At 42.0% G+C, this 72,089-nt stretch overlaps 5 protein-coding genes across 5 annotated transcripts; 2 read left to right on the forward strand and 3 right to left on the reverse strand.

Annotated features, from left to right (window-relative positions):
- Positions 1-5,504: 5,504 nt before the first annotated feature.
- LOC133376795 (olfactory receptor 5AS1-like) lies at positions 5,505-8,714 on the forward strand. The gene is made up of 2 exons (XM_061609584.1): positions 5,505-6,439; positions 8,687-8,714. Exons 1-2 carry the CDS (start codon positions 5,505-5,507, stop codon positions 8,712-8,714), a joined length of 963 nt encoding a protein of 320 aa, XP_061465568.1.
- A 17,119-nt stretch (positions 8,715-25,833) lies between these two features.
- LOC133376796 (olfactory receptor 5AS1-like) lies at positions 25,834-26,772 on the reverse strand. The gene has a single exon (XM_061609585.1). The coding sequence runs from the start codon at positions 26,770-26,772 to the stop codon at positions 25,834-25,836; it is 939 nt and encodes a 312-aa protein (XP_061465569.1).
- An 11,490-nt stretch (positions 26,773-38,262) lies between these two features.
- Positions 38,263-39,289, forward strand: LOC133377941 (olfactory receptor 5G9-like). The gene is made up of 3 exons (XM_061612735.1): positions 38,263-38,435; positions 38,528-38,625; positions 38,661-39,289. The coding sequence occupies exons 1-3, from the start codon at positions 38,263-38,265 to the stop codon at positions 39,287-39,289; spliced, it is 900 nt and encodes a 299-aa protein (XP_061468719.1).
- Positions 39,290-46,826: 7,537 nt separating this feature from the next.
- LOC133376797 (olfactory receptor 5F1-like) lies at positions 46,827-47,774 on the reverse strand. Its single transcript, XM_061609586.1, has one exon. The coding sequence runs from the start codon at positions 47,769-47,771 to the stop codon at positions 46,827-46,829; it is 945 nt and encodes a 314-aa protein (XP_061465570.1). The 5' UTR covers positions 47,772-47,774.
- Positions 47,775-66,949: 19,175 nt separating this feature from the next.
- On the reverse strand, positions 66,950-67,888 carry LOC133376798 (olfactory receptor 8D1-like). Its single transcript, XM_061609587.1, has one exon. The coding sequence runs from the start codon at positions 67,883-67,885 to the stop codon at positions 66,950-66,952; it is 936 nt and encodes a 311-aa protein (XP_061465571.1). The 5' UTR covers positions 67,886-67,888.
- Positions 67,889-72,089: the final 4,201 nt, after the last annotated feature.

The following is a 72,089-nucleotide window of genomic DNA, read 5'->3' on the forward strand; positions in this document are numbered from 1 at the left end:
AAATGCTATGAACTTTACTTAACTTTTCAAGGCCACTTTTCTGCGTGTCATTAGCCTCGGCCCCCAGGAGACGCAAACGGCATTTTAATTATCCCAACAGTTCGCGTCTTGAAAGCCAGAGCTCTGAGTTTTTTTCGAAGTGACATTATGGTGGATGGAAAGAAATAATCAATATTGCCTTACTCATCCTCAGGAAAAGAGGATGGCAGCCAGCCTTCTTATCCAACAGGTATGACCATTATAAAGAAAAAAAAGGGATGGTGGTGAGCTGTTCAGAAAAATATGAAGCACTGAGTTAGACATTGAGGGGGTCAAAGTTTGGGACACTGATGAAATCTGAGGAAACATTGTTTGCCTTCTCTGTTGAAATCTTTTATATCAGCCCTGTTGCCTTTTTAAAGTGTCTTTTGATACCTATGTGCTAACTCAAAAGATAATTTAAATAAGGCTGCAAGCTTTGATTGATAAATACATCAACTAAAGTTTTAGTTGATTGATTGATTAGGTGGAGGAGGGTATTTTGAATTAGTAAGAGTCAAATTGCTAATTCAAATTGCGCCAAGAGGTTATTTTTGAGGCTATTTTAGCTACTAAGTGTTCCTATAATAGGGAATAAATAATGGTTAAGGATAGACTTTTCTTCTAACTCTGGACAGTATGATTTGGGTGTTAAATTTTAAATTATCCAACACAGGGTGCCTGTGTTTCAGGAAAGCGATTCATAAATGAAATGTTACAGAGGGCCGACTGGCCTCAACCAGAAGTCAGGCTTTTAGTGTCACTGGTCTCATACTGTAGAACACTTTTTTCCAGTAGAGATTCAGTAGACACCCTTGCTTTTGACTTTTAGGTGTCTCTTAAAGTCCTTTTTATGTTGACAGGCCTATGCAGTTGTTTAAAAATTTATTGAGCAGCCATGATTGTTCTTTACTGCTTTTTACTACTTTTCATGTTTTTTACATTGCTGTGCAAATTACTTTTATAAATAAATACAAGCAAGAATATTATTTGTAATGAGGCATTGGTAATATATTTAAATTGACTAATTGGTTAAAAGGCTAAACAATATATAATTGGTGGACAGCTACATTTAAGTTATGCTTACCTACCTTGAGGGGGAAAGAAAAATAAAATGAAGTAAAAGTAAGGCTTTAAAAAGCAGTTAGGCACCCCATTAATCATGATGATCACCCCATCCTCCCTTGGTCGTTGCTATACACTTATATATTATGACAGTATTCTATATGGTGCTTTCTGCCTTCACAACAATGTTCTTACGCAACTCCATTTTGAAGTCGGGAGTACCTCATTATTTGTCATATAGATATAGCACTTATAATTTGCACAGGGTGTTACAATCATTATTTACCCCCACTATAGCTCCATGTGATAGATTGCTGTTATTCCCATTTTTCAGAGACAGTGTCTTGTCCAAAGCCATATGATGAGTCTGTGACAGAGGTGAAACCTGAGATCCCCAGGCCCCAGGCCCAACTTGATTCAATAGGACTGGAGTGAATTCTTAAGATAACTTCACATGGATTAATCAGCCCTGAACACTGAGCTATCATTTTGTACTTAGAACAAATAGAGATGGGGGAGAAATTCAATTCCATTCGCATTTAAAGGCAAACCTATCTAAGTCACACTTTCTAAAACAATACACAAACAGAAATACAGTCATCCTTCAATATTCACACTTTCCCCAATTTTTGCAGTGCAGTTTGCACCCAGTAATGTGTACAAACATGCATATATTAGGGGAAATTGTACATAAAAATCCATGTATTAGCAATAATAACTTTGCAAAAATGTATCTATTAGGCAAATTTGCATGTAAACATTTGTATATCGGGAGAAATCAGCACTAAAAAATGCTGATGAATTGACATGATTACCTTTTCTTAAAAGAATTCATAAACTGATATGGAAGTGTGGAGAACTGAAGACTGGGAAAATGAGAAACCAAAATTGGGGGGTTTTCCCTTCCCCACTCAAGGTGTGCTTATATATGTGGAGGAAATGCCAAATCTGCATACTTAGTAGACACTGATTATGACTGAGAGAACTGAAGGTGCTGCAGAAGCATGTGCTCTTCCTGCTGCTGCATTTATGTTCCTCACAGCGCAGCTGGAGATGGAAACGCCAAAGCTTGCCGCAGGGCAGAAGCCAGAGGAAAGGCTCAGACAGAGCACCTCAGTCTTCTTGTTTCCTCTGCCATACATGAAGCATCAACCAGTCTTTGAAGGAGAGATCTTTCCCAGTCTCCATCTCTATTGGAATTGTTTTTAGATGTTTTAACTGTTTTATTGCTTGCCCGTTTGCTACCCTGGGCTCCTATATAAATTTTAATCATCATAACCCGTCAGTTGCTTCAGATGTCTTATAAAGACATATCTTTCTGCCCAGACCTTCTCTGACCCATAAGACTGGACCCCGTTATTCATTAATTCCTCTTTTACTTGTTTTTGTAACATTGTTTTACTGTTTTTATGTTGTGCCTCTGTTTTACTGTATTTTTGGATATTGCTTGGAGATTCTTAAATATTAACCAGCTTAGAAATGCTTTTAAATAAATAAATAAATATTATTTTATGCCCCTTTTCTACTAAAGAACACTTAAAATCAGTACAGTATGAAAAAAATAAAAATAAAACCTAAAAACAAAACAAAATAACATTTTCCCCATGTGCCCCTCAGCTAAATTCTGTTATGTTGTGAAACCCAGCACAGAAACTCCTCACAGTGAAGCTGACTACCTTCCAGCTCCGACTGGGTGAATAAGGGGGTCCTTCTCCCCCATGTGGTGGAATGTGTTGCACTCTGACAACACTACATCTCATTCATGGAAACATTATTCTATATATACAAATCTCTTTAGCTACAATGGAGCAACTGAATATGGAATCAGGAAACAGAAGCTGCTCTCTCAAATGGTTAACATGGAGTAAAAAAAAAGTAGACTTGTATATACATCCTTAGATTAATAAGTGTTAAAACGTTCTCTGTCTTGCAGATACCTAAATGCTTGTCACTCATAGAAACCGTTAGATTTGTCTAGTGATAGTCATCATCTCATAAAAGTAAGTACATATTGTTGTTTTATCAACATGATTTGTTAGCTGCTTTATGGGGAAGAGAGGAATTATTTAACAAATCAGGACAATAGTGATAAGTATGTTTAAATATGCAAATATCATTGCTCTTAAAGTAATATGGAAATAGCAACACTTACAAATCTGTTTTTTTTAAATAGAAACTTTATTTCTCCAAACACAAATTTTCAAACACAAGCTTTCAAACACAAGTTTTTCTTAATACTCTACATTTTAATTTTTTAAATAGCATTTTTATTCTGAGATATTTGGTTCTGTAGAGGAAATCAGAAATATATCCTAAATATTGTGTGTGTGTGTATGCATGTGCGCAAATTGCGTAACTTTAGGCGATGCCAATTTTCAATTTGCATTTGTATAGTGTTTTGAGTGTTCAAAACACTTCACACACATTGTTATCCTTACAACAAGCCTGTAAGGTAGATTACCATGATCCTTGTAGTGCACTAGATATAGGATCTGGTCAAAAGCCACCTAGTGAATTCATGGCAAAGAAAGATTTCAGCTGGCAATTTCATGATTTGCAACCCAGTTGCTTGGCTGCTGTGCTGCAGTGTCAGCTTGGTACTCCTAATCTGTTGGTTGGCCTGTTCAAAAAACTCTCTCATTTTGAAAAATTGCAACCAGTATGTCCATTCCTTTTGTATTCCATTAGTACTGTCTGATGTAACCCAACTAAATTACAACCATTATTGTTTTGGCCCTCAAAACTACAAGAAAAGTCCACTAGTCTTCCCATTGCAGATGAGCCCAAGAAAGAAGGATTTGCCTTGACTAGCCCACATTGTGAAATTCTGGCAGAGCTAAGAACCTTGATCTCTCCATGCCAAACTTCATGTTGCATTAATCAATTGTTAAAGAGAGCTTGCTTAATGCTGCCTTCTATTTTGAAGACAACACAAAGCCCCCTGCAGCTAAGGCTGCAATCCTAACTCCGCTGACCTGGAGGTAAGCCCCACTAAAATCAGTAGGGCTTCCTTCTAAGCTGACATGGTTGGAATTGCACTATAAAGCTTTCTTTGCACTGAATTTTATAAAGATAAAAGGAGCATGTATGTGTGAGACTATTTATATACAGAGAGAAAGAGAGAGCAAAGGAGGGAGCAGGAGGTGTCATAGCATTAAAAAGACTTTAAATGCCACCCCTATTGGCTTTTAAATGATTATGCTTCTGGACAAGCTGCTGTTTTATTGTCTTATCGCTGTTTTATTGTTTTACTGTTGTAGCTCTGTAAATGGCTTCCTGCTAGTTTATATTTTAATGCGAAAGTAGGAAACTTGTGGCCCCCAGATGGTGGTGGATTCCTAACTCCCATCAGTCCCAGCCAGCCAATGGTTAGCATCAGGAGGGTACAGATTCCCTATCTCTATTGTTTTTAATGGTGAATATTTTATTCTGTTTTATTTGGGCAGTATGCAATTAAATATTTTTGCCCGCGCAAAGATTGCTGCTGGTGCAATGGGACTTTCCTCCTTTCCTTCCCCCCAAGTGTATCCTGCACTGTCCTCAAATGTGCTCTGGAGGATTGTAGGAACCCCCAGAACAGATTTAGGAGGTGCAGTGAGGTAGGAGAAGGAGATAATGTTCCATTGTACTGATGGAATGAGCAACTTAGTACTACCTTGAATACAAACTATTGCTTATGTATTGTTTGTACTGTTGCGTTTTATGGTTGTATTGCTGTTCACCACCTTGGGTGGAAGTAATCCAGAAAGGCAGCATATAAATATTTTAAAGGATGGAGGCATTGCTGTTGCCTGTGGCACATAGACACTCATCTCACTTTTGCCTTTGGCAAGCAGGTTCTTCATAGAATCATAGAATAGTAGGGTCGGAAGGGGCCTATAAGGCCATCAAGTCCAACCCCCTGCTCAATGCAGGAATCCAAATCAAAGCATTCCCGACAGATGGCTGTCCAGCTGCCTCTTGAATGCCTCCAGTGTTGGAGAGCCCACTACCTCTCTAGGTAATTGGTTCCATTGTCGTATGGCTCTAACAGTTAGGAAGTTCAGTCGAAATCTGGCTTCCTGCAACTTGAGCCCATTATTCCATGTCCTTCACTCTGGGACAGGACTCTTCAGGTTTCTGTAGTTCTACAGAGTCTCAGTTTATTCACATCCCCAAATACTATGGGCACACTGCGCTACATGAAAAGCATATTTATGTTATGCTTAACAGAATCATTGATTTTTCTTACCTGTATGACAACACATGTGAAAGTTCTCATTTGGATAATTTGTAATTATACAAAAAAAAGTTCAACACGGATTGATGAGGACATTCTCTTTCAGATAATGGACAAAATCTGAGGAAAAACTGTTCTTAAAGCAACTTCTCTTTGCCATCTCCCGACTCAATCAGGAAGTGTTGCATCAGGATCAATTACTATGGAAACCAAAACAATGGCCAAAGGAAATCAGACCACAGTGACTGAGTTCATTCTCCTTGGCTTCACAGAACATCAAGAGATACAGGTAGTCCTCTTTGTGCTCTTCCTGGCCATCTATGTGGCCACTCTGGTGGGGAACATCGGCATCATCACATTAATCTGGATCACTCCCAGTCTGCACTACCCAATGTACTTTTTCCTCAGCCATCTGGCTTTCCTAGACCTCAGTTATTCCTCTGCCATTACTCCCAAGATGCTGGCCAATTTCTTAGCAGAGAAGAAGACTATTTCATTTGCAGGATGCATTGCCCAAATGTATCTGTTTGCTTCCTTTGCAGATGCAGAGTGCCTCCTGCTGGCTGCCATGGCGTACGACCGCTACATGGCCATTTGTAACCCACTGCTCTATCCAGTTCTCATGTCCCACAAGGTTTGTGTCTGGCTGGTAGCTGGCTCCTATCTCACGGGCAGCATGAGCTCACTAATGCACACTTACTTTGCATTCAGACTTCCTTTCTGCAATTCCAATGTCATCAATCATTTCTTCTGTGACATCCCTCCATTGTTAGCCCTCTCCTGCTCCAACACCCATTTCAATGAAATCCTGCTCTTTGCCCTCTGTGGTTTCATCCAAACTAGCACTTTTGTCTTCATCCTTATCTCATATGCCTGCATCCTTTGTAGCATCCTGAGGATTCACTCAACAAAAGGTCGCCACAAAGCCTTTTCGACTTGCACGTCCCACTTGATGGCTGTTGCTCTGTATTATGGGACTCTTCTCTTCACCTACTTGCGGCCAAGCTCCAGCTATGCTCTGGACACTGACAAAATAATCTCAGTGTTTTATACTGTGATTTTCCCCATGTTGAACCCCTTAATCTACACGTTGAGAAATGGAGAAGTGAAGGATACCCTCAGCAAGATATTACGAAGAAAAGTGGTGGTACTCAGAAGTTTTTTGCAGGGCACTTGATAGCAAGATTCCCATTTTATCATTGGCTGAACAACAACACCGCTTGCACTACAGAATCTACTGTATCTGTGGGTTACATGCCACTCTTTTTACACTACTTGTGGTTGTATTATATTGCCTTGATTCAGTTCTAGAGGTGATCACCTCTCCAGTTAAAATCATTTGGTCAACCAGTGCTCTCTAGATATTTCATGGCTATGTGGGACATAGTTTTATAATAGAATTCACAAACAATTTAAGCTGGAGAACTTTACATCCTACATGCCATTTCAAAGAGATATGCTGTGAGTTATAGGGTTTATGGATCATGGCCATAAAGTTTAACTCAATTACCATTAAAATGAATGTGAGTGCTCTGGTTAAGAGTCCCTACAAACAATTTCTTGGGGTGACACTGTAAAATAGTATTTTCAGGTAGAGACACACTCAGTGTTCAACTGGTTCCACTGCGTCTCCACCTCTCTTTTCTAAAAATGGGGACACACAATGCTACTCAAACCCCATCCCTTTTTACTGTAAAATCTGGTAGGATCATCTTGAGTGTTGTCGTTTTTAATTTGCTTCAAAGAGATTTCACCACTGATCAACAGATCAACCCGTTCCCCCTCCAGGTGTGGTCAATGGAAACGCTTTGCTGTAGGTGACTAGTGTGCTCACAGCCTCTTTGCAACCCCACATGTCAGGCTAAAAGCCAGGAGGGTGAGTGAAACCTGATCCTGCCCTGAAAACTGAACAAATCATGATATATTCATGTCTGCTCAGAACCATGAATTCATGCTGGAACCACAATGCTGGAATAGATGGGCCCATTGTCTGAATCAACAGTGGTCTGCTTTTGGTTCCGGCTCTGCACATTTCTAATCATTTTTCTGAAATTGCCACTGGTGCAGCTTGAGTATATGTTGCGCTGACTTAGGGTTGATGCAAATGCTTCCTAGTGAAAAATTTAGTGTGAAAAGGGGGATTTCAGGGTTGTGAAAAATTCCTGAGAGATCCCCAGATGCTTGTATTTGGAATAGCCACTCGGGCATCACCAAAGTGGAGGGCAAAAGCGGTCACCAATTTGCATAAAATTGGCATCTGCTCATGCACATTGATAGAAATAATTGCCGTAATCTAAATAGAAATATAATATATCTCACCATAGTGGGGAAGAGTGTGCCCTGGTGACCTGTGTGCCTGCTCGGCCTATTGTTCAGGTGCTGCTGCTGAGCAATGTCAAGGCCCGCCTGCTCACTCTCCCTTCTTATGGCTCTTTATCTTTAAACTGGACTTGGACTAGACTTGGACTTCATATAGGGGACTCCTATAAACAAAGGACTCTCCTCTGACAGCCCTTCAAATAGAGGAGTGCCCTCTGTAAAAGTAGGACACATGGCAACCCCAAACAGATGTGACTTAGGCACTATTTTTGCTTTCATGTTAAATTGCCCTTCTTGATCCTAGTAATGGTGATGTTGCTGTATGGCTGTTTGATGACATCACAAAGGCGAAGTAAAGCTAATGGAGAAGGAGATGGATTCTTCCTCCCTCTGAATCAGTTTTGTTTGCTCTTAGTAACATTGTCACATAGCTAGGAATGGTGTTCGCTGCATGGTGCTGATTCGCATGCATTTCGATAGTCCATTGTTTCTTTACCAGTCCGTCCTTTTTTTGTTTCCACTTTCTCTGGCACTTGTTGATTCCATCTGCTGCATGTGTTTTTTGGTGATTCTATCTGCAGGTGTTCTTTCGGGTTGCAAAAATTATGTAATTGTTTTCGTAGATACTTATGTAAATGACAGCATTCCTCGTAGTTTTTGGGTGGTGGAGAAAAACATTGTGTAATTTCTAGGTTGCTTTACAATCTGGTTTAAGCAATGAATTCCTGGTTTATTGAAATCGTTTACAAACTCTCAAGTTTAGACAGGGCACCAGGAGCTGCACCAATGACTGAACATCAACAAGGGTCTCACGGAGGGTGGCAATAGAAAGTTAAAAAACACTGTCTGAGAGAGTGTGGGAGAGGTGCAGGCAGGCAGACGGTGGTGGCACCCCTCTGCATCACACAGACACTGTCTGTCACTGTCAGTCACACAGTGACACACACACACATTTAGCACAGAGAGAGCGACATACAGCCCTTGGTTAGCTCAGGACATCAGCAATGAAAGAGGAGTGGGGGCAGGGTGAGGAGGGTAGCTTGGGTCAGTCTTATCGTAATGTTTCCCATGCAAGAGATTCAGAATGCTCTGAGATATCTTGTTTGAAAAACATGACATTGCAGGATGATTTGACAATTAACATTGAAGACATATATAGCCAATTTGTTTTTGCATTACATTGTGGTAAGAATGAATTTTCCCCCCGTAATATATAATGGACAAATGGAAATCCTGTGGTTGACACAACATCTTAATTACAAAAAAATTACTTAATATAGGAGGACAATTTTAAAAAAATTCTTGTGGATTGCAGTCACGGCCACAAAATCCTTGCCGATTACAGCTGTGGCCCGCCACAAGAGATTGGTGCCGCTCTGAAGGGATAGCAAACTAGCGAATTCAGTCGGTACGAGGTTCAATTTTGTTGGATATTCTCCCCCATCCCTACACATAGCCCATAGGCTGTGAGTGCTTCACTTACAATGTACCCCTTACCTGCTGCACTATATGAGTTTGCCATAGCCTATAAATGGTGTGTTTAATTCCTCTTCTACCTCCGGAAATTATGTCCATCCCTGTTGGCATGTGTGCGTTGTTGTGTGAAACAGCATACATTACGTTGGAGTTAAGTTGAGCAAGAAACTTCTTCAGAGCATGTTAAGAGTCTTTATTGAAAGACATTAAGGCCAGAGGCTTAAGAGTAAATACATGTAGAGATTCTTCAGTCACCCCCCTTCTGGTACATCTCTCTCCATAGATAAACACAAAAGACAGCCTCTCAGCTCAGAGGCATAATTCAGAAGACGACAACACATAGACTCTGTTAGAACTTTCCCAGTCGCTATCAGATGGCTACCATAGCAACGGCCCTGGCAGTCCGTTCCCAGACAGGGCATAGACATAACTCCCCCTTAACCTCAGTTACGTCTTCACACTTGCAGGCTTCATGGAAAACAACTAGAGACAGTAATGCCTACTGGTCACCAGCCCAACAGTTTCCCCTTTTTCCATTAAGACTGCAAAATACACATGAAATAAATCTCCATAATACATAGTCATACAGTCATACATTTCTACAATACCTCTTGCAATACATTTCAGTACATTGCATCATACATTTTCAGTTCAGTACAGTTCAAAATTACATCTCAGTACATTTCAAAACTTTATTCACTCAAACTTTGGTTCATTCCAAGCCTTGTCACCAGTTTGCCAAATTTCTCCTCACACAAAGGCTTGGTCATTATGTCAGCCACCATGTTGTTAGTGTCACAAAATGTTAGGTTAACAAACCCCTGCAGCACACAATCCCTTACGTGAAAGTATCTGACACTAATATGTTTTGTTCTCTTGGTATGAGCTTCTGATGTGGCTATCTTAATGCAGGTCTGATTGTCTTCATATACAGTAATCGGAAATTGCATATCAATGCCTATCTCCTGCATGAGCATTGCGAACCATTGTAGCTCATTACAGGCCTGTGATAGGGCCACATACTCGGCTTCTGCACTTGATGTTGCAACCACATTTTGTTTCTTGCTGCTCCAGTCAATGCATGACCTGTGCCACATCACAACTATGCCAGAGGTTGACTTACAACTGCTCAGCTCCCCTGCATGATCTGCATCCACAAAACATTCAAGTCCTCCTGTCTTTGCTCCTGACAAAACCAGACTCTTTGTCTTCGTGCCTTTCAGATAACGCACTATCCTTTTAATCCCTTGCCAGTCAGCCTCTGAAGGATGCTCTACCTTCCAGCTTAAAATATTGACTGCATTACATATGTCTGGGCGAGACACCTTCACCAAATATTGCAATTTCCCTATTATACGCCTGTACTTCTCAGGATCTGTACAAGGCGTCTCCTGCACATTCTGTTGGAAAGCCACAACCATTGGAGTCTTCACAACATTGCATTTTGTCATGTTGCATTCTTCTATGATCTGATTTATTTTATTTTCCTGACTCAATGTTATGCTTCCGTCTTCTGCACGCACAATATCCGTGCCTAAATAGTGTGTGACAGGCCCCAAATTCTTTGTGTCCACCTGCCTGCCCAGTTGCTCATTAAATTCTTGTTCCTCTTGCTGCTCATGATAAAAATACATGATGTCATCAACGTAAACTGCACAGAACGTGGTTTTCATCCCCTGTCTCTTTATATACATACATGGATCTGCCTTGCATCTTTGGAATCCCATTCCATGCAACACTCTGTCCAATTTCTCATTCCAGCAGCGTGTACTTTGCCGCAGTCCATATATTGATTTATGCAGTTTACACACGAACCCTTCCTTTGACACAGAACCCGGAGGCAGTTCCATATATATCTCCTCTCTTAAATCACCATGTAGGAATGCCGTCCCTATATCGTAGTGATTTACACTCATGTTCTGCATCGCTGCCAGCTTCAGCAGCACACGAATGGACTCATGTTTCACAACCGGGGCGAAAACAGCATCATAATCTGTCCCATGCTGCTGGGTGAACCCCTTGGCAACCAAACGTGCCCTGTACCTCTGTACTTCCCTGGAAATTGCTTCTTCTTAAACACCCATCTGCAACCTATGGCCTTTTTACCCATGGGTAACTTTACTAATGTCCATGTGCCATTCTTTTGCATGGCTTGTAATTCTTCTTGCATGGCCTGCTGCCATTTGTGCTGCTCTGCCTCAGGCATCAGCCTGATTGCTTGAAATGATGCTGGCTTTTCTAGTTCTCTGTGAACTTCCTCCATCTGGGCAGTGAATACCGACGGCATGCCTTTTACGGCTGTCTGTTTACAGCCCTGACCGTCATTCCCTTTCCGCCCCATTGAACTCAAGGCATCAGCACACTTCACACCCATGGACATTTTAAACTGTGAATCATTAAGGCTTCCTTGCATGCACACTTCATCTCCCCTCATTACAAAACATTGGTATTTGTGAAACAAAATTGAATAATTACAACTCACCAGGTTTCTAACTGATAAAATATTATGAGCCAATTCCGGAACAAACAGTCTGTCATTAGTCCAAGTTTGTCAAATTTCACCAGACCACGGGCTTCAACGTTCTTACGCGATCCATCAGCAAGTAAAACAAAGTCTTTCACTTCTTCTGACATGTAAAACAAACGTCTGTCTTTAATTAATATATGGCTTGCTCCGCTGTCAAGAATAAAGTTAATTTGTTCCAAGTCTTTAGACTTCTGTTTACAAACAAAGTTCACACTTCCCTGCTTCAAGCCTCCGTCCCTGGAGTTTCGCTTGATTGCACAATCTTTACGGAGATGCCCACGGGCCCCACAGGCAAAACAAGACTTCAGCCGCTGCTGCTCCCGCTTGTTTTCCTGTCTGCTTTCGGCAGCCTGCTCCGGTTCAGCACATTTCTCCTCCTTGCTTCTGACAGCTTCCACCGGCTGGGCTCTCTGCGCCTCCTGCCTCCGCTGCCATTCCTGGGACAAATCCTGCAACGCGTCCCACATCTGTTTAGCCGACGGCTCATCTCTCACACACATCAGTTGAGAATCCGATAGAGCCAAGATTATAAATGCCTGCGCCCTCTGGTCTCGACGCTTCCAGGCCGCGGTCAGTACCGCCGGGGGGGTTTCTTCAATCACGTCCCATAAATCCTCTGTTATCAGCAAAGCCCTCATCCTCAGCTTCCAGCTGCCATAATTCTTTTCATTAAGTCATTCCATCGGCAAGCCTCCCCCAGACAGGTTTACAGACATGTTGCTCACCTCCGTCTGGTTCAATCGATCAAGCTGCCCTCTCTGGAACTCCGTCTGCCATTCAGACCAGCAACTTACTCCCGTGTAATGCGCTGTGGAGCGCAACCATCCTCTGCTACCACTGTTGGCATGTGTGCGTTGTTGTGTGAAACAGCATACATTACGTTGGAGTTAAGTTGAGCAAGAAACTTCTTCAGAGCATGTTAAGAGTCTTTATTGAAAGACATTAAGGCCAGAGGCTTAAGAGTAAATACATGTAGAGATTCTTCAGTCACCCCCCTTCTGGTACATCTCTCTCCATAGATAAACACAAAAGACAGCCTCTCAGCTCAGAGGCATAATTCAGAAGACGACAACACATAGACTCTGTTAGAACTTTCCCAGTCGCTATCAGATGGCTACCATAGCAACGGCCCTGGCAGTCCGTTCCCAGACAGGGCATAGACATAACTCCCCCTTAACCTCAGTTACGTCTTCACACTTGCAGGCTTCATGGAAAACAACTAGAGACAGTAATGCCTACTGGTCACCAGCCCAACTGGTTGGGCTGGACTCTTTTGATTCTTGAAGAACTTGATTTGGTGAAAAAGTTTATCTCCGAATGCAATAATTTATTACACACCTTGGTGAGCACTGTTAATTCGTTTATTCAGAGTAAGGAAGACAAAACCAGGGAGATGAGTCCTCCCCCCAGTGATGGGAGACAGTTGATTACATCGGTTCCCAAATGTAAAAGAAAGAAGGCTACTAGAAGGATACAAGTAAAAAAATCTAAAAACTTCAAAAATCAAAAACCACTTCAATATAAAAAAATAAACTATAAACCCCCTTTTAAAATTTTGGATGCACCTGTCCACCTGCAGACTGCTCCTTCGTCTACTGCGGGACCTTCTAAGATGGTCCAAAGGGGCGGGTCGGAGTTGGAACTAGAACCTTCTTCAATGTTTGCCATCGTTCCATCATTGTGTGAGCCTGAATTAACCCCCTCAGCATCTGACCTTTCTCCTAGACAACTTCAAACTGACTGTCATTGCGATACTGGTGACTTCACGGAAATACTAACCCAGCGTCCCTATGAGACTGGTGGCCCAGCTGAAATACAATCACAGCCCCATCTGGCTGCGAATAAGGAGAAGAGGACTCTTAAGAAGACATCTAATAAAGCCTCTAGTTTGCTTCCTACAGCTCTTGAGTCACCTATAACACCTCTTATAGCTTCGCCTTCCGTGGATGCTAATAATCAGCCGGTTTCTTCCACCAGGACCTCCTTAAGAAAAGATGATGCAGAGTATTACTCCCTACGACTCAGTCGGAATAAGATAGTTCTATCCCATTTCCCATGCTATAATAACAGTGATCAATATTTAAATTGCAAAATTTATATTTTCGAGGTTTTACGATCCCTGAATGTAATACCAATTAAATTTGAAGATATAGTTAAGGCAGTTATTCTTACCAAGAATTCTTTTGATATGATGGTATTATTAACTTTTAGATCTTATGGAATGGTTAATACTTTTTTAGCAAATAGACCTTTTTTGTTGAGGTTTGGAATCCAAGTGCGTAGAAACTTTGTTAATATAGGAAGACCACACCCTCTTTGTGTAAATTGGCATTGGCCTGACCTAATAGCCCAAACCCAATTATCAGTTATGGGGAAGTATCCTCAGGATAATTATACATCTACAGCATACCCCCATTTTAACCTCACCAGTAGCGACTTTGTTGTGCTGTATAGCTATAATGATTCCACCAGCTCCTTACTTACGAGTAGTCCAGTTCAATCTCGATTACAGTCACCCATTCAGGGAGACCATAAGGATAAACTGACTGCCTCCTTCTGTGATGGATCAGATGAGCTATTATCCAACTTTACTAGTTTATCTGACAATGCCCAACAGGATATTATTAATAACTTACATAAACTTCTTCAAAACCTACTGAGTAAGGATTATCCTCTAGTTCCCATAAGGATCTTGATCTGGACTCGTGCTATAAAGTCCAGACCTTAAAAATACCGTCAACTCTTGATCTGCCAGTCTTACCAGAATTGGATGTTATGTGTGACACTTTACAAAGTATAGCCTTAGTCCCGCAAGAGGAATTAAAATTCCCTTGATGCTATACGACCCAGCCAACTAATCTATCCTTCTTACCTGCTACGATACCATTTAATGTCGAGGTGGGTACGCAAAAACCCTTAAAGAACCTTATTTTCGGAGAACCTATAATAACTATATGTGGGGGTGGGAGATATGATTTGAGAAAACCCTCCTACCACATCAAGAGAAGTCGACCTCATCGTTGGTTATCAACTCCTATACGATGACCTCGGCCAAATAGACAGGTGTACTTGGATGAAAATTCTCCCAGATTACTAGTCCTGCTTTTTAACGCCAGGTCGGTAAATCAGAAAACCACGATCATTCAGGACCTTATCCTGGATGAACATGCCGACTTGACGTGCATTACAGAAACCTGGTTGGATGAGTTAGGCGGGGTTAACCTCGCTGGTCTTTGTCCTCCAGGTTTCTGTGTACATCAGCAGGCTAGACCGGGGGGGACGGGATGGGGGAGTCGCGGTAGTCTATCGTGATTCCATCTCTATGACCAGGTGCCCTCTACCGCAAATTGCAGGACTCGAGTGTCTTTATTTAAAGCTCTGCGGGCGGGACAAAATAGCGATTCTGCTGGTGTATCGTCCTCCCCGCTGCCCAGCAGTCCCCTTATCCAGGCTCTCCAAGTTGATCTCTGGGCTGATATTGGAGTCTCCCAGGCTGTTAGTTTTGGGTGACTTCAATATCCACGCGGAGTCCCCACTTTATGGAGATGCCCGAGACTTTATGGTGGACATGACAACTATGGGGCTATCTCAACTAATAACAGGCCCTACTCATGCAGCTGGCCACACCCTCGATCTTGCTTTCTATGCAGGACAGGATGATAACGATCCAGGAGTGGTAGATTTTTCTATAGCTCCGTTGTCATGGATGGATCATTACCTGGTCAGCTTTAGACTAACTGCGACTCATACCCACCATGGGGAGAAGGGACCATTAGAATGGTCCGCCCCAGGAGACTGATGGATCCAGTTGGTTTCCTGTCAGCTCTTGGGGAATTCCCTATCTCCCAAGTAAGTGATTCTGTCGACACACTGGTCAAATTCTGGAACAGTTCAATGACCAGGGCCATTGACACAATCGCTCCTGAGCGTCCCCCTTGTGCGTTCCAGAGCAAAATCGGCCCTATGGTTTTCCAATGAACTGATGGCGATGAAACACACTCGTTGGGGTCTAGAGCAACGATGGCGGAAAACTCAGAACGAATCTGACCGACTTGTCGTTAAAGAATTCTCGAAAACTTATTCGACTACAAGACGATCTACACAAAAGGCCTTTTTTACGGCTTCTATTTCATCAGCCGTTAACCATCCGGCTGAACTATTCCGAGTGGTTAAAAATTTGCTTAACCCTGTTCATCCTGAGGACAACATGGATTTGTCTCCAACCCGTTGTCAAGAATTTGCCTTTTATTTTGCAAATAAGGTCGATCAGATCCGCTCCGACTTAGAAGCCAATTTTAATGCAGTCTCTAAGGATGTACCTTCGGCCTCTGTCTGTCCAATTAAGATGGATTCCTTTCAACTTGCTCAACCTGGAGATATAGACAGCCTCCTTGGAGGAATGAGACCTACCAACTGTCCGCTTGATCCTTGCCCCTCCTGGATCATTAAACAAGCCAGAGGGGGGCTGGCTGAATGGGTCTGTGGAGTAGTCAATGCCTCTCTTCAACAAGGCTCCCTGCCGGGATGTCTGAAAGAGGCGTTTGTGAGACCATTACTGAAAAAACCCTCCTTAGACCCATTATGTTTGGGTAATTATCGACCAGTATCCAACTTACCTTTCTTAAGTAAAATAGTGGAGCGGGTGGTGACTAGTCAATTTCAATGGTTCCTAGTGGAAATGGATTATCTTGATCCATTCCAATCTGGTTTCAGACCTGGCCACGGGACCGAAACAGCTTTGGTCTCCTTGGTGGATGACCTTCGAAGGGAATTAGACAGGGGGAGTGTGTCCCTGTTGGTTCTCCTGGATCTCTTGGCGGCCTTTGATACCATCGACCATGGGGACTTCCGGGAAGGGTGACTTCGCTTGTGCCTGCTTTTGGGACGGGCTCCCGCCTCAAAAGAAGCTTATTCAGATATAAATCAGTCAGAACATTTTTTTTTTTGACTGATGAAATTTCTCCCGGGCAGGGAGAAACGTAGAGATCAACCTCAAAGCCTGTTTTTGTTGGGAGGACTGGATTTCATTAATTTATGAGATAAGGTCCAGCCAACAATGCCGGACGGACTTTCTAACAAGCTCTATCTGCTTAAGCGATACGTTTATCTTTTCTTCAAAGAGAGAACGGCAAGCACCCTTCTTTCTATTATTTTTTTTACTTGGTTTAAATTGTTGCAGCAAAAGGAGATTTGTCAGATTGATCGGCTTTGGACAACTTCTGGGTGAGATATAGCTCTTCTCTGTTATTCACGAAATTAACAGCTTATCTCTGTTTCTGTCGCAAAAAGCTGTCCTGGAAGTGCATTCTAAAGATAATAAACAGAAGAGGGATTTCTATTCCTGATTTCTATTCTGAGGAATATTATATTGTCTGGGACTATTCTCTTTTTGGTCTATTTTATTTTGACGAATCTGCTTCTTCACGACGCCACTAACTGTTTTGATGCTGGGAACTAAATTTGTTTTGCATTCTTGCACAAGAGAGATAAGGCAGGTTGCTCTGTTTATACTGTGATGTCATCAAGCCTGGAATATTAACCCAATTGTTGCTGAAATAAGAAGTGGTTCTTCTTTATTTTTGTTTTGCTTTGTTTTCGTGGTTTTAAAAATGGCAATCAAGAAAGTGGCTGAGAATCTGGAAGTAATTATGTTTCAGAAAATAATGGATGAGATTGAGATAACGAAACAAACCCTGCGACAGGGTAGTAAGGAGCTGAAAATTGAACTGAGCAAAATGACGCAGGAGCTTAAAGAAATAGGGGACCCTGTGAGAGAGGAGAATGAGATCAGAGATGAGAAAAGAAAAAATAAAGGGAAGATACAAGCCCTGGAGATTGGAACAAATGTGGAATTGGAAAAAGATCTGGAGTTTATGGATTTTAGAAATAAAATCTACTGTTTGGAATTTAACGTTATCTCTGAAGAAATTAATGAAGATATTAGAGATAAAGTTATCAATGGCTTGGATAATCTTCTGGACTGGAATGATGTGATGGAGCTTGATATAGAGAAAATCTATGGAATTAACTGCAGCCATGTGACAATGGAAAAACTCTTAAGAGATGAGCCAGTGCATTTTGTAAAAAAGAAGAACACAGATATGACTTTACAACAGTATTTCAGCAACTTATTCAGAATGGATGGCAAGAAAATATTTGGGATAGAGGAAATTCCCATCAGACTCTTATTATATGACTATGGCTACAACAGCAAGATTATTATGGAATACTGATAATGGAAGATTGGACACTGAAATTACTGGACTTAACAGGACTATTGAAGATGGAAGATGGAACTAATAGGGATAATGGAATAATGGCTATTGAAATTATTGGACCTAACAGATTCTGATGAGATGGATTAATCAAAATGTTTATTTGGACTATGGTTATGACAATAAGATTATTATAATTATTAATGAGATGGATTAATTGACATGTTTATTTGGAGAAAAATTGATAGATATATTTCTTAAAGAATTGAAACCTCTCTTTGACTTTTTGTGGAAAGAATAAAGTAATGTTTATGAGATTTGATGATTAATTAGGATAACTACTGGAGGAAAGTGATTTTATAATATGATTTAAGAGACAGGATTGTTATATATTGTAGACCTATAACTGATTTGATATGTGACAAATGAGAAGTCAACATTTTATTTTATTTTATTTTTTTGTTTAATCATTTTTGTTTTGTTTTGTTTTTTGTCTTTGAATGTTTTATGATTTTGTTTTCTATGTTTTATGAAAATTTGAATAAAAATTATTGTAAAAAAAAAAAAGAAGATATCATCGACCATGGTATCCTTCTGGATCGCCTATCCAGGATGGGGCTTCAGGGTACTGTTTTATGTTGGCTCCGCTCCTTCCTGGAGGGTCGAACCCAGAAGGTAATACTCGGAGACTCCTGCTCAGCCCCCTAGCCTTTGACCTGTGGGGTTCCACAGGGCTCTATTTTGTCTCCTTTGTTATTTAACATCTATATGAAGCCGCTGGGTGAGGTCATCCAGAGGTTTGGAGTTTGTTACCATCAATATGCAGATGACACCCAGCTTTATTTCTCCTTTCCCCCTGATGCCAAGGAAGCCAACCCCTGAACCAGTGCCTGTCCTCAGTGATGGATTGGATGAAGGTGAACAAGTTGAAATTAAATCCAGACAAGACAGAAATGCTCCTCGTCAGTTGTAGGGCTAAACTAGAAACATGGAATGTACCTGTGTTAGATGGGGTTACACTCCCCCTGAAGACTCAAGTCCGCAGCTTGGGTGTGCTTCTGGACTCAGCTTTGAACCTGGAAGCTCAGGTTTCTGCTGTGTCCAGGAGCACTTTTGCCCAGTTAAGACTGGTTCGCCAGCTGCGCCCATTTTTAGAGATGTGTGATCTGACAAGGGTAACTCACGCCTTAGTTACATCCCGGCTTGACTACTGCAACGCACTCTACGTGGGGCTGCCTTTGAAGACAGTTCAGAAGCTTAAATTGGTTCAACGTGCAGCAGTAAGAATGCTGACAGGGGCTGACATTCGTCCCTGTTGCAACAGCTTCACTGGCTGCCGATTTGCTTCTAGACTCAATTCCAGGTGCTGGTGTTGGCCTTTAAAGCCCTTCATGGCCTGGGCCCTGTCTATCTGTCCGATCGGTTGTCTTCTTATGAACCCCCCCTTTCTCTCAGGTCCTCCGATAATTCGTTCCTTGGGATACCTTCATCCACACAAGTCCATCTTTCAGGAACCAGAGACAGGGCGTTCTCTGTTATCGCCCCTAGACTCTGGAATTCCTTGCCAATAGAGGTCCGGTCGGCCTCCTCGCTTCCGGCATTCCGTCGCCAGGTCAAGACGTTCCTTTTCCATCTCGCATTTAACCTGGACTGAGGAATAGGAAATCTCTTGACCATGAGAGACTATGGAGTAATGATGTTGTTTATTTTACTGTATATAGTTTTACTATTTTAACCTTATCATATAAGTTTGTATTTATGGTTGTATGTCTTGTTTTTATAAGGTATTTTTGTCTAGGTTCTTTTATTATAGAGTTGTTCGCCGCTCTGAGCTTTCCAGGAAGGTAGAGCGGCATAGAAATGTTTTAAATAAATAAATAAAATAAATAGCCAATACCAGCAGATCTGTTGCACCATCTAAATTGAGACCTTCTGAATTGGCTCTTTCAGGCTGTAGTCCTGTGCACGCTGTGGTGTAGTGGCTAAGGTGTTGGACTACGACCTGGGAGACCAGGGTTTGAATCCCCACACAGCCATGAAGCGCACTGGGTGACCTTGGGCCAGTCACTGCCTCTCAGCCTCATGAAAACCCTATTCATAGGGTCGCCATAAGTCGGAATTGACTTGAAGGCAGTACACTGTGCACACTTATTTGGGAGTAAGCCCCATTGAAAAGAGCAGGGCTGACCCCTGACCTGTGTAAATGTGTATCTGATTGTGCTGCCTGTCAGTGAAGCAACGCTGGTTTTTACTATTGAAGCTCAGGCTTGCTGATTTAATTGGTTCATTTCCAATATCAGGTTTTCTGCCAATTTCTGCTTCATGCTTCAGCTTACTCTTTGGGAAGAGGGAGTGAAAGATGACACCAATAAAGGGCAAAGGAACACTCCCTTATCTGCCTTGAATCAGCACTATGCTATACTTTGGGATCCTCAGATTCCACTCCTTTCTCACATTACAGGAATCCCTTAAACAAACACAAATCAAATATCATGCCAAAGAGGAAGAAAGAGGGAAGATGAAAGGAAAAATGACAACAAGAGACAAATCATTTTGCCCACTATTAAATATAAAAGAATATGGCACAGGAAAGCATCCCTGTGAACATTGTTTAAATGCTTCCATGTTTATTTAATGTGATTTCTGGGCAAGGTCTTGGAACGGGTGGTTGCTGGCCAGCTCCAGGCGCTATTGGATGAAACTGATTATCTAGATCCATTTCAATCGGGTTTTAGGCCCGGTTTTGGCACTGAGACAGCCTTGGTCGCCCTGTACGATGACCTATGTCGGGAAAGAGACAGAGGGAGTGTAACTCTGTTGATTCTCCTTGATCTCTCAGCGGCTTTTGATACCATCGACCATGGTATCCTTCTGGAGAGGCTCGCGGAGTTGGGAGTTGGAGGTACTGCTTGGCAGTGGTTCCGCTCCTACTTGGCGGGTCGTCTCCAGAAGGTAGTGCTTGGGGAACATTGCTCGACACCGCGGGCTCTCCAATATGGGGTCCCGCAGGGGTCAGTTTTGTCCCCCCTGCTTTTTAATATCTACATGAAGCCGTTGGGAGAGGTCATCAGGAGTTTTGGAGTGCGTTGTCATCAGTATGCTGATGACACGCAGCTCTACTTCTCCTTTTCATCTTCTTCAGGTGAGGCTGTCGATTTGCTGAACCGTTGCCTGGCCTCGACAATGGACTGGATGAGAGTTAACAAACTGAAGCTCAATCCAGACAAGACTGAGATGCTGTTGGTGGACGGGTTCTCTGATCGGATGGTGGATATATACCCTGTCCTGGACGGGGTTACACTCCCCCTAAAGGACCGGGTTCGTAGTCTGGGAGTCTTTTTAGACTCTTCCCTCTCACTTGAGGCTCAAGTAGCCTCGGTGGTTAGGAATGCGTTTTACCAACTTCGGTTGGTAGCCCAGCTACGTCCCTATTTGAGTAAAGAGGACCTTACATCAGTGGTACATGCTCTGGTAACCTCACGTTTGGATTACTGTAATGCGCTTTACGTAGGGCTACCTTTGAAGACAGTTCGGAAGCTACAACTAGTGCAAAATGCGGCGGCCAGATTGCTGACAAGGACCAAGCGGTCCGAGCATATAACACCTGTTCTGGCCAGCTTGCACTGGTTGCCAATATGTTTCCGGGCTAGATTCAAAGTGTTGGTATTAACCTATAAAGCCTTATACGGTGCGGGACCACGATACCTTGCGGAACGCCTCTTCCGATATGAACCGGCCCGTGCACTACGTTCTGCTACGAAGGCCCTCCTCCGGGTTCCAACTCACAGGGAGGCCCGGAGGGTGATGACAAGATCTAGGGCCTTCTCAGTGGTGGCCCCCGAACTATGGAACAGTCTCCCTGAGGAAGTACGCCTGGCGCCGACTCTGCTTTCCTTCCGGCGCCAGGTCAAAACCTTCCTATTCTCTGAAGCATTTTAAGTTACATTGATCTAATTTTAATAATGTTTATTGTATTGTTGATTGTATTTTAATATTATTTTGTTATTCATTGTATTTTTATACTATTTTATGTTCACCGCCCAGAGAGCTATCGCTAGTCGGGCGGTATATAAATTTAATAAATAAATAAAATAAATAAATTTCACAAGAGAGTGTGTGTTTGCTTCTTTCCCAACCTGATGCCCTCCAAATATTTTGAACTCTAACTGCCATTAGCCCCAGCCAGCATGGCCAATGTTCAGGGAGGATGGCTGTTGTAGTCCAAAACATTTGGAGCCCACCAGGTTAAGGGAAGATGGTTTAGAGGGTCAGATAATTTATCAGTGAACTTCCAAATCATTTTCTAACCCAAGCTACTCATCTGCTGTTAACAAGCATCTCCATCTCATTCCATTCCAAAGTGTCATGACGACAAGTTCTCCTTACATCATTTGCGATGCACAAAACAGTCAGAGAGAATCCAGTGTTCAAAATCTAAAACATGAGTAAAATAATCCAGACCCTTGTTGGATTTTTTGCTTTCAGTAGCCTCATAATTTGTTGAAATTAATTAAAAATCAGCCATGTTCACAGAGTACATGTAATCCTATCAGGGCTGGCACAAGAGGACAGTCAGATTGGGCCTTAACTGAGGGCCTCTGCAGCCCAGATGGGCCCCTGAAGGGCTCCTCCTTAGGGAGGGAGGGTAGCACTCCTGTTTCATGATCCACAGCAGTGTTTGCTCCCAACCCTGCCACGGATCATGACGAGGGAGCTCCCAGGCACCCCACCCAATATAGACAGTGTGGGCTTCAATAAGCCCACATGCAAACCCTACCTACCTCTCCCATCCCTGTGAATGCCATGTGTGCTGTGCATGCATCTGCCATCAACCAAGAGAAGGGGGCTTTCCTAAGGGGCTGATGCCCCCGCTGCAATCTCAGTTGATGGCAGGCAGGCATGCTACGAGCACAAGTCATTCACATGAGATGATGCAAGAGGTAGGTGGGATATGCGGGTGGGCCCCATGGGCAGGCTGGTGCCCAAGGGCCTAGTCATGCCTGGCGCCAGCCCTGAGTCCTATTAATGACCTTGCCCCATACTCTGACCTTCATCTTCTGCAGTTTAAAAGCAAAAAGAAATGCATGGCAAATTTTTAATTAATTTAAGAAAATAAACATTGGAGTCTATGATAAGTTCAGACATGCACAGTAAGAACCAACTGTCAGTGTTCTAAAAGCCAGACTAACAGCTGTTTGACTTGGCTAACAAGAGGGCAACAAGAAGTCTTTGTGTATTTGTATTTGTGTTTTCCCTGGTAGGATACAGCTGAACTACAAATCTTTGTTTGAGCCATGACTGTTTAAAGTGGAATAAACATCTGGTATGGATGTGGACAGGGACAGCTTTGGTTTAAATTTGGGTGGGAGACTACATGTGTCTGCTGGAGAATAAAAAGGTGGGGAAAACCCTGAAAAAGAATGATTCTGTTAACAATGTTTTCCTTTTGGAAAGGGAAGGGGCTTTCCTTCTGCCCAGTGCCCACTCTCCCAATCTCCTCCCCTCCCCCTCTCCTCTCCTTCCCCTCTCCTCCCCCTCCCCCTCTCCTCCCCCTGCCCCTTCCCAGATCAGTTTCACCTAAGCATGATTGCACAGGATTAAACCCCATTGAACTGAATAAGCATGCACATGATCAAAACTGCCCTCCCCTCCTCCTCCCTCCTATCCTATCCTCTCCCTCCCTTCCTTCCCCCTTCCTTCTCCCCTCCTGCCCCTCTCCCCTTCCCTTCCCTTCCCCTCCCCTCTCCCCTTCCCCTCCCCTCTCCCCTTCCCTCTCTCCCTCCCTTCCTTTCCCCTCTCCCTTCTCCCCTCCCCCTCTTCCTCTCCCTTCCTCCTCCTCTTCCTCTCCCTTCCTCCTCCTCTTCCTCTCCCTTCCTCCTCCCCCACTCCTTTCCCTTCCTCCTCCTCTTCCTCTCCCCACCCCAGCCCTCCCCCTCCCTCCCACGTGGTCATTCACCTTTCCTAAGTATGATTGCATGGGAGTAAATCCCATTGAGCTCAATAAGCATGCAATGATCAATCCATTCTCAGCACACTTGCACAGGATCCCATTTCTTACCTCCTGGATTAAAAAGCAGAGAAATTCACTAATAGGCAAAAAAAAAAAAGCTTGCAATTTAAGAATGTACCTATAGCCAACAGATATTTCTGTCAAACTTTAAAAAGCAGGGGAATTGGGCAGCTATAGTGAATGCACCAGGGGAAGAGCTGACCTCCTCTCTGAGATATTGTACTGCCCTACAAATTTGTAAAAATGCAAACACAATTTGGGTTGGTCTTTCACAGTCCAATCCACTTCCTGTGTAGCTTGGAAGAATTTGGTAACATGTGCCTCTGAGCATATGGTGAGTGGCAACACCTGCAATCAGCCCAAATAACAGAAACAAGAAGTGCTGTGCTGATCTTGTTTTAGCAGGGAGGAAGCAACAATTTACCTGCTTTTTAAAGTTTGATAGAAATATCTATTGGCTATATGTACATTCTGAAAATGCAAGGGTTTTCTTTTGCCTATGAGTGAATCTTACTCAGAATGTCAGAAGCTCCACAACAAGAGAGATGATGCTGTCATGGAAAGAAGCCACATTGGGGTCTGCTCCCATGTGACATGACCCAGAGTTTCTGACATTACCAGAGCACTGTGTAATAGGCACATGCAGCAATGGCTCTGGCGCTGTTAGGGTAATGTCAGAAAACCATATGTGGGTATCAGAGGGGCACTGCCTTGTTTATTCATTAAAATGTATATTCATTTAATGCACATTTCCCCCTAATATACACATTTTTGTAAACATTAGTTGCAGAGCTGCATTGCAAAAGTCGGCTACGTGTGAATTTTGAACGTTAGCTGTGCGTTTGTTCTCATATTGTTCAGTAGATAAAGAGTGGTGAGCATCCAATTCGATATGTAGAAAAAGGGGGGTCAAAGACCAGAATGCTGAAATATTTTATAGAAAACTGGTTTTATTGCGAGATTTTTTTCAAAGAAGCCCAAACTGGTTTTATTGCAGAATATTTTTCAAAGACTGTATAAGAGGATTGTTATCAGTACAATACAGGACCGAAATTGTTCGGTTAACCATTGTAAAAGTTCATTATCCCCTGATGAAGGCCTGTGATTACAGGCTGAAAAGTGTTGGGCTTCTTCGAAAAATATTCTGCAATAAAACCAGTTTTCTATAAAATACTTCAGCATTCTGGTCTTTGACCCCCTTTTTCTACATATCTCATATACAGTGCACATTTGACAGTTTCACCTTTAACTGCAAGCTGAATCAAATTTCTCCCCCATCTCTAGCAGCAGTGCATCTGGGCAGTGCAGGAAAAATGTGGTGGGAAGGCTGGGACTGCACAGAACACACCAGCAAAGCTAATCCAGCACTCCAACCGATGTACTCATCCAGGTAAGCTGCAGTGTTCAGAGGGTGGCTCCATACCATCGCCCTACCACATTGGCAACTCCTGCTGGCAGATGGCTCTCCAGCCTCTGCATAAATACCTCCAGCAAAAAACAGCCCACCATCTCACACGGCAGTCTGTTCCAGTGTCCAAGAGGTCAGACCATTAGGAAATTTCCCCTGATATTTAGCCAAAATGTGTTTCCTTGCAATTTCTACCCATTGGTTCTAGTCCTGCTGTCTGGAGCAACTTCAGTTGCTCTTAGTAAACATTACCACAGAGACATGGGGAAGGGCCATAGGATGGCAGGAACAAAACACACTGTATTGCATATAATTTGGGCCTTACTTGGAAAATATTTTAAGGAACAGCATGAGATGAACAAGTATATCACAGAGAAAATGACATCCATTTGTTCTGAATCAAAACAGCAAAGTACAATAGACCAAAATTGTACAGAAGGGTGGCTTCTTCATACTCAGTCCTCTGCTAAGGAATATGAATTTTTGTGGCCTGCAGCTTTACAAGTCTATCTGTACGCACAGCAGATGAGAAATGGACTCTGCCTCTCTCTCTCTCTCTCTCTCTGCATTTCATCACTAACGACGGCACAAATTTCTCTCCAATGTTCTCTTCAAGGCATCCTTCACTTCTGTGTTCCTCAGGCTATAGATCAAGGGGTTCACCATGGGAAACACCACAGTGTAAAATACTGAGATTATTTTGTCTGTGTCCAAGGCATAGCTCGAACTCGGACGTAGATACATGAAAAGGAGGGTGCCATAGAAAAGAGCAACTGCTGTCAAGTGGGAAGTGCAAGTCGAAAAGGCTTTGTGGCAGCTGTCAGCAGAGGGGATCTTCAAGATGGAGAAGAGAATGCAGGCATATGAGATAAGGATGAAGACAAAAGTGCTAGTTTGGATGAAACCACAGAGGGCAAAGAGCAGGATTTCATTGAAATGGGGGTTGGAGCAAGAGAGGGCTAACAATGGAGGGATGTCACAGAAGAAATGATTGATGACATTAGAATTGCAGAAGGAGAGATGGAATGTAAAGCAGGTGTGCACCAGTGAGCTCATGCTGCCCGTGAGATAGGAGCCAGCTACCAGCCAGACACAAACCTTGTGGGACATGAGAACTGGATAGAGCAGTGGGTTACAAATGGCCATGTAGCGGTCGTACGCCATGGCAGCCAGCAGGAGGCACTCTGCATCTGCAAAGGAAGCAAACAGATACATTTGGGCAATGCATCCTGCAAATGAAATAGTCTTCTTCTCTGCTAAGAAATTGGCCAGCATCTTGGGAGTAATGACAGAGGAATAACTGAGGTCTAGGAAGGCCAGATGGCTGAGGAAAAAGTACATTGGGCTGTGCAGACCAGGAGTGATCCAGATTAATGTGATGATGCCGATGTTCCCCACCAGAGTGGCCACGTAGATTGCCAGGAAGAGCACAAAGAGAGCCGCGTTGATCTCTTGATGTTCTGTGAAGCCAAGGAGAATGAACTCAGTCACTGTAGTAATATTCCCCTTGGACATTTTGTCCCATTTTTGTTTCATTGCCTCCAGGTCCATGTCAGGTGAATCAAGGAGAGGAAGGAACTGTGGGGGCAATGGCAATGAAATGGTTTTAGAAAATGGTTTCCTCTGTCTGTCCCCTAAAACCAGAAGAAAGCAAGTAAATATTCTCAGTAGCCACCTTGGATATTTTATAGGGAAGTGGTCTATACATGCCAAAAATAAATAAGCAAGCAAGCAAGCAAATACTTTTTATTCTTGTACGTGTGGTTTTCATGGGGCTCCCTTGAAGGAGCAGTTCGCAGTTTGGAAATGCTCTTGGGTGATCATTTCTCCTGCTTTTCAGAGACATGTCCTCTGTTTGAAAGAGTCCTCTATTTGCAGACTATCTGGTCCAAGTCCAGTTTAAAGATAAAAAACCACAAGAAGGGAAAGCAGCAGAGGTCTTGAGGTTGCCCTTCAACAATAAACACCTGGACATCAGGCTAACCATGCACACAGGTCACCTAATCCCAGTCTTCCTCTGTATGGTGAGGTCATTTCTATTTAAATTATAGTAATTATTATTTCTGAATTTACATCTATCTTTGCAACAGCCCACTGCAAAAGTTGTTCTCCAGAAACTGGCATTCAGAGGCATGGTGGAGACAGATTATATCTGTGTCAGGAGATGAATGTATGACCCTGGAGCATATTAGAAGCTCCTAAATCCCATCCCAGCTAGCATAGCTGATTGGGTCTTGTGGCAGGAACTGGGCTGCAAGGAGTTCTCCACTGTGTGGGTGAATGGCGGAGCCAATCTGGCACTCTTACTGGTGTGCCTCCACAGTGCTGACCTCACCATCACCTCATCTCTCCCGCTGTCCCTCCCAGTAAGCAGCAGGGAATCTGCTAATGGGAGGACAATCTGCATGGCACCGACCTTTACCGTGTCTTATACTCCCATGCCACCAAGACACACCAGGCATAACTGGGGGCTCCTGGAAAGTGGGGACCACTGATTTTTTAAAAGAGAGGTATGAGAGAGGTACATTCATTTCACAATTGCCTCTGGTAAGTAGGTTTTGCAGCGGAGTTGTAGTATTTAAAAAAAAACTGTGAAAAATGTTTGACCAGAGCTGACAAAAGGAACATCCAAAGACAATGATGCCTCCATGTCAGTATTTTCAACTGCACCCATACCCAGAAGTAAGAGGCGTGACACTGGTGGTAGGGTAACTAGGGCCATAACTTTACTGACCATTTAACAAAGGAGATCTGCAGAACTCTGACTGCATGGAAACTATTGCTAGGATGGGAGCCAGCTGCCAGCCTTCCCCTTTCATGTTCATCCCAATGGGCAAGCCAACTCTTCTTGGGTCTCACACAGAATTGTCTCTCAGCCCCTCACAGCTTGGTATCCTTACAAGGCCCACAACTTTTGGTGAGTAAAGCCTTAAAGGGGGACCTTTTCCACCCACAGACCTCATAGCCCTAAGGAGCTTGTCTCGGGAATCCTTTGTCGCCATTAAAGTACCTCAGGTTGCTCCCCAATGAATCTTTTCTTACTCTTTGTTTGCACTTTTCAGTTCAGTTTGCATTTAAAGGCAAATCAATGAAATTTGCATTTTCTGAAACAATATGCCAACCAAAACACAGCTATCCTTCAAACTTCGCACTGCTCTGAATGTTGCAATGCAGTTCTCCAACCATGTGTACAAAAAGGTGTATACTGGGGCCAAGTGTGCATAACAATGCATGTATTCCTAAAACTAACATAAGACACATTGTATTAGAGGAAACTGCCTTATAAAATGTGTGTATTAGGCAAAATGGCATTGAAAAATGCATATTAGGAGAAGATTGCACTAAAATGCGGATGAATTTCCATGAGGATCTAACCCCCTCCCTACAAACTGATATGGAGAACTGAACTGAAGTTTGGAAGAAAGAGAAATAGAAACGGTCAGATACACCCATCACTTATGGCCATCCTATTTAAACTACAATACACAGGCCAATGTCCCCAAACAACTCCCCAGGTACAGTGTAGAGCAGGTGAACAAACTCAGCATCTCTGGCCAATCAAGACATTGAGTAAAAAAGGACTTCCAGGAAGGGTGACTTCGCTTGTGCCTGCTTTTGAGACGGGCTCCCGCCGCAGAAGAAGCTTATTCAGATATAAATCAGTCAGAACATTTTTTTTTTTGACTGATGAAATTTCTCCCGGGCAGGGAGAAACGTAGAGATCAACCTCAAAAGCCTGTTTTTGTTGGGAGGACTGGATTTCATTAATTTATGAGAAAAGGTCCAGCCAGCAATGCTGGATGGACTTCCGAACAAGCTCTATCTGATTAATGCGATACGTTTATCTTTTCTTCAAAGAGAAAACGGACTAACAGGCAAGCACCCTTCTTTCTATCTTTTTTTTACTTGGTTTAAATTGTTGCAGCAAAAAGAGATTTGTCAAATGAATCAGCTTTAAAGAACTTCTGGGTGAGCTATAACTCTTCTCTGTTATTCACGAAATTAACAGCTTATCTCTGTTTCTATTGCAAAAAGCTGTCCTGGAAGTGCATTCTAAAGATATAAACAGAAGAGGGATTTCTATTCCGAGGAGAAAAAAATAAAAAATATGAACTTTGGAACATTATATTGTCTGGGACTATTCTCTTTTTGGTCTATTTTATTTTGACGAATCTGCTTCTTCACGACGCCACTAACTGTTTTGATGCTGGGAACTAAATTTGTTTTGTATTCTTGAACATAGAGAGATAAGGCAGGCTGCTCTGTTTATACTGTGATGTCATCAAGCCTGGAATATTAACCCAATTGTTGCTGAAATAAGAAGTGGTTCTTCTTTATTTTTGTTTTGTTTTGTCTTTGTGGTTTTAAAAATGGCAATCAAGAAAGTGGCTGAGAATCTGGAAGTAATTATGTTTCAGAAAATAATGGATGAGATTGAGATAATGAAACAAACCCTGCGACAGGGCAGTAAGGAGCTGAAAATTGAACTGAGCAAAATGACGCAGGAGCTTAAAGAAACAGGGGATCCTGTGAGAGAGGAGAATGAGATCAGAGATGAGAAAAGAAAAAATAAAGGGAAGATACAAGCCCTGGAGATTGGAACAAATGTGGAACTGGAAAAAGATCTGGAGTTTATGGATATTAGAAATAAAATCTACTGTTTGGAATTTAACGTTATCTCTGAAGAAATTAATAAAGATATTAGAGATAAAGTTATCAGTTGGCTTGGATAATTTTTTGGACTGGAATGACGTGATGGAGCTTGATATAGAGAAAATCTATGGAATTAACTGCAGCCATGTGACAATGGAAAAACTCTCAAGAGATGAGCCAGTGCATTTTGTAAAACAGAAGAACAGAGATATGACTTTACAACAATATTTCAGCAACTTATTCAGAATCGATGGCAAGAAAATATTTAGGATAGAGGAAATTCCCATCAGACTCTTATTATATGACTATGGCTACGACAGCAAGATTATTATGGAATACTGATAATGGAAGATTGGACACTGAAATTACTGGACTTAACAGGACTATTGAAGATGGAAGATGGAATTAATATGGATAATGGAATAATGGCTATTGAAATTATTGGACTTAACAGATTTGATGAGATGGATTAATCAATATGTTTATTTGGTCTATGGTTATGACAATAAGATTATTATTATTATTAATGAGATGGATTAATCGACATGTTTATTTGGAGAAAAATTGATAGATATATTTCTTAAAGAATTGAAACCTCTCTTTGACTTTTTGTGGAAAGAATAAAGTAATGTCTATGAGATTTGATGATTAATTAAGATAACTACTGGAGGAAAGTGATTTTATAATATAATTTAAGAGACAGGATTGTTATATATTGTAGACCTATAACTGATCTGCGACAAATGGGAAGTCAACATTTTATTTTTTTGTTTAATCATTTTTGTTTTGTTTTGTTTTTTGTCTTTGAATGTTTTATGATTTTGTTTTGTTTGTTTTATGAAAATTTGAATAAAAATTATTGTAAAAAAAAAAAAGACATTGAGTAAAAAAAAAACCTGCTTGGCTGTGAAGGGACCAGTGTTACCTTCACTGTCACCCACAGGGCAGGTAGGTGGGCACTGTTCTGCTGGACAAAGACGGGGTGGATAGGGCAGCAGCGCTGACTTTTCTAGCGACACCAAGCCCTTCCTGCCATTGCATATATGCCGTGTGTGTATACGTGCCTGCTGTAGCCTTGCCTGGCTCCAAGAATGGATGCAAAGCTGTTTCCAGTCCACGCCTTTCTCCAGACATACTGGCAAAGGAACAGACTTCTTTTGAAATTATTGCCTGAATCAACTCTTGCTGTTTTTACATTAAACTACTGGGTGTTTGAATGTCTCTCACTGTTTTCTACCACCAGTGACTGTTCTTAGAATGGTCAGGATGCAGCAGAGAAACTGCATATATGTTCTTATCAACATATATCTTACATTTGTAAGGAGGCACACAGCAGATTTAAGCCCCATGTGTGAAGGTCACCTTAATGGTTAATCAGTAAACAGAGGCATGCCAGGGCTCAAGTGTGATTCGGAACCTCACCTGCTGATTTGGAGACCACACCTGAATATGCCTTTTCTCTTTGGTGAGAAAAGGCACTTTGTACATGCTCAGAGGCACCGTATTTTCTTTATTGCTGCTTATTTCCCAGACTTGAGCCTTAGCATTGCAATTCCTTATAGCAATGGTTCTCAGATTTTTTCCCCATGGACCACTTGACAATTGCTGACCACTTAATGAATTTTTCTTGGCAGACCACTTGATGTTCTCTTTCCGCCTATTATAGCAACTGCAGTGAACTGTCCTAGGTGCTGTATGATTTTTAACTCCTCAAATAAAGATTAAACAACTGAATTCTAGTCTCCAATTAACTTTGCAGCTAATACTTTCCACTCCTTTCAAGTGCCTTGAACCCATCGCTTCTAGTCCATCGTGCTCGCCTTCCTTTGCAGACCCATGGATCAGCAGCTGCAGTCACTGTTCACAGCTTTATAGACATGCCACAGACCACCTGAATGAAGCTTGTGGACCAGTCGTGGTTTGTGGACCACAGTTTGGGAACTCTTACCTTGCAGGGTTGAGCCCTCCTGAACTAACTGAAATTAAGACCAAAACATCACCATGTAAAAATTATTGTACTTATTGATAAGATGCCTATTTTGTTTATTCCTTGTCAAAGCTCTAAACAATTTGCTGCCAATGAACTTCTGCTCATAGAATTTGTTTTTTGCCTGATGATTTTTGTTTGTGCTTTTGTTTATTCCACTTATAAACCAATTTCCTGTTTTAAAAATACCCAAAGTGGTAAAAAAACAAAAATGAAATGAAAGCAAAACATTCTAACAAATGCATTTTGAGAAATGCCTACGTATACTCTAAGACAGAGCAGGTTTCTTATGCTATTGTACAATTCTGTTTCATCCTATGCAGATCACAGTAATTTAAAATGCTTTTTCTTATTTTTGTAGGTTTTGTGTTCCATTAACCTTTTAAAGAAAGCAATAATTTGACGAATTACACTATCTGAGTTCATAAAACCATGTATAAGAAAATAACAGTAGGTGCTGCTGTGAAGTCTTTCCACGTAACAACCACAATCCACAATCTTTGAGGTGTCTGAATCAAGGAAGAGAGCAATTTGTCACTAAAATAGCAAGCGTGCCATTATTCAGGCCAATTTCTGCTTGAATATTTCTCATCTGTGGCAACTTACCTGGGAAGCATGTAATGGAGTATTCACTGCCTCATTACAGAAACTGTTGCTTTTAAAGATTAACATTCATCATTGTGCCAATGAGGCCAGGCCTTTGGAGAAGCTGAAGACAGCTGGGGAAGGGTCCAGGGGGAAAGGGGTGTTGCACATGCAAAACAAACAGGTAAATATATTTATCATGATATTGCAGAGGTAAAACATGAACCATTCAATTTATAATAAAGAGCTCTGGGATTTATTGTTGGGATTTACAATGGCTAATTGTTGGATGGAAGTGTACCTCTGTCTTGCTATAAACTTTCTGAAATCATAGTCACAAGTATTACTATTGTTATGCTCACCCCACTTCTTCTAGCGGTGAAAAAAATCTAGAGGTGGAGAATTTATCCAGGTTTGGTTTCCTTTGGAAGGAGGTCACTGGGGAGGGAAAGAGCAACTGTAAACCCTGACCCACTGTCCTGAAGGGGTCTCTGTCTGCTGGACTGCACTGCATTCCACTGGTGAGGGGCTCTGCCACTCCAGAGGCTCCCATGGTCGACCTGAAGGCACATAACAACAACAGCAACAAATCCTTTTTTAAAAAATTGTGACATGACAGACAGTGACAACCTTCATTTAAATAATGACAGCTTGTTTTAAGAACAGGAGTAATTAAAGAATAGGAACCTCTGAAAAACTGAGTGAACAAGACAAGGTGAGTGTGCAATAAAGCCTCATCTTGAAGATCCCCAAAAGGTCTACTCAAGACTTTTCATGACTGAGGTGCATTTTTCATGATGACAATCACCCTATAATAACTTAAGTGATTCTGAAAAAAATTGCCAGTATAATAACATGACCCCTGAAGAGTTAAATATTAGAACTTTGTGTTATGGACTAGAGTTAGACTCCATTCTTGGACTTTCCTTTGCTCTGCTTTTGCATTTCAGTTTCAGTTGTGTTCTCAAACTTTACCCAGCCAGCAATAAAGACACATGTTTGTTTGACTGCAGTAAGAAGTAAATGTTTGTTTATTCTGCAGTTATGATGAGTAGAGCAGGATTCGGTACTTATTGTTAAAGAGTGAAATAAAGAGATAACTTAAAGTGATCTGAAAAAATATCTTCTCTAAGTTACCCTTTACTCTTTTAAAGTGCTCACAATACAATACAATACAATACAATACAATACAATACAATACAATACAATACAATACTATACTATACTATACTATACTATACTATACTATACTATACTATACATCTTAGTGGCTAATTTTTTTCTTTTTCTTAACTGCTTGGCGGATGAAAACAGTCCTAGAGGAATAGAAACACTGCTGTGCACACTACAGTTAGTTGGCTGGCTGGCTACCTAGGCTGCAATTCAGGCCTAATTTCTGATTTTCCCACTAATTAGAGATTATAAGACTAAGAGGTTAATAGGCTGTCAAAGCTTGAGAGTTTTAAAGTTCTTTGAAGGTTTTTGAGATTTATAATTCCACGGAGTGAGAGGAGCCATAAAACAAGGATTAACTGCAGTAAAACGGGGTCGTTAACGATCAGATGTTCCTTGTAGACTAAGGAAAAGTTTAGCCGAAGTAAGATAAAATCTGCCCAAGTAAAAATTATGTAAAAATAAATTAAAAGAGAAACAAACTGGAGCTGAGAAGATAGCAGTTAACCGGAAGAAGGTCAAACCGGAACCTCCTTCTCTGATTTTCCCAACTTGAGCAGCACAGCATGAGGCCTTTTCAGGGTTCAGTGACTCACAAGCATTTAGCAAATTTGGGTTTTCTTCCATTTGAAAAAAGAAAGGACAGCCAACCTTAATTTTGATTTTAAAAAATCACATTACTTTAATTCTAGGAAAACCCAAAAACTGCTAAAATATGGTTTTTAGGTGCAATGCAATTTTTTCTCTCTGAAACAGTGTATTGTAAACCTACAATTTGGAAGGCTTTCTTTCATGTTTATCAAGCATTTTTATAAGTTTACAAAAGGAAGCCTATTACACAGTAAAATATTTTGTAAAGTTGAGGACTCAGTTTAAGAACATAAGAACATAAGAAGAGCCTGCTGGATCAGGCCAGTGGCCCATCTAGTCCAGCATCCTGTTCTCACAGTGGCCAACCAGGTGCCTGGGGGAAGCCCGCAAGCAGGACCCGAGTGCAAGAACACTCTCCCCACCTGAGGCTTCCGGCAACTGGTTTCCAGAAGCATGCTGCCTCTGACTAGGGTGGCACAGCACAGCCATCACGGCTAGCTGCCATTGACTTCATCAAGAAAGTTGTGCATATTGCTCTCAGCACCACTCAGCACCTAAATGCTTGGCTATGGTTACATTGCAATGTGCTCTTGCTCTGTTTCTAAACCTGTTTTTTTTTTGTATTGGTGTTGTGATATAAGATTAAAACTGATTTTTTTTAAAGAAAACAAGCTCCACACCAGTTTTTAACTTTTTAATCATAGCATAAACTATTTTATTTGTTTCACACCTTAACATTCTTTTTTCTTATGAAACAAAAATCTGCCAGTCATTTCATTCCTTGTGTTCATACTAAATTTTCTGTTGACCTTTTACATAGCCCATTATGTAAGTTAACACACTCTCTGCATGGAGGAGGAGTGGGGGAGAAGGTCACTGCCTTTCCCTTCTCCTGGCCTTCACATCCTCTCCACCAGTGAGTGGGAGAGGGGATTGGCTGGAGCATGCCCCATCTAACAAGGAAGGCTGGCTACAGGAAGGCTGGGGATGAAATGCACTGTGTTACAGTGATCCTGGTTCTACCTATGTGGCCAAGTCCAGAGAGTAGTACTGGGAGAGTGCTTTTCAGCCCTATCCCCAATGCTTTTGAATATCTATATGAAGTCATGGGAAGCAGTCATTAGGAGATTTGGGGCCAAGGTGTCATCACGATGTTGATGATACGCAGCTCAATTTCTCCATAACTTCTGAATCAGCAGAGGTGGTGTGGGCCCTGGACTGATGCCTAGATGCAGCAGTGGGCTGGATGAGAGCCAATAAACTGACCTTGAATCCCTGAGCTTGGAAGATGGGGGTTGTGTAGGTGAGTGTTTCCCATGTCTGAATAATTGATCAATTGCCTGCCCTAGGCAGGATTGCACTCCCCCTGAAGGAGCAAGTATGTAGTCTGGTGGCGGTGGCAGCTTTGTCACTGGTGACCCAGGTGTCCTGAATGGCTAGGGGCACCTTTTATCTGTTTCAGCTGGCACGAGAGATACAGCCATTCCTGGACTGGGATAGCTTGACCACAGTAGTCCAGATATTGGTAAATTGAAGGCTAGATTACTGCAGTGCACTCTATGTGGGACCTCCCTTGTGTTTGCTCTGGAAACTGATGTTAGCTGCAGCATTGAGTGCTGACAAGAGTGAGATCCTGTTAGTATATTGCACCCCTGTTTAGAGATCTGTACTGACTGTTACTGTTAGTATATAAAGCCCTCAAGAGTTTGGGACCAGTTTACTTGAAGGCTTTCCTTACCTTGTATGTGCCCACTCAACCACTTGGATCTGCTGCAATGGCACTTTTACAAGTACCACATGACTTCTGGGAAGATATAAGGGAATCTCTTATGACCAACGCTTGTGTCCATGTGGGAAAGATATTGAATCACTTGCTCATGTTATTTTAAATTGTCCCATGTATGTTTGCATACGTTCTAAATTTTTATTGAACATACTTCAAAGTATACCCCTGATGACCTCTGATAACAAAATACGCTTTCTTGTTTCAGGAATTAACAAATGAATTACATTGAGAGTTGCCAATTTTACATACGCAGCTCAACGTATACGCTCTAAGTTTTTTTAGGACAACTATCTGTATATTTTTATATTTCATGTATATCTGAAAGATAATACTGATGTTTTACCCTACTCTTTTGTATCCTTTGTTTTCAGCTGGACGGGTCTATGACCGTAAAATAAATAAATAATAATAAGTACCACATAATGTACATTTGCCATTTCCAAGGAACTGATCTTTTAGCATGGCAGCACCTGCTCTCTGGAAATCCTTTTGCATTAAGATCAGGCAAGTGCCTTCACTGTATTATTTTTGGCACCTGCTAAAAACCTGTGGGATCCTGAGGTTAGAAAAGGATCCCCCCTGAGACCCACTAGGCGCATATACTCAAAGTCCTGATTCTTGGATGGATAGTGACTTCAGAGGCCTCCCTGAACCAAAAAGTGGCCAGCCAAGTTCATCTACTGTTTCTGCTCAGGGCATGGATGAACTCACCCCTAGTCCACAGGTGAGGAAAGGTATCAAGGCTAGAACTGATTCAGTGTATCCTGAAATGCACAGCAGGTTATCTCTGCAGATTTCTATTATAAATGTGAAATGCTGGCTCTTGAGACCCATCATTTACATCTCATCATTTATCCTAGATTGTGGGGCACAATAGGTGGCATTCAATGCAAGTCCTTCTCAGAGTGCACCCGTTGAAGTTAATAGACATAAGTAATTTAGGTTCATTAATTTCAGTGGGTCTAACTGAATACAATCCAAAGTTTTGCATCTTTAAAACAATTTCAAGTGTGTACTGTACTATTCCTCAGTGAAACAACTGGCACACATATATTGACTGTCTCTGTTTTTTTTAATGTTCTGTTGTATCAGAAGCCTCCAGAGCCTTGGTCTCCAGAGATCACAAGGACAACAATAATAAAAAAAACACCCTTCTACTTTGTTCACAGTAGCTGCTTTGAGGATCTGCAGTATCTGGGTAGGAGTGATGTTTCCTGGAATGGACTGCAAAAAGAAGATTTCTTATTTCCTTATTTAGGGAGCTGGAGTTCCTTCAACCTTTCTCCCTTGAAGATTCATGTTATTATATTGTCTGAATAGTTCTTACATACTGGTATAAGATTCTGGGTTTGTCACTATTGGAAAATAGCCTCCCTAAATTTATTTGTAAAGGTAACCACGTAGGCCTACCTAATTTCTGTTTTGGCTTTATGTGTGTTTGTGTGCAATCTAGATCAACCTTTATGTTTATTCACAATGAGTAAGATTTTGGAAGATCAAATCTCTAAAACTTCACATTTCCAAAAGAGTCAGTCTTAAAAACCCATGTGTAAGTGGATCCAGTTTCCCTTTGCAAGATGGCTTTGGTATGGTCCTGTGAATCCCTGTACAAAAAATCAGGCATGTTGACTTCAGTACCAAAAATCATTTACACAAAATAAGTAATAAAAGAGATGTAGCCTGATCCTCCTATGCATATTTACTGCCTAGTATGTTTGATTAGGATTGCAGACTCATCTACATCAACCTAGAATAGGGTTTTATTAGAGCGGTGGTTCCCAAACTTTTTTTTTCTATGGACCACTTAAAAATGGACTGAGGGTCTTGGTGGACCACTTAATGATTTTTCTGCCTACTGTAGCAATTGTAATGGGCTGTGCTAGATTCTGTATGATTTTTAATTGAATTGTATTGCTTCATGTCTTATATATTGCAATTTATTGAATTACAATTACAATTCCATAGAATATCATACCACATAAGAAATAAAAGATGCAATAAAATACAATTAAAATCAATATGAGCAGTTAATGCAATGAATGTACCATCTACCATCTTCAACTGACACACTGAGGACCACCTGAATGAAGGCAGACCACAATTCTGGAGCCCCTGGATTTGAGAACAGTTTAGAACCTTGGGAATGTAGCTTTATGAGATAAAGACAATGAATATGGATTTTTCAGTAATTTGCCACTTTCCTTCTCTCTTTCTAACAAAAGCTAAACAAATGGCTTGCAGGAATTGGACCAATGTTGCCGAGTTCATCCTTGTGGGATTTGTGGATCAAGCAGAGATGCAGATTCCATTCTTTGTTTTGTTCTTAGTGATCTATATTATGACTCTGGTTGGAAATCTTGGGATGACTGTGTTCATTAGGCTTGACTCCCGACTCCACACCCCCATGCACCTGGTTGGCCACTGTGAGAACAGGATGCTGGACTAGATGGGCCACTGGCCTGATCCAGCAGGCTCTTCTTATGTTCTTATGTTCTTATGTACTTTCTCCTCAGTCACCTGTCTTTGGTTGATGCCTGCTATTCTTCTGTGATCACTCCCAAGATTCTGGTGAATTTCCTGAGAGCAAAGAAGTGTATTTGTAGTGTTGTTTCTAAGCTGTGCTTGCAGGGACAGAGTGCCTCCTACTGTCTGTGATGGCATATGACTGCTATGTGGCCATCTGCAATCCGCTGCTTTATAAGGTTGTGATGTCCAGGAGGATGTGTGCTCTGTTGGTATCCATTTCATATGCGACTGCTTTCCTAAATGCAGCCACTCAAACCATTTCAATGTTCCAGTTGCCCTTCTGTGGCTCCAATATGATTAACAATTTCTTTTGTGATATCACACCTCTCTTGAAGCTCTCCTGCATCTCTACAAGAGTGAATGAGATAGTGATCTTTGTTTCTGCCTGCGTCCTTGGGACGGTGTCTTTTATCACCATCCTCATATCTTACTTTTACATCCTCTCTGCCATCCTGAAGGTCCATTCTGTCGAAGGAAAGCACAAAACTTTCTCCACTTGCACCTCACACCTGACAGCTATTACTATCTTCTATGGGACCCTTCTCTTCATTTACTTAAGACCTGGGTCCAGCCATACACAGGACCAGGATAAGGTGATCTCAGTATTCTACACAGTGGTGATCCCCATGTTGAACCCCCTGATTTATGGCCTCAGGAACAAGGAGGTGAAGGATGCATTGAGAAAGGTAGGGCAGACAGCTGCCAGTCTTTTTCAAAAGGGACGTCTCTAAGATTTGTGTTCTCAAAGAAAAAAATACTCAAAGACACATCAACTGGGAGACTGGAATCATGACTCTGATTAAAGTTGTAAAGACCCCATTTTAGCCACAAGCTACATGCTTGTGGAGAGTTCTGTATTTCTTTCCTTGGCATTCTTCCCCTCCTCTGTGATATTTTATTGTATTTGTTTTTCAAAGAAATAATATAAACTAAATAAAATAACATTTTTCTTACATGTATATCCCACCTTTCTTCTATCGACAGCTGGTATAGCACAGTGGGGAGGAGAGCCTGACTGGGAATCCAGAGTCTATGAGTTCAAATCCCTGCTTGTGTCTCCTGGGTGTCAAGGGCCAGCTAAAGATCACCCCCACAGTGAATGGCTCAGGGGTTATGTGCCCTGCCACCTGTGCAGTCGTGGGCAAGCTGCATAGTCTCAAGGAGCCCAGTTGCACCCCAGCTGGCAGTTGCACACAAGGAAGGGGCTGGCTTGTGCAGCTGTGGCAAGCTGAGCAGGCCCTATCCAGCTGGGAAGGACTAGCCTCAGAGAGAGGCAATGGTAACCCCCCTCTGAATACCGCTTACCATAAAACCCTATTCATAGGGTCGCCATAAGTCGGGATCGACTTGAATGCAGTCCATTCCCATTTTTCTTCCATCATGGAACCCAAGGCAGCATGCATGTGATTTCCAGCCAGTCACCCGTTCAAACACATGACCTGCTTAGCTTCAGCAAGGTGAAGACATGTGCCTTCAGCCAGAGCTTGGAAAAGTTACTTTTTTGAACTACAACTCCCATCAGCCCAATCCAGTGGCCATGCTGGCTGGGGATGATGGGAGTTGTAGTTTTAAAAAGTAACTTTTCCAAGCTCTCCTTCAGACAATACCCATAAAAACAAAGAAAGTTAGAATAAATATAATACATCTAACTAAAAAGTAATGATCAAGACAGATCTTCAAAGAATGAACCTTTAAAATTCATTCAGTCCTTCTAAATACATCTCTGTTGATTTGAGAAATGCTGTACTTAAAGAATTATTGTTTATGAATGAAAGAAACGGGAAGTAGGGTTACCATCCCTGGATCATAAGAAAAGAGTACACAAGTACACTCTTTAAAAGAAGATGATGATCCGGGTGTCAGAGGGAGGGGTATAATTTTTTATGTGCATAAAATGTAGTAGGTATTCAATAAAATAAAAAAATTCTGGAACATAATTTTTATTGACGTAAATATAAAATTTTAATTGAATGACCAGAACCTTCAATTAGTACCATCACAAAAATCAAATTAAATCACAAATTAAAGTAGGTAACCATGTACGTCGCATTTTGCAATAAACATACATGAAAGAGATCAATAACTAGAACTTTAACAAAACCTATAATATAAATATAAATATAAAATTTTAATTGAATGAATATTTTGCCTTACTTTAAACCTCGGCTAACAATTTTTTGTTTCCCGTACAATAATTGTAAAATTGTAAGCAATCAAATTCTTTGAAGTTATATTTAACCATTAACAAATTTTTCACAGAGTCAACAGCCACTCTATTTCTTTCACCAGTCCATTGAGCGTTCATCATGCTGAAGACACTTTCAACATTAGCATTGTGGCTGGTATTGCAAAAATGAAAGAAATATTTTTAAAAACTCAGAGCTCGCAGTTTTATTCACTTTTTTGAAGTAATCTACCCATTCTTTGAGCGGAAGAAATTCTTGAGACTTTTGCGCCAGTAAAATATCTTCCACGGATTCTAAAATGTCGACAATTTCTATTAAATTATTTTTTTCTCTTTCAATCTTTTCAATATTGGAATGAAAAACGTTCATGAGCAAGTGAATGAACCACAAATAACTTTCATTTAGCGGATTTTCAAAAAATAATTTTATTAACACTGGTGGATGTTCCTGTGACAGAAAGTAGTTATGAAGTGCCGAGTACATTTGCAACACCCTGTGTATGCAGGGAAATAATGACAGCCACCTGGTCTCGGAATGAGATAGCAGTTTTCGATATTCTACCTCAACAAAATCGCAGAAGTCTTTTAGAGCCTCAGTTCAGTCTGTATAAATGGAAAAGTAGTTATAAATTTTCATGATCAAAGATTCAATATCGATTGGCAGACCATCAAAAGCATGTTGCACACAGTTGTGCAAGATATGAGCTGGGCATCCAACTCCAATCAATTATTTTTGAAAGACATTTTGTAGATGGAAGAAAACATTATTTTGTCCCCTTCTCTGCAGACCACCAAAATTGGTGTTGCAGTTCTCTGCCGTAAATGCGATACACTTACTTTTCAGATGATAATTTTGTAATGTTGTGGTAATTAAATCACATATGGTCTCCGATTTTTCATTTTCCAATGATTTTAACTCTAGCATACGTAATTGTATCCCATGTTCTCTGTTGAAATATTGGATAAGAACAGGAAATATTTTCAAAGCTCCATGATTACTTCCATCCATGCATACTCCAATGTACGGAATGTTTTCACTCTCGATCCTTTCTACAGAAGTGTTCACGGAGTTGGGTGCCAAAACATTATTAACAATTGCTTCAGTTTTTGTTCTGGCACTGGAAACATTTGAATCAGCCTCAGAGTCACTGAATAACTTGCGGTACAATTTGGTTGAGCAGTCACAAGATTTGTAACTTTGGTGGTGTTTTACAATGTGAAAAACCAAAGTTGCTTCTGCAGCCAATATTTTTAATTCCTTTGTAGTGTTTTGGGTGACAAACATACTGTCAATTTTCTTTGAACTACCAGCTGTTCTTATGTTTTTGGTATGTTTCGTTGATATCAAATGTTCAAATCAGCTTGCCCTTTATTGGTGATTGAAATTGTCACCTGACAAACTTCGCAGTACGTCTCATAATCAACCTTGGCTTTCTTGAACATCGGATATTGTTCTTGAAGTTCTTGAAGTTCGTCAGAAAATGTGTTTTTTCGCCGAGACATTGTCATCTTTGGGGTTCTATCTAATATATATATATATATAATTATTATTATAAATTACCACACAAAATAATAAGAGCAAGTTACAACGTACTGGTACTGGAACAATTTCTTTATTCCCGTTCTTTGTGGATACTATGACGGTAACACTTGGGTAACAGTAACAGTTAATTGCAAATCGTTAAAAATAAGAAGAAATTTCAACGAACGTTACAGACTGATTCAATAATTAAGCTTTTTCTTACTTCAGTTTTATTCGAAACTCAAAAGAACTGTCAACTCATCAACTGCGAACTGTGAGGACACATCAAATTAGGTACACAGAGGTTACGTGTCGGGTTTCAGCTTTCTAATTCCAGGCACAGATGTCAGTGGCACCAACAGAACTCGTTGTCGTTACCGACCGTTAATGACAGAGTACAAGCATGATTTTTTTAATATAAATAGTAAACATAAAATAATAAATTAAGTTAGGTTAGATAATCTGATTTTTTTATTATGTCATTTCAAAAAGAGTATGTGTGGCTTCTATAAGTGAAAAGTAAGAGTATGCTGTTTTACCATCTCAAAAAGAGTACATGTACTCTTAAAAGAGTACGGTTGGTAACCCTAACGGGAAGCATGTATTAATAAATGAGACAGGCTGGGTCTGAGCAGAGGAGATGCAGCTGCTTAACTCTTTCTGATCTGGTCTTTTACCCATTGAGGCCAATTTTGTGCATTATCCTGAATAACATTAGCTTTGGGGATGCAAACATTTGGAACCTTCCAAAAGGTGAAGTCTCTCTCTTAAACATGAACACATTAAGGATCAGTTAAGACCTCTGTCCTGATGTAATACAAAATATACATACTCTTGTGGACTCAGGATCAGTGGGTATCTATATCACTTTTCATACGCTTCTTTAAATTGCTAGTGCTCTTCTCTGTAAAGTGGGAATTACTTTGGAAAACATGAGGCAGTATCCAAAAACAAAGTCTGTATTGCTGTTACTATAAGACAGGGGTAGCCAGTGTGGTGCCCTGTAGAACTCATGGGGAAGGCTGAATTAAGGAACTGGGAACACATCACTTTTCATCAGCTTTAGTTATGGATAGAAAGATCTGCCAGTGTTAGTTCTCTCAGTTTCTCATTTTTTCCAGTCTAAAATTCAGTTCACATTTCTGCAACAATTTGCATTTAAAAAAAAAATCCTCATGAAAATTCTTCAGCATTTCAGTGTGAATTTCTCCTAATAAACACATTTTTGTCTGCAGTTTTTACTAATGTACACATTTTGCACACAATCTCTCCTAAGAAAATTAATTTTTGTATGCTATTTTAACTAATATATTTTATGTACATTTCCCTAATATATGCATTATTGTAAACATTGTTGGAATGGAGAACTGTATTGCAAAATTAGGATAAATGTGAATGTTGAGGGATGGCTGTATTTTGGTTTTCATATTGTGCTGAAAAGTTCAAATTTAGTAGTCGGCATTAAATGTGAACTGATTCAAATGTCTCTTCCATCCCTGCTCATAATGCTTAATTTGTAAAAAGGGAGGGGCTGGGTTCAGACAGTCCTAAAAGTTGCATCCCTAGGCCTGGACAGCCCATCCATAGGGAAAGATCATAGCTGAGTGGTACAGCATATGCAGAAAATCCCAGATTATGTTCCTTGCATCTTCAGTTTAAAAGATTAGATGGAATGTAATGGCAAAGACATCTGCCTGAGATATGGTAGGCAGTTGCCAGCCATTTGTCAGTGGACAAATAGCCTAAAATGGAACAATGTTTCTATGTTCCTAATCCATGTTATAAGAACATAAACAAAACCTGCTGGATCGGACCAATGGCCATGTAGTCCAGCATCCTGTTCTCACAGTGGCCAACCAGATGCCTATGGGAAGCTCGTAAACAGGACCTGAATGCAAAAAGCACTCTCCCCTCCTGCAGTTTCCAGCAACTGGTATTTGGAAGCATGCTGCCTCTCACCATGAAGACAGAGCATCACCATCATGGCTAGTAGCCACTGATAGCTTATCCTCCATGAATTTGTCTAATCCTCTTTTATAGCCATCCAAGTTGGTGGCCATCACTGCCTCTTGCGGGAGCTAATTCCATAGTTTAACTGTGTGAAGAAGTACTTTCTTCTGTCTGTCCCGATTGAAACTTCCAACATTCAGCTTCATTGGATGTCAGTGAGTTCTGGCGTTATGAGAGAGGAGTAAAAACTTTTCTCTATCTTTTCTCCAGGCCATGCATAACTTTATACACTTGTATCATGTCACCTCTTACTCACCTTTTCTCTAAACTAAAAAGCCCCAAATGCTGCAACTTTTTCTCATAGGGGAGTTGCTCCATTGCCTTAATCATTTTGGTTGCCCTTTTCTGAACCTTTTCCAGCTCTACAATATCCTTTTTGATATTAGGTGACAAGAACTGTACACAGTATTCCAAATATGTTGTATAGATTTATACATCAGCATTGTGATATTGGCAATTTTATTTTCAATACTTTTCCTAATAATCCCTAGCATGGAATTTGCCTTTTTCACAGCTGCCACACATTGGGTTGACATCTTCATTCAGCTATCCACTACAATCCCAAGGTCTGGTTCCTAGCCAGTCACCCCCAGTTCAGGCCCCATGAGCGTATATGTGAAATTAATTTTTAAAAATTGCCCTGATATGCATCACTTTATTTGTATTTACATTGAATTACACTTGCCATTTTACCATGCATTCACTCAGTTTGGAAAGGTCTTTTTGTAGCTCTTCACAATCCCTTTTTGTTTTAACCTTGAACAATTTAGTGTCATCAGCAAACTTGTGAGTGGAGGGTAGCTGCTGCTATGCTACAATGAAGAAAACTTTCACAACATATGCTCTAAGACAACATTGTTGCAAACTTATTTCACGTACTATAGAACAGGACTAGCCAATGTGGTATTCTCCAGATGTTGTGGTCTACAACTCCCATCAACCCTGACCACTGGCTATGCTGGTTGGGGCTGATGGGCATTGTAGACCACAACATCTGGAGACCACCATGTTGGTGAACCCAGCTATAGACTCCTGCTTCCACTTGGGGGGGGGTGAGGCAAAATTGCCAACACCCCTTTTTGGAAGACTTCAGTTGGTCTTTTCCAGGGGGTTGGAGTGCCCAATAAGAAGGGGGCAATCAGGCAGCTATTTAAACCTGTTCTGCCCCTTCCATTTCCTTCTTCTCTTTTGCAGTGCCCTCCCTTCATCTTACTGTGTGGGTGTTTTCTAGTCATCCTTTCTGGGGGCTAAGTAGGAATTTTGGATTGAGCCTGATTGCCCCTTGGGACTCATCTTTTTTGCTGACTCCACACTATAAGGTTCTTTGATTTACTCTTGGTGCATGTACTTATTTGGTCTCTTTGGCATTCAGTGTGGGCAGATAAGGGAATTTAAGAATTTAAACTTAATTGTCAGGTGCCCTGAGGCATCATTGGGTTAAGGGTACTCTTGAGTCATCTTCCACATACTTCAGCTTAGGGGGATGTCCTCAGGGCTGCCCTTTAGGCCTGATGCTTGCACCTTGGTGAACACTGATGGGCCCAAGGTCACCCAGTGAACTTCATGGCCAAGCGGGAGTTTGAACCCTAGTCTCCCAGGTCCCATTCTGACATTCTAGCCACTATACCACACTGGCTCTATTGTTATATTTGAATAAATATGACTGCTCTACCATCTCACTGTCTCATGAGTCTTCTTCCAACGTGTTCCTTATTCAGTAGTATTTACACACTTTGATAATACCTGAAAGACACTGTGCAATGCAAGTTTCTGGAGCCTGATGTGACTGACTGCAGTCTAAGGATTCCAGAAGAAGACAACATTTTGTCTCAGGGAGTAGAAAAAGAGGAAGGACAATCAAGAGATGGATTGATGCAATAAAGGAAGCCATAGACCTGAACTTACAAGATCTGAACAGGGTGGTTTATAACAAATGCTATTGGAGGTCACTGATTCATAGGGTCGCCATAAGTCGTAATTAACTTGAAGGCACATAACACACACACACACACACATAGTGGGGAAAGACTGTAACCAGGTGTATTACCAAAGACTGATGGGCAACTTCATGGCCCCTGCTCTCCCCATCTTATGGTTCTTTATCTTTAAAAACCAGAGTTGTACAAGACATCCCTTCAAACAGAGGATTTCTTCAAATAGAGGGCTGTCCATTGACACCCCTTCAAATAAAGGACTGTCTTCTGTAAAGGAGTGCACATAGCCATCCTTGTGTAGTCAGATATGAAGCCAACAAGTATAATAATAATAATAATAATAATAATAATAATAATAATAATAATAATAATAATAATAATAAAAACAGCCAGGTCAAACAACCTGACTTCAATACTCCAGTCTCTTCCAAGAATAATGGGATACATATTTTGTCTATACTGAGGAGGACACAGCCTGAAGCATGAATACTTCTATTATGTTACTGATGTGCTTAAATGAAATTCAAGTATTTAAGTGCCCCATGTCACTAAACTAGAATGCATGACAAACCCTAAAAGGTAATCCATATGGCTTGAAAAATCCATTGACATAATAGTTACAGTAAGTGAGAAAATGTTCTTTTCTCCATTACTCTCTTCGCTGCATCCTTCACCTCCTTGTTCCTCAGGCTGTAGATTAAGGGGTTAAGCATTGGGATGACAAAGGCATAAAACAGAGACATAATTTTATTTTGATCCTCTGAATAGTTGGAACTGGGTTGCAAATATATAAATAGGCCTGTTCCATAAAATATAGTCACAGCTATCAGCTGGGAGATGCACATAGAGAACACTTTCTTGCGGCCTTTGGCCGACTTCATCTGCAGGACTGCGGAAAGGATGTACGTGTAAGAGCTCAGAATTATTAGGAGAGAGCCCAACATATTGATTCCAGCACATATGAAAACTAGTGCTTCAGTTACAGATGTATCAGAACACGAGAGCTTGAGGAGTGGGGGAATATCACAGAAGAAATGGTTGATTTCATTGGACTGGCAGAAAGACAAAGTACCTACCAAAGTGGTATGAATAATTGAATTCAAGAAGCCAGCTGTGAAAGCCCCGCTGGCCATCTTGATGCATTGGGTGTGCAACATGATTGATGTGTACAGCAAAGGGTTGCAGATAGCCACATAACGGTCATACGCCATCAGCCCCACAAGGATGCACTCTGTGCTTGCCAGAGCAACAAAGAAATACATCTGGATGAAGCATCCCATGAAGGAAATGGTTTTCCTCTCTGACAGGAAATTTTCCAAGGCTTTGGGGGTGATATTGGAGGAATAGCAAAAATCTAGGAAAGCACAACTACTGAGGAAAAAGTACATGGGGGTGTGAAGCAGAGGGTCCGTTTTGATCAGCAAAATCATCCCTAGGTTGCCCACCACAGTGATAACATAGATCAGCAGGAACAATATGAAAATGGGAATCCTCAGTTCTGGTTCATCTGCAAATCCCAGGAAGATAAATTCAGATATGACAGTGCTATTTTCTGTAGACATTGCTGAGACTGACTTATTTCTGCTATGTTTATGGTGAATGAATATGGATCTTCATATACCTTCAGATGAAGAAGGGGGTGGAGTCTGATGGAGAGAGTGCTGGCTGTTCCCACCTCTGGCTCTTCTTTACAGAGGTTATTTGTCTTCCCTACTTCATCCCCATGAGCTATATAAGGGCCTGCCTGGACAAAAGCAGCTGGAGATTGAGTCTGCTGGGAAGAGTGCTGATCTACTTTCATAAGTCATAACCAAAAATGCCAGGAGCGCTAGCTTTACTTAGTAATGGGTATTCCGACTGTCATTGTAGTGACTGCTTCTTTGCCTTTGCTTGTAGAGCATACAGTGTGATTTTGCTGCTTCTTCTCAGTCTGAAAATATAAAATAAAGGAAACCTCAACATAATGCCTAGCAGTATTACTAATAATTTTTCTATAAATTAACAAAGATGACTTCCCATAGTTCTGCTGCTTGCATAAGTTCTAAAATATATTTTGTGGAAAATCCTTTTGTTTTTAATTTGCTCTAATGGTTTTAGCTCTCATGGTTTGTTTTGTGAATCTACATGTGTTTTATTTCCATTTTCAGGTGAGATAATTTAATTTTTTTTGTTTATCTTTTTAAAAAATATACTTTGAACCTGCAATCCTATACCCACCTACCCGGGAATTACATTCAATGGGACTTACTTCAGAATAGAACAGGACTGTACTATTATGTTATTTCAATTGTTGAAAAGTATGCAGTTATATATTTTAGTGCTCTATATACAATTCTTACCCTGTTCCAGGAAGGACTGTGAATATATGGAAGGGGCTTGCCTTATGCGCATCTTCTGCTGGAGTGGGAATGATGTTGGTGCATCAGGGCTGGCTCTACCATTAGGCAGAGAAAGTGAGGGGGACAGTAGTGAAGTGCTAGAGGACAGAGCTGTGTCTGCTATGTAGTGAACCAGAGCTTGGAAAAGTTACTTTTTTGAACTACAGCTCCCATCAGCCTAATCCAGTGGCCATGTTGCCTTAGGGCTGATGGGAGTTGTAGTTCAAAAAAGTAACTTTTCCAAGCTCTGAGTGAACCTTGCAGAAGTGATGTTGGAGAATTCCACTGCAAACAGACATTGGACGTGGGAATCCCTTATGTCTGCCAGTACAATCAGTGATCAGGAATGGAATTCCTTGAAGCAAAAGCAATTGGCATTTGTTCAAAGTGGGTTCACTCACACACCCTTGGAGAAACCAACTGAAGCTTCCGTAGTACATTCAACAGCCTGTAATGCATTGCAATAGTCTAAATAGAATGCTACTCAGATAGGGAAGGGGGTTAGAGGTAGTAAGGTGAGGACAAATGTGCATTGGAAGGGGGAGTTGTGGATTGATGCCTTGATAATACCTTAGTAAAGGAATAAAGGAAAGCAATGCCAAAATACAGTGCAATCACTGCAGGTAGAAACATAAACATATGCCTAATGCATGATGTTATTTACTACAAATATATGTATAATTCCACATCTATAGGACAGAAAGAGAATGTAACAGAATGACTGACGAATTAGGACAAATGAATTATGGAATGGACATGTGTACTTTTGTACAGCCTTAGCATGAACACTTTAATCAAGCCTGCTGCTCTCAGGTGTGCTGTTCTGTTGCCTGCGTTGAAGATTCAGTTGCCAATCTGGTCATCTTGTCTCCATGGAATGGCAGGTCATCTTTCCCTTCACCTCAGGAAGCAAAATATCTTAGGCCAGCTCTGCCACCATTTCTGATACAGAAGAGGGAATAAACTGAACTACTTTGATCAAACATGGCCACTTCTCCCGATAAAAAGTGATCAGTGGGGTTACTGACTGCAGAGTTGTCTGTACTAATACTTCTCTGCTGGTTGATTTCCAGCAGATATACACACATATCTTTGAATTTGGGCTACTGTTAAAGCAGGTCGGGATATTCTCCAATATCAATCCAGCAATTTTGGTAATAGGCAAAGTCTATTTCTTGCACCCAGACTTGCAGAAGATCATGCTACAGGCAAAGGAAAAGATGGACCTGGAAAGCTTCCTTTCTCACATGTATTTCCTATAGTGGTGGCTGGTGGCTCCTTATCAGTGGGGCAGTGGAATCTGCTCCAGGTTTTAGTCTGAACTTTCAAGGAGCTGTTGAAGGTGCTGAAACCTCAGTACCTTGGACAGTTCCTTAAAAGTTTGGACTAAAACCACAGCACATTCCACTGCCTCACTGACATGGAGCGACCAGCCGCCACTGATTGCCGAGCACTTATATACCAGCTTACATGCAACAATGCAGGTGTGGATTCATGAGAACGCAAGTATGTAAGCCATTCAATGTGACCTCGGCACAGTGCATGCATGTACACACATGCTTCCTCCTGCATTCATCTTGGACCACTGCAAAAGACTTTTCCCTGGTAGTCACCCATACAACACCTTGTTGCACAGGACTGCATCTGGACTCAGGCTATATCTAAGGAAATACAGAATATCAATTATTTTAATATAGGGGAAAGAGCAGAAGCAATCTACGTGTTTTTTAAAAAAACTACCTTGATTCTGAGTATGACTCTGCTGCATGGTGTGAATGGCCTGGACATGGGCTTTCCCATTAATTTATGTGGTAGGGAGAGTTCCACAAAGGAATTAGGAAAGCCTATCTGTATAATTGGTCTGTTTGTGCATCCAGGGCACACAGAATGGAAATTTAAATAGCTCACTCTCCCATGATGAAGGAATATAATATTTTGATTGTTCATTACAAGCAGATTTGGATGAGATTCAGAGGTACAGAGGTTGCTTAAACAAATTGGGATTTGCCAAAATTGATGTGTAAATGGGTTTTCATATAATCACTGTAGTCATTCCATTTCATCCCCCCTTTTTACACATCTCACATTCTACTCAAATGCCCCATTCACACATCAAGCAGTATTCATCCTTCCTTAAACATATCCACTCACCCTTACACACCATTCTCTCATGGACACATCATGTGCACCATTCACACAGTAAATGAACACACACACACATATATAATATACACACATATATACACATACACACAACACATAAATGCACACATACACACAACATTCACACACAGCCACCATTCATATCCCCAGTCTCTCTCTCTCTTGCACACATGGCAAGAATAGATAACTCACCTGACCTGATGTGATCACAAACTACCTATCTGCATGACTCACCATCATTCTTCAGAACCATCTCTGTGATTCAGTGATCTTATTATAAAGTACACACAAGTCCTAGAAAAAGAAATTGTCATAGTTATCATAGACTATATGGCTGATTTTATTCAAGAAGTTAACAAAAGAGATGTTTCTTTCTGCCATTGTACCTTAAATTTCTTCTGCCTTTAAATTCCTCTTACAAGTATTCATATGGGAACACACACATACTAATAGGAAGGATATACTGTTTACTAATTTGAGGGACTTGATCCCTGAGGAATTAAAAAGATCCAAAAGTTCTATAGTTATTATTTCCATTTTACTGGACCAGCTGGAAGGGAGACCATGAGACTACTTCTGGATTATCAACAGCCACAACTTTATTGATCAGGCTTTAAAGCAACACAGAACATGGTTCCAAGGCAGAGATTAACTTTTAAACATAGTATCATGATAAGTCCTATTTCCCAGGATTGTATCATTTTCAGGGCTAGTAGGCTCTCCAGGACAGACAACTCAGCTCAACAGTTTCATCCCACACAGTAGATCCATTTTGCATCTCCTCACCCACAACCCTGTGGATAAACCTTGTAATACCAGGTATGTGTAACACTTAGTGCACTCACATGAGACCCACCATGTTCTATAGAATAATTTTTAAATTTATATTCCATCTTTCTGTACATAAGTGCACTCAAGGTGGTGTACATTTTTAAAAAAATATAGTACAAAAGCAACTAAAAATGAAGGCTTAACACAGCTATCAGGAGCAAACAGCAGCAATTATAAGATCATTTAAAAGTGTATTAAAAAAGTCCATTGCAATAAAACCTTTTTCAACATGCACTTAAAGGGAGACAGGGATTGCTTCCAGGTGACCTGTTCATTCAGAATCCATCCTGATTTGTTTGCACCAAGTTTGTGGAGAGATTACATCATGTTGGCTGGTTATTGATCATTCATCCTGATTAGTTTGTAAGGTGGTTACAGGACATGGCATCAAACTATTGTTATCCCATACTTTCCAGTGCATTTCCCCATCATTTCCTTGCTGCAAAATTCTGTGGGGTTTTTTTGGAAGTGGGTTTGTTACACAAGAGCACCAAATCCACTTTAATTGTGAAACCTGAATTTGCAAGAATGTGAATTAATTCCACCTGCAAAATAGTGACTGTCTGGAAGAAAAAGCAAAGACAAATCTGTCTTAATTTTACTCATTTATTTTTATTAATTGCATTTATATTCTATCTTTCCTCCAAGGAGCTCAAGCAGTATATGTTGTTCTCTTCTTCTTGCATTTTCTCCTCCCAACAATCTTGTGATGTAGGTTAGGCTGAAACACTGTGGACCTGGGTCACCTACTGAGCTTCATGACTGAACAGGGATTGGAACCTGGGTCTCCTGTGCCATAGTCCTATACCCTAAGCACTATGCTACACTGACTCTTCATAATCTGGGTGCCACAACTGAAAAGATAATCTCTCTTGCCCCTACCAGCTGGACCTCCATCAGCAAGGGGTCAATGAGAAAGAAGTTGAGTTAAATTCTTAAGCAGATTCATACCGAAGGAAGTGACTCCTGAGATACCCTGGTCCTCCTAGGCCATAGGGCTTTAAAGGCCTAAGCCAGCACCTTGAATTGAGCACAGAAACAAATTGGTAGCCAATGAAGCAGGTAAATAATTGTTATAATACAATCCATCTTGCAGAGCAGAGATCACACTTTGGCCCAACTGAAGTTTAAGAATATAAGTTTCTATACCAACTTCAAGGATAACCCCATGTAAAGCAAAATACAGTGATGCAACCTGGAAGTGAGTTGGGCATGAATGACTAAGACCAGAAGGAATGCACCTGGCATACCACATGAAGCTGATAAAAAGATTTCTGGCTACCACTGGTACCTGCACTTCCAGAAGCAGGAGAGATTCAGGAATAGTCCCAACTGTGAGTCTACTGCTGCAGGGGAGTCCAATCATGTCCAGAACAAGCTACATACCTCCCCAAAGGTCATCAGAACACTTCTCCAAGAGTGTCTCTGTCTTACCTTGATTACATCTCAGTTGATTTGCTTCCAGAACTATACCCAAATATAGAGCTTACAGTGCTGATTCCAGGATCAGATTATGGAAGCAATAAATAAGAGCTGGGTGTTGTGATGTTCCTGTATTAGTGTAAATAGGGTAAGTGCTGTTTGTATAGGAGATACATGGTAAGTAGAATGAAAGAGGAAGGGGGAGTGAATGGGCAGTAGAATGCTGGATGATTGGCTGAATGTTTAAAATGGCTGACAGTATAAAAGGAAGAATGACAGGTAAATCTGGGTGATGAAAGTGAGTGGGTTGTTTTGGTGGGTTTGAGAGAGTTGTTTGTCAGGAGAGCGTGGAGAAGGAGGGGGGTGGAGTTCGGATTAGTATTAGATAAAACCATATGCTTATGTGCCTTATGAAGAAATCTTGTTATCTTTGTTATATTTAATAAAAACTATAATAATAATAATAATAATTTAATTTTTGTGTCGCCTATCTGGCCAAAGCCACTCTAGGCGACGTACACAATTAAATTCCAGTAAATTACAATTTAAAATACAATTTAAAATACAATTTAAAATACATATCAATACAATACAGTCGACAATAAAGGATTAAATTACAGCATAAAACAGTATGTAAACAACGGGCATTCAGTAATAGTGATAAGAAGCTTAGCCCACCCCGGAGGTCCCGAAGGCCTGTCCAAAGAGCCAGGTTTTTAATGCTCGGCGAAATGCATCCAGGAAAGGGGCATGTCGAAGATCGAATGGGAGGGAGTTCCAGAGAGTGGGGGCCGCCACTGAAAATGCCCTCTCCCTAGTTCCCACCAACCTAGCTGTTTTCGTTGGTGGTACTGAGAGAAGGCCCTGCGTGGCTGATCTAGTCAGGCGACTAAGTTGGTGGTACTGGAGGTGCTCCTTCAGGTAAACTGGGCCGAGACCGTATAGGGCTTTAAAGGTTAATACCAACACCTTGAATTGGGCCCGGAAAGCAACTGGAAGCCAGTGTAGATGAACTAACAGCGGCGTAATGTGATCATGGCGGCGGCTATTTGTAAGCAGACGGGCCGCCGCATTTTGTACCAGCTGTAGTTTCCGGGTCGTTTTCAAGGATAGCCCCACGTAGAGCGCATTGCAGTAGTCCAGTCGAGAGGTGACCAGGGCATGCACTACCAGTGGGAGCTGATGAGCAGGGAGGTAGGGTTGCAGCCTCCGTATCAGGTGTAGCTGATACCAAGCTGCCCGGCTCACTGCCGAAATCTGAGCCTCCATGGACAGCTTCGAATCAAGAATAACCCCGAGGCTGCGGACCTGATCCTTCAGGGGCAATCTTACCCCATTGAGTTCCAGGTCAACAATACCCAACTTTCCCCTGTCACCCACAAGCAGTACCTCGGTTTTATCAGGATTGAGCTTCAGCCTGTTTCTTCCCATCCATCCACTCACGGATTCCAGGCACTTGGACAAGGTCTCCACAGCCAACTCCGGTGAAGATTTAAACGAGAGATAGAGCTGCGTGTCATCAGCATATTGGTGACACCGCAGCCCAAATCTCCTGATGATGCCACCCAGCAGTTTTAAATAGATGTTAAATAGTATGGGAGAGAGAATAGAACCCTGTGGCACTCCACAAGTGAGAGGCCAAGGGTCTGAAATCTCATCCCCCAATGCTACCTGTTGATGCCTGTCAGAGAGAAAGGAACGGAACCACTGTAAAACAGTGCCTCCTATTCCCAACCCTCCTAGGCGATCTAACAGGATACCGTGGTCAACGGTATCAAAAGCCGCTGAGAGATCCAGGAGGACAAGGAAGGTGAATTCTCCCCTATCCATAGCCCTCCTCATATCATCAACCAAAGCGACCAAGGCTGTTTCAGTACCATGTCCAGTCCTGAAACCCGACTGGTATGGATCCAAATAATCCGTTTCCTCCAAGTGTGCTGACAGCTGATTTGCTACCACTCGCTCAATGATCTTGCCCAAGAATGGTAAATTTGAAATAGGGCGAAAGTTGTTCAAAACTTGGGGATCCAAGGAGGACTTTTTCAAGATAGGTCTTACAATTGCCTCCTTGAGGGCTGGTGGCATTACACCCTCCTTCAAGGATGCATTTACCACCGCCCTAATCCCTTCGCCCAATCTTTCTTTACAGTTCACAAGGAACCATGATGGGCCAGGATCAATCAGACAGGTGGTAGGCTTTACAGTTGAAAGTACCTTGTCCACATCCTCAGAAGGAAGAGGCTGAAACCGATCCCATGAAACCGGATTGCAGCTGGCCAACTCAGGATCATCTACCGCATCCACGGCGTACGGAATCGAGTTCTTTAGATGTTCGACTTTATCCGCAAAGTGCTTTGCCAATTTGTCACAGGAAGCCTTAGAATGTTCCAGGGGTTCCTGAGCGACTGGACCGACCAGGCTTCGGACCACCTGGAACAGCTTCCTGGGACAGCACTCTGCGGATGCAATAGAGGCAGCAAAGAAATCCTTCTTTGTTGCCTTTATTGCCACCTGGTAGGCAGCTATTGCTGCTCTAACCTGTGTTCGGACATCTTCAGAACAGGATTTCCGCCACCGGCATTCTAGTCGTCTCACCTCCTGTCTCAGACTATGCAACCGGGGTGTGTACCACGGTGCTGTCTGAGTTCTATTCAGGGGGAGAGGACGTTTCGGAGCCACCCGGTCTAATGCACTGGTGATTCCCTCATTCCATTCCATCACCAGGGTTTCGACCGGGCGACCTTCAGCAGGTTCCAATTCCCCAAGGGCAGTCAGGAATCCATCAGGATCCATCAGGCGCCTGGGGCGGACCATTTTAATGGGTCCTTTACCCCTGCGGAGGGTGTGTGGCATTGAGAGAACAAAGTTCACCAGATAGTGGTCTGACCATGACATGGGGGTCGAAGAAATAGCCCCCAACTTCAGACCACTCCCAGGACAAATACAAAGTCGAGAGCATGACCGGCTACATGTGTGGGCTCAGTATTACTAAGGCACAGTTCCCAAGAAGCCATGGTTTCTAGGAAATCCCGAGGGGCTCCAATGAGAGTGGTCTCGGCATGCACGTTGAAGTCTCCCAATACTAACAATTCTGGGGACAGCGTTCGTACATCCGAGACCACCTCAAGCACCTCGGTCAGGGAGTCTGCCGTGCAGCGGGGCGGGCGGTATACAAGCAGGATCCCTAAACTGCCCTTCGGGCCCAACCTCCAGTACATGCAGTCAACAAACTTGGTCCTTGGGAGCGGAGGTCTGGTGAAGACCAGAGACTCCCGGTAGATGACTGCCACACCCCCTCCCCACCTTCCGACCCTCGGTTGCTGCACATAATGGAAACCTGGTGGACACATGGCCCCAAGAATGGGTGCTAAGGCCTCGTCCAACCAGGTTTCCGTGATACACACCAGGTCTGCACACTCATCCAGAATCATATCATGGATGATAGATGTATATTTGGTTTACCGAAGGCCTGATCCTTGGCTGGGGTTTCACAGACCAGAAGGGAGGGTAAGGTAATGACCAAGGCTGAAGGGAAACTGTAACAAATGGTGGCAGCGGTGAAGAGAATAACACCACAAGTATTCAGAGTCTCTGGGAATACTGGTATTAGGACGTGACTGGTGGTGCTGCCTAGCAGGGGGATCTGTTGAGATCTGTGCTAGAGAGGGGAGAGAAACCATAAAAAAGGACAGTCCAGACTGGTGGAGTCCCTGGTGGTGCCTAGTGACAGGCAGTAACCACGAGCAGGTAGGAACCTGACAGGGAGAGCCAGGGAAGGGCGTCACATGTGGTGGCAGTAGCGGTGGGATACGAACAAAGGAGACTACGTCACAGGTGTTGGCTGTAACGGTGGTACAAATACTAGAGAATCCCTAACAGTGGTGTGACAAACAGAAATAACAAAACAAGATTAGTGAGAGTGACTGGCAGAGTGTGTGGCAAAGAGTGAGTGAACTCAAACACCATGGCTGAATATATAAAAATGAAAAGAGAGGAGCTGGTGGAGAAGTGCATAACATTCAATTTACCTCACGAGGGTAAAGGGGTAGATGAATTGAGGGTAGCACTTATAGGATTTGCAACTGCCCAGCAAAAACAACCTGTCAGGGAAGAGACCCCAGAAGGATACTTAAGCAATCCCGCTTATATAGAGTATTTGAGAGAGAAGTTAAGATGGGAGGCTGAGGAAAAAGACAAGCAGAGGGAGTTGGAAACTGAGAGATTGAGGATGGAAGCTGATGGGAAAGATGAACAGCGAGAGTTGGAAATTGAGAGATTGAGGATGGAAGCTGAGGAAAAAGATAAACAGAGGGAGTTGGAAACTGAGAGATTGAGGATGGAAGCTGAGGAAAAAGATAAACAGAGGGAGTTGGAAACTGAGAGATTGAGGATGGAAACTGAGAGAATGAGAGTGGATGCTGAGATACAAGGGGAAAGATTAAAACTGGATAGAGAGAAATTTCACTCTGAGGAGACAAGGAAAGACAGAGATGGAGCAAAAATAAAAATTACTCCAAAGGACTTTGCTGTCTATGAGCCTGGTCAAGATCCTCAAATTTATCTCACAACCTTTGAAAAGGCAGCTCAGTTGTGGGGGCTACCTGAAGATAAATACATGCAGTATTTATCAAACCTGATCAAAGGGGAATTGGCAGAGGTATACCAATATTTCCCCTCAGACAGGCCCGTCACCTATGCTGAGTTTAAAGAGGCAGTCTACAAAAGATTCAGACTGGGGCCTGATTATTTTAGAAATCTTTTCAGAAACTGCCAGATACAGACAGGGAGGTCTTTCGTGGAGCTGGGGGCAAAACTGATGGACATATTTGGGAAATGGCTGACAAGTGCAAAAGCTCAGTCTGTGGAGGAGGTGAAAAACCTCATGATACTGGATCAATTATACCATCAGTTACCACCAGAAATAAGGCTCCTTGTCAAAGACCGTTCCCCTACATCGGTGCAGGAGGCCGCCGAGATGGCGGATCACTTTGCCTCCAATAGAACTGGCTGGGTGGGGAAAACATCAAGAGATTTTAAACCCAGACCATATCATGCTGGCAGAAGGGATGTGGTACCACAGCGAGTGAGTCCTCCAATAAAATCTGAAGGGCACAGGACACCACAGAGTGGATCTGTGTACCCTAAAAGTGAGGAGAAATTATGCTACAAATGTGGTAGACCGGGGCACCTACGTTTTCAATGTGAGGTTGCCAACCCCATTAGTAATCCTGCTCAGACAAGGGCAGTGAAAACAGAGCCCAAGGCTTTACAAACAGCGAAAAAGGTTCAGTTCTGCCAGATAAACTGGACAAAAGTAACAGACTTGGATTCGAGTCTAAGAGAGGAAGTGTGTGTTCAAGGGGCAAATTATTGGGCATTGCTTGATACTGGTGCCGCTCAGACATTACTGAGGCCAGATTTAATAAAATCTGAGGAAATATTACCTCAGGAAACTGTGACTATCCAAGGAGTGAGGGGACAACCAGAAAGCTTGCCTATGGCCCTAGTGAAAATGGAGTGGAGAGGAAAAGGGGGAGAATATAAAGTCGGTATTAATGCCCAACAACAAGAACCAGTGATACTGGGAAGAGATGTTATGGGGGCACAAGGAAAAATATATGTGGTGACCAGACAGCAGCTTGGCAAAGAAACAGAAGCCATGTTAACACAGGCTGAAAAAAACAGGGTGGAATCTGTTAGCCAGCCTCAGGTCACCATAGCAACCACTAGCAGGCCTGCTGAAGGAGACAAACTGTATCAAGTGGTCTCTGATAATAAAGAAGCAGAGCAGTTCAGGAAAGAGCTGCATAAAGATATAAGTCTGAACCAACTAAAGGAACAAGCCCTGACCCAACAGATTCCTTTCACTGACAAGCTGAGGAATCAAATTGTGTGTGAGAATGGGATTTTATATAGACTGTGGATGCCTGCTGAGAGAAAGGATGAATGTGAACCAGTGAAGCAATTGATAGTACCTAGCAAATACAGAACCAGATTGCTAGAGGTAGCCCACGATGTCCCATGTGCAGGACATCTGGGAATAAAAAAGACCAAGAGGAGATTGGCTGCACACTATTATTGGCCAAACATCTCCAAAGATGTAAAACAACATTGTCTATCTTGTGGTATATGCCAAAAGGTGGGAAAAAGTGGAGTAAAGACTAAGGCACCCTTAAAGCCCCTTCCTATAATTGGACAACCCTTTTATAGAGTGGGAGTAGATTTGGTGGGCCCTTTTTCCAAACCCACAAGGCATGGCAAGAAATATCTAGTGGTGGTGGTGGATTTTGCCACCAGGTACCCAGATGCAGAAGCACTAACATCTGTAGAAGCCCCTGTAGTGGCAGAGGCTTTATTAAAAATCTTTATGAGGCTGGGTTTCCCTCATGAAGTGCTGACGGATCAAAGCAGTGTATTCATGGGAGAAGTGATGCAATGTATGTGGAAATGTTGTGGTCTAAAACATCTAAAGACCACTACTTACCATCCCGCCACTAATGGGTTAACAGAGAGATTCAATGGGGTTTTGAAGGGCATGATAAGAAGCTATGTTCAAGATCACCCACGAGACTGGGATGAACGGTTGGGATGCTTCTTATTTGCATACAGAGAAGTCCCTCAGGAGTCAACAGGCTTCTCACTCTTTGAACTAATGTTTACTAGAAAAGTGAGGGGACCTTTGGAACTGTTAAAAAATTCATGGGAAGGAACCCTGGGAGAGTACAAAACACCTGTAGTAGATTTTGTATTGGAATTCCGCAATAAATTAACATCAATGATGGAAGTTGTGAAAGAGAATCTCAGTCAAGCTCAGCAGAAGCAAAGTTACTGGTATGACAGAACAGCCAGGGAACGTGTGTATGATGTGGGAGATATGGTTATGGCGTTCATACCCAGGAAACATGACAAATTACAGGCTAACTGGGAAGGACCATATACCATAAGAGAAAGGCTTGACACAGTGACATATGTAATTACCACAGACCAATTAAACAAAAACAAAGTGGTTCATGTAAATATGTTAAAGCCTTACCATACCAGGGATGCACAGGTGTTACAAGTTACCTTATTCCCTGAGGGAAGTGGGCCTGAACTTCCGGATTTGGTACAGGAAAGCAAAGACAAAGGAGGGGTAGATCAAGTGGAATGGTCAGAGGAGGTGAAGGAGGAAGTAAAAGAAGAGATTCTGAGAGTTTTGAAAAACTATGGGAATCTCTTTAGTAATAAACCTGGCCGAACCAGTATAGCCAAACATTCCATTAATACTGGAGATCATGCCCCAATCAGATCTATGCTGTACCGTGTGAATGGGAAAGTTTTGAGTGAGATCAAAAAGGAGGTTGAAGATATGCTGGAACTAGGAGTGATCAGGGAATCTATCAGTCCCTGGGCCTCAAGTATTGTCCTGGTTCCGAAAAAAGATGGAACGACAAGATTTTGCATTGATTATCGGCTAATCAATAAAATTACTGTCCCAGATGCGTATCCTATGCCTAGGGTAGACGCAATGTTAGAGTTATTGGGGGCAGCAACCATTATCTCTACGTTAGACCTCTGTAAAGGATTTTGGCAAACGGAACTAGACGAGCAATCCAGAGCCAAAACTGCCTTCAGTACACCAGATGGGTTATATGAGTTTGTGACCTTACCCATGGGACTAAGGAACTCACCAAGTTCATTTCAGAGGCTAATCAATACTGTGTTGTGAGGCATGTCAGATTTTGCAGTGGCCTATATCGATGACGTGGCCATTTTTAGCAAATCGGTGCCTGAGCATGTCCAACACCTGACAACAGTATTAGAGGCCTTAAGAAAAGCAGGCCTCACAATAAAAGCTAAGAAATGCCAGTTTGGGCTAAAGGAAGTAATCTATTTAGGACATAAGGTGGGGAGTGGGAAAATCACCCCCTTATGGAGCAAGGTGGAGGCAAAACAAGCGTGGCCGATCCCCTTAACCAAAAAACAAGTAAGGGCATTTCTAGGTGTGGCTGGTTTTTATAGGAAGTTTGTGAGAATTTTTGGGGAAATAGCAACCCCCTTGCATGAATTAACAAAGAAGAAGTGTTCTGAGCGGGTGGTATGGACGGATGAATGTCAGAAGGCTTTTGATCTGCTGAAGCAAGCCTTGTGCCAAGGACCCATATTAATAGCACCAGACTATGAGCAACCATTCATCGTGGCTACAGATGCGTCAGACCTTGCGCTGGGAGTCGTCTTGCTGCAGGAGAGAGAAGGCACCAGACATCCAGTGGTGTATCTGAGTCGCAAGCTGACGCCGAGGGAGAAAAACTATTCGTCGGTCCAAAAGGAGTGCCTAGCGGTCATGTGGGGACTGAATAAGTTGCGCCCATACGTGTGGGGATGAAGATTCACGGTAACAACGGATCATCGGGCCTTGTTATGGTTGCAGACTATGAAAAACCATAACACTATGCTGCAGAGGTGGTCCTGGGCCCTACAGGACTATCAAGTGGACTTCCAGTTCATAAAAGGCAAAGACAATGTACTGGCCAATGGACTTTCCAGGCAAGTGGCTGGGACTGCAGTGATGTGACCAGACGGAGGAACAAAGAAAGACATTTTCCCCATAGAGACTTGTTATATTGTTAACACGACGTATAAATCCTGGAACAGGAATAATACTCTGCCGTTGTTTTAAGGGGGGGGGGAATGTGATGTTCCTGTATTAGTGTAAATAGGGTAAGTGCTGTTTGTATAGGAGATACATGGTAAGTAGAATGAAAGAGGAAGGGGGAGTGAATGGGCAGTAGAATGCTGGATGATTGGCTGAATGTTTAAAATGGCTGACAGTATAAAAGGAAGAATGACAGGTAAATCTGGGTGATGAAAGTGAGTGGGTTGTTTTGGTGGGTTTGAGAGAGTTGTTTGTCAGGAGAGCGTGGAGAAGGAGGGGGGTGGAGTTCGGATTAGTATTAGATAAAACCATATGCTTATGTGCCTTATGAAGAAATCTTGTTATCTTTGTTATATTTAATAAAAACTATATTTGGTTTACCGAAGGCCTGATCCTTGGCTGGGGTTTCACAGACCAGAAGGGAGGGTAAGGTAATGACCAAGGCTGAAGGGAAACTGTAACAAATGGTGGCAGCGGTGAAGAGAATAACACCACAAGTATTCAGAGTCTCTGGGAATACTGGTATTAGGACGTGACTGGTGGTGCTGCCTAGCAGGGGGATCTGTTGAGATCTGTGCTAGAGCGGGGAGAGAAACCATAAAAAAGGACAGTCCGGACTGGTGGAGTCCCTGGTGGTGCCTAGTGACAGGCAGTAACCACGAGCAGGTAGGAACCTGACAGGGAGAGCCAGGGAAGGGCGTCACAGGTGTCATTAGTGTTGTGATGACATTCCAGCCCCAAACTACAGGAGACCTCTCCAAGAGGCAAAAATGTTAAGAGCAACAGTTCACACCACCTTTTGGGACCTATATTCTAGGAAGAACTGCAACCACACAAAACATTTCTTTCTCAAATTCATACCATATTGGTGGTCCAGAAGGACTCTGTGATGGCTGGGGATGAGAACTGGAGTCCAACAATATTTGGAGGGGCATAGATTTTACACCCATTTTAAGCTAATGAAGATTCTGGTCCTCATGCATGTAGCTCAACTGCTGTTTCTGCATTGCTCTTTTGTTGCAAGTTGTGAGGGCCTCGGGGGGGTGTCTAATGGCTCATTGCCCATTGTCTTGAGAGTAACACTCCAGAGTCTCCTCCAAAAATAATGGGAATCCATATCTATTTATTTGTTTAACAAAATTGATATACTGCTTGATTGTAGAGAACCTCCAAGACATATCTCTAAAATGTTAAACATAGGACCTGAAGCATGGATAGATTATTGAATATGTTTACATGAAGCACATGTTTAAGTACTTTATATAACAAGGCTAGAGTACTTGAATAAAGTCTAGGATGCAATCTATGTGGTTTGACAGTCTCTTCATGGAATCTTTACAGTAAATGTGAAAATGTGTTCTTATCCATTTCTTTCATTGTCTCCTTCACTTCCTTGTTCCTCAGACTTTATATTAAGGGGTTAAGCATTGGGATGACAAAGGCCTAAAATATTGACACAACTTTATCCTTTGTAGTTGTAAGTATATATATACTCTATGTGCATCTCCCAGCTGATAGCTGTGATCAGCTGGGAGATGCACATAGAGAAGGCTTTCTTGCGGACCTCAGCCAACTTTATCTGGAGGACTTCAGACACAACGTATAGGCAAGAGCTCAGAATTATCAGGAGAGAACCCAACATATTGATTCCACTCCAGCACATATATAAACTAGTGTTACAGTTACAGTCATATCAGAACACAAGAGCTTGAGGAGTAGGGGGATTTCACAGAAGAAATAGTTTATTTGATTGGACTGGCAGAAAGACAAAGTACCTACCAAAGTGGTATGAATAATTGAGTTCAAGAAGCCGGCTGTGAAGGCCCCGCTGGCTATCTTGATGCATTGGGTGTGCAACATGATCAATGTGTGCAGCAAAGGGTTGCAGATAGCCACATAATGGTTATACGCCATCAGCCCCAAAAGGATGCACTCTGTGCTTGCCAGAGCAACAAAGAAATACATCTGGATGAAGCATCCCATGAAGGAAATGGTTTTCCTCTCTGACAGGAAATTTTCCCAAGGCTTTGAGGGTGATATTGGAGGAATAGCAACAATCTAGGAAAGCCCAACTACTGAGGAAGAAGTACATGGGGGTGTGAAGCAGAGGGTCCATTCTGTCGCAGAATGGCAAAACTGGGAATGGAGAGACTGAGTGAGCCTTTATGTGTTTGAATCTTTGCTAAGATTATACCTTCCCTGCAAATTAGTCAGACAGAGACTTTAAGCTTTAAAATAAGAAAACTACTTTATTCTGGAAGTACATACTTGATAGGAAAGAGTTCTACATCTAGCTAACTAGCTAAGTTGGAGATGCAAACACTAAGCCTAGTGTTTGCCCTCATACTTGGAGGAGAGGGAGAGACAAAGTGAATATGTCTGCTCTCCCTCTCAAGAAAAAGGAAGGAGGAAGGATATGTGGTCAACATCCTATGCATATCAGTCTAGCATGAAGGAAGAGACAGCAGGATATCAAAGGATAGCTATTAGCCTAGCAATCAGGAGGTCTCCTCTCTAGCTACCCTTTTTAACCCCATGCAGCCTCAACCCACAAGTTGGAGTTGAACCACATATTCCAACACATTCTGATCAGCAAAATAATCTCTAGGTTGCCCACCACAGTGATAACATAGATCAGCAGGAACAATGTGAAAATAGGAATCTCGGTTCTGGTTCATCTGCAAATTCTGATTTTGTACTTTCCTTAAACAATTATTTCCAGTTGATTCAAGTGTTTTGGTTATAGTTCTTGTTCTTAGAAACTTCAAATTCTTTGTTTTGGGTTGCCTTTTGGAAAGGTTTAAATTGTGTTCGCTCCAGTCACACCATCAGCCGCAGCAGCACTCTCTGTTTGGAAATGAAAAACAGTTGGTCTCCTTGGAAAGAGAAGGGCAAATTCTGGACTGCGGCACTGATCAATTTATAACCTCTAGACTAGCATCACTGAACTGAAGCAAGAGAGAAAGAAGGAAGAAGCCACCCTCTGCCATTGGCTCAGTTTATGCTGATAAATTAAAGAGGGAAGATATAGCATTGTGTCTATGAATCAGGAATTCCCTTTCTGGAATCTGTCAAGAATTCCAGAATTCTCACTGGGGGGTCAACTCCCAAGTCCAGGGCAATTGATTCCAGCCAGGCACAACTCTTGCCTCCCTTACCAGGGATGAGTTAAGCCAACACCAACCCTATAAGGTAGGTAGACTGCCACCACCCCTTAAACCTTGTCACCCACTCTGGGCCAAAGGGAAACCCAAAGTGCCAGAAATACACCTGACAAGGATTCCAAAAGACAAGAGCCAAGGATGCACTTCTTGTCTTGGAGCCTTAAGGCAAAATACCCAACTATACTGTAATCTGTGGCTAATTGGCCAAAGTGCTGGATTCAGAGCCAACTTCCCCCTGAAATGAACACACACTGGTAAATAAGAGGTAGCTTTATTAGAATAAAATATAAATGCAAAAATATAGCAGCAAAATATTTCCTTAAACCGAACACCCCTTGATTTAGGTAAAATACAAAATATTTTCTATTGTTATATAAGCATTCGTCCCGAAGGTGATCCACAATACTGACACCAGGCTACCTGCACTTTGAAGTTCACTCTGAAATACAGAGGTGATCATTAACTCACTTATGGTGAAATGTACCACCAGAAGAAGAAGAAGCTTCCCATCATCATCTTGCCAAGGTCCTTACACAGATCACCATTGTCCCTTCAATTTGCTATGTCAGCAGGAGTCTCTCAAAGGACACAGGGTAGACTTGGACATATGCACCAAGTATGGATTTCTTCTTCTTCCTCTGTGCACACATGGGTGGCTTCTAGCCTTATCAAAAAGTTTAATACACAAATATCTTGCATTTCCATACATTGGCAGATTGAGAGAAAATTGTATAAGACAATCAATGAAGATCATTGTGGGGAGTGGGACCCAGGGGAAAGGGCCATCTTTCTAGGAGTATTTCTTCTCCACTTGTTGGATTTCCCCAACTAAGTAAGGGAATCAGTGTATCATAAATAAAATAAAGCAAACCCATAATGTGTTTCTTTTTTGTTTTGTTTTAAATGACAACAACAATGATGATGTGATACTGCATAGTATTAAAATATAATAAATTATCAATTAAAATTAGACAAGAGAGTTGGTGGCTGCTTCTTGGTTCTGTTCTTCTCAATCAAATTTGTGGTAGGGTCACAAATTGCTCCCACAAATATGGAAGAAAAATAAGTTGGGTATGGCAAGTGTACATTTTAATCAATTCTTAGTCTATATTTATCTCTGGGATCTAGTACTCTAGGTATGTATCCCATTCTGGAAAAAATAAGAGCCCTCCAGCAGACCTCCCTGATCACCTTTGGCCAAGTCTTTGCTGTACTCTTGATAGGTTCCAGTCATAGTGGAACACAGCTTAGAATCATAGAATTGTAGAGTTGGAACAGGCCTATAAGGCCATCAAATCCAACACCCTGCTCAGTGCAGAAATCCAAATTAAAGCATACCTGACAGGTGGCTGTCTAGCTGCCTCTTGAATTCTTCCAGTGTTGGAGAGCCCATCACCTCTCTAGGTAATTCGTTCCATTGCCATATTCTAACAGTTAGGGAGTTTTTCCTGATGTTCAGTTTTCCTGATGTTCAGTTGAAATCTGGCTTCCTGTAACTTGAGCCCATTATTTCATGCCCTGCACTCTGAGATGATTGAGAAGAGATCCTGGCTCTCGTCTGTATGGCAACATTTCAAGTACTTGAACAGTGCTATCACATCTTCCCTCAGTCTTCTCTTCTCAAAGCTAAATATGCCCAGCTCTTTCAGTCTCTTCTCATAGCACTTGGTTTTGTATGGACAAGCAGCAATCTATAAAATTCTATTCATCCCTGAAGCAAACAGATGCTACCTCATATTAACTGAGAACATCCTGTCATGCAAGTGGAATCGGTGATCCAGGCGAACAACAGTTGTACAGAGATTCCTGTATCAAGTCAAGAACAGAGCTGAGCAGCAGCATATCTTTTAGAGAAGGCAGCATTTCAAACACATCACATCACATAACAGTAGCTCTGCAGGGGGTATTCCTCACTTGTAGGACTCTACCCCAAGGGTGGGGAACCTGTAGTCCTCCAGATGTTGTTGAGCTTAAACTCCCATCTGCCCCAACTAGAATGCAACAACATCTGGAAGATCACAGATTCCCAACCCTGCCTTACTGAGAATACCAAACATTTGGTTAACCACCCTGCCTGGCTATTGTGTCAGGGGGGAAAAGGTATGGCCCCCTCTGCCATAATGCACTTAGTATGGTTACCATTTCAGTCACCAAGAAAGGAATCTGCTTCTTGCTTTCCTGAGCGCATCTTTCACCTCCTTGTTCCTCATGCTGTAGATGAGAGGGTTCAACATGGGGTTTGTGACTGAGTACAGCACTGAAACCACCTTGTCCTGATCCAGGGAATAGCTTGAGCTGGGCCGTGAATACATGAAGAGGGAACTTCCATAGAACAACATGACAGACACCAAGTGGGAGGCACAGGTGGAAAAGGCTTTGCGCCTCCCCTCGGTGGTGCGGATCCTCAGGATAGTGGTGAGGACAGACAAGTAGGATGCTAGAATGATAACAGTGGTGACTATGACGTTGAACCCAACTACAGCAAAAAGCAGCATCTCATTGAAATGTGTGTCCGAGCAGGCCAGAGTTAGGAGGGGAGGCACATCACAGAAGAAATGGTTGATCCTATGAGAATGGCAGAATGGCAGGCGAAATATGGCTATGGTGTGTGTAGCTGAGCTAATCACACCAGCAACATATGCTCCAGCTACTAGCCCTACACAAATCTTATGAGTCATGACAACTGTGTACATCAGAGGCTTGCAAACTGCGATGTAGCGGTCGTAGGCCATGGCAGCCAGCAGGTAGCTCTCAGTAACAGCACAAGCTGCAAAGAAAAAGAGCTGGATGGTGCATCCAACAAAAGAAATGAATTTTCTGTCCGTCAAGGAATTCACCAAGGTCTTGGGGACAATTGTAGTAGAATAGCACATGTCTAAGAGGGAAAGATGGCTAAGGAAGAAGTACATGGGTGTGTGGAGCCGGGGGTCCATCCTGATTAACACAATCATGCCAAGATTTCCAGCCACAGTGAAAACATAAATAGCTAAGAAGAGCACAAAGCACAAAAGCTGAAGCTCACGCTGATCTGTAAATCCCAAAAGAACAAAGTCTGTTCCTGAGGAAGTGTTTCCCTCAGACATTCCTTTAACAATGTTCTTGCATGCCAGTCATTGCCTCTTTCAGATGATGGCACTGACGCTAGGAGAAAAGTACATATTTTATTTTAGTAAGCTGCAAATGGTATTGTAGTATACAAGGCTATTTCCCATTTCCCTTTTCTTTTGTCGTCTCCCTTGTGTCTCCCTAGCATACAAACTTGGCATCATCTCCAATTCATCCCTTCCTTCTCATCCTATATCCAGGCCATTTCCAAATCCTGCCTTGCCTCCCTCTTCAGTTTTTCAAATCCCACCCTTTCCTCTTTGCACCTACTTGTAACAGCAGCCATGCCTTTGATACCCAGTAGTTTGACTGCTGAAACATTTAATTTGCTGGTTACATTTAAGATTTTGGCAGAAAGATGTCCACATCAATTTAGAACTTTTCTGATTTATTTCCTTTTCCCATCTCTTTAAATATCTATTTAATATGCTATTTTATGCAGCAGGTTTTTAATTGTTACATCTGAGATTTCTCATCATTCATTTTCAAATGCATACAAAAGTGCATTATATTATTATTATTATTATTATTTCAAACTATAATCTGCCCTTCCTCCCAAATAATGCTGTGATAACTCGTATCCAAGATTGTCTTTGCAGTAGCAGAAAAAAACTTTCACTCAAGCAAGGAATAATTTTCAATTATTCCCTCTAAACTGGACCTCTCCCCTATATCCTCTGAAAAGCTGCTCCTTCTCTGAAACAACATGGGATACCATGTGGAGGACTCCAGTAGTTAGCGGGGGGGGATCATAAAAAAAGTGGGCCTCGCCTTATGCAAAGCCACCATTAGATACAACATATAACCCATTAATAATAATAAATTATATAACCTTTGGAAGAAAATGATCCTGAGAAAGGAAACAAAATCAGATTTTTTAAATTGAGTCGTACCTTTAGGAGGTATGAAAATGTCTCTTTTGCTGACTCTCAGCATTGTTTACTTGCATATATGAAACCATGTGTCACTGCAAATACCTTATTTTCTCCCCAAGAGCATCCAAATTGTGGTCTCACCCAAGGGGCGCAACGACAATTATTAATTCTGCGCTTGTTTGTTTCTTGTTTCAGGTGGGTCTGTACTTGGCTTTTGTTTTTGCATTTTTGTGATGGTGAGTAGAGGGCCGCATGGGAGATTTTTTGAGTGTGTGCATGCTTCTTTTGGGAAAAGTTCCCTGAAACTATCCAGAACTTAGGTCATTAATTCACATGACAGACCTATATCTATGGACACAGATCCTAGTATTAGGTCATCTATGTAGCTTGTGGTATATAAAACAAACCTGCTGTGGTGCTGCAGTTTATTCCTATCTATGACCTACATGGAAGAATAAACATCCTTGATGATAAATTGTTAAATAAACAAATTTAATTAATTAGTTTTATAAACTTAACTTTTCATCCACCAACACAAAGGGCTTCTATCACATCACTCTTAAAATTGCAAGTTATTATTATCATTTTCTTGTGAGTTGGCTGGCTGTTATTCCATTAGTATGTAGGCAATTTGCATACATTTTAAAAAGTTATAATATAGATATCCATAGTGATCTAGTACGGCTTCCCCCCTTTGGGGCTAAAACTAGAGGGCAATTCCCTCATTGCCCCTCCTATGTTAGGTGAACACAGGAGGGAGAATTGGGATCATCATGCCCACCAATGTCCATGATTTTAATGTTAGTATGAAGGGGCTCTACACATGCACAGCTATATGTGTGTAGGGGTCTTCCATGTCTAATAGCCCTACACATGTATAGTTATAGAGAGTCCTTTCACACTAACATTATATATGCAGATGTTGGGGAGTGTGGCTAGTAGACATGGTCCAGCTGCCCGCTCCTCCACATTCACTGGATGGAAGAGTCGCCAACCTTTTGGGGCCAGTCAGCACAATTGGAATTTTGACATAACAGAAAGTGGCTGCCATAGGGGCAGAGAAAGAGAGGGAAGAGCACAAAATGGTACAGACATCCCCCTATCAGCTGCCCCATCAATGGGGCGAGGGAGGCACCTATATCAATCACCACCATGCTTGATCAAAGGGAGAAGCTCTTCCACTTCTCTGTTTAGAATAGATGGGAAGGTGAGTATCCAATCCTGATATCCAGTGAAATGTGAGCATGTTTAAGGGGAAGTGTTCAATGAGTCAGTGCAGATAGGAACAAAGCAGGAAGACCAGACAGTCTCTCATGTAGTTTGAATGTTTGGGGAGATATTTACTGAGAATGGTGCCACACTGGTAATCCCTGCATTAGGAGGACACAGATATTACAAGGATCGTGTGGCTGCCTCTGTAAGCAGAAGTCACAAGACCTCCCTCTTTTCACAGTGAGGAGAAAGTCTATCAAATGTATGATTGCACAGGGTTCTCAATCAAAGAGCCTACACAAATACAACAGATTAGATGTCCTCATACCCTGCCCAAGTGCATGGATAGTAGAAGGGCAGGACTAATGTTGGATATGATGGGAGTGGGGCAGAGCCAGGTCCAGCTTGAGCAGTTCACCAGATAGGGAATGGCCCAAGGGCCCCTGGGCTCAGAAGGACCCCTTGGAAGGTAGAGCTCCCGCTCTGTAGTCAGGTTGAGGGGTATGATTTGCAACGCATGTGTAGTGCCACATGTTACTGGAAGAATCTTTATGTAAGTGCTGAGGAGATAGTATGGCATGTCCCATTCCCCTGACCCATAATTCATTCCTCATACCCCTGATTTATTGGGGTGCTTATTGCTTTTTTCATACTGTCACAGTATTAGAGTCTGAAGAGCTTAAAAAGAGTGGCTGTTCATTCAGCCAGATAGGCGGCCTAAAAATAAATTTTTATTATTATTATTATTATTATTATTATTATAAAACACAGGATTAAGCCTCAAGAGGTCAAGAAAGCAGAGTTTCAAGCAAGAATCTTCGCTGTGCTGTTCGTGAGGCTTCCAGCATGTGAAGCGAACTTAAGATAAGGGTAAAAACAGGGGGGAGACACAGACTCATTAGCCATTACAATGTTTTGATGTGTTTTTATCGCTTTTGTTTGCCGCCCTGGGCTCCTGCTGGGAGGAAGGGTGGGATATAAATCAAATAATAAATAAATAAATAAGTTTCATCTTAGCGTTCTATTGCTTGCAAATGACAGCTCAATGTAAACAGCTTGCTTCAATAAACCATTTAACTTCTTCACCACCAGAAGTGTTCATTGCCTCCTGAAATTTTGAACTAATTTGCTTTGTGCCTGACCAGGTGCTAGGCATTTGGCAAACAGCATGTCAACCCCTTACCCCAGGCCACAAATCATGCCCCACAACCCAACACTGGCATACATCACAGAGCTCCAATCTCCCTGATGCAGCTGGCACAGGCTTAAATAGCCTAGCTGGCCCGCCTCCCATATTGTCACATCAGTGTATGTGAAGGTGTGTACATGCAGAATGCTAGCATGCTGCTGTGACAACAAGGAAGGGGGGGATGGTGGGGCTTATTTAAGCCTGTGTTGGCTGCATGAAGGGGTTGGTGCTTGAGGGCCCCCTCATGCCTGGTGCTGACTCTGGACAGAGCCTCCAGGTACAGCCTATTCTTAGGCCACATCCACACCCTATTCATAGCTGTTCTCACCACCTTATTTTTATTTATTTATTTTATTTATTTAATTTAATTTATATACCACCCTAAGCCCGAAGGCTCTCTGGGCGGTGTACAAAAAGATAAAAACAAGCAATGTATAAATACAATAAATACAATAAATAAAAACAAACAAACAAACAAATAATAAAGAAACCAAACAACATCCAAAATACAAAATAATAATGAAAATGCTATTAAAACACACTTTAAAATGCCTGGGAGTATAAAAAGGTTTTCGCCTGGCGCCGACGCTACTATCTTTTCGGGGAGGCTGTTCCACAGTTCAGGGGCCACCATGGAAAAGGCCCTGGTTCTAGTCACCACCCTCTGAGCTTCTCGATGGGATGGCACCCGGAGGAGGGCCTTAGATGTTGAGTGCAGTGTCCGGGTAGGTTCATATTGGGAGAGGCGTTCCACCAGGTATTGCAGTCCCATGCCGTGTAGGGCTTTATAGGTCAAAACCAGCACTTTGAATCTAGCCCGGAAACAAATAGGAAGCCAGTGCAGACGGGCCAGAACAGGTGTTATATGAGCGGACCTTCTGGTCCGCGTCAGCAGTCTGGCCGCTG

This window comes from Rhineura floridana, chromosome 2 (assembly GCF_030035675.1).
Source record: "Rhineura floridana isolate rRhiFlo1 chromosome 2, rRhiFlo1.hap2, whole genome shotgun sequence".
Classification (NCBI taxonomy): Eukaryota; Metazoa; Chordata; class Lepidosauria; order Squamata; family Rhineuridae; genus Rhineura; species Rhineura floridana.

Coding starts and splice junctions, on each gene's coding strand:
- LOC133376795 (XM_061609584.1), top strand. CDS start 5,505: ATGGAAACCAAAACAATGGCCAAAGGAAATCAGACCACAGTGACTGAG. Junction 6,440..8,686: donor CTCAGCAAGATATTACGAAG/AAAAGTGGTGGT, acceptor ATCGTAATGTTT/CCCATGCAAGAGATTCAGAA.
- LOC133377941 (XM_061612735.1), top strand. CDS start 38,263: ATGGCTTGCAGGAATTGGACCAATGTTGCCGAGTTCATCCTTGTGGGA. Junction 38,436..38,527: donor GACTCCCGACTCCACACCCC/CATGCACCTGGT, acceptor TTCTTATGTTCT/TATGTACTTTCTCCTCAGTC. Junction 38,626..38,660: donor TTTCCTGAGAGCAAAGAAGT/GTATTTGTAGTG, acceptor CTGTGCTTGCAG/GGACAGAGTGCCTCCTACTG.
- LOC133376798 (XM_061609587.1), bottom strand. CDS start 67,885: ATGTCTGAGGGAAACACTTCCTCAGGAACAGACTTTGTTCTTTTGGGA.
- LOC133376796 (XM_061609585.1), bottom strand. CDS start 26,772: ATGTCCAAGGGGAATATTACTACAGTGACTGAGTTCATTCTCCTTGGC.
- LOC133376797 (XM_061609586.1), bottom strand. CDS start 47,771: ATGTCTACAGAAAATAGCACTGTCATATCTGAATTTATCTTCCTGGGA.